Here is a 72089-nt window from a genome sequence, read left to right as displayed (position 1 = left end):
TATTTAGATTATGGCTACTTCTAGGGCTAAAACTAGCTGATTCATTTCATAATGAGCAAAAGAGCTGCACACCATAATTAATAGGTGGCTAACTCCAAATTAGACTATTTAACCCTCATTTGGGCTGACTAATGCTAAAAAGCAAACTTAGACCAACTAGGTCTAATAAGCAAATACAACATACCATAAGGTCTTAATTCAACAACTTAAAAGAAATAAGCAAATCTAAGATAGATAGTGTGTGAGTCCAATAGCAGATCAAGTGATTTTGTTTAGCTAGGCTAGATCAGCTTGGGCTTGGGTCATAATAGCCATGCACCCCTTAATGTCGTTGCCGCAGCCAACTGGCTACAACAGGCCCTGGCGTCGCTGTAGTAGCCACCTTTCCCCACCTCCATGATACGATCTCCCTTGGATTAGATTTGATCTATCTCGTTATCAAATCTGTGTAGGACCTTGCATGGAACTTTCGAAGGAGATTCTTGAAGATAGAACCGTCGGATCAATGGGAAATTTTAATAGAATGTAGCCCTAGAAAAGAGCTTTCTAACGAATCTAATTTTGGGTGATTCGGATAAGTAGGCAAACATCGGGGAGTTTAATCTGCAAGATTTAGATCAGAACGTGATTTTCCATCCGTGGATGTGGGCATGTGATCCTAGGTAGAATATGGAGGTGGTAGGCTGACAATAAAAGGGTGGCACCGGTAAGAAAGGTGGTGGGGGAAGATTATGGATGGTGGAAATGGTTAGGATGAAAGTAGAGAGAGACTTGAAGAAGAGAGAGGAGTTTGTCGCTCCTAAGGGACTAGGGTGAGGACCAGTCTAGGAAAGCTAGAGGCGGCGGCACCGTGATGGTGGCTGCTGCCATGGGAGGTGAAACGAGAGGGAGGGAGAAGAAGAAGATTGGGGCAAGAAACTTAATTCATTGATCATCCATTTTTTTTTGTTGCCATCCACACCTTAAGAGGCTAACCAAACAAGCCAAAAATAATAATTATTAACCCTAGAAACAGCGAATTTTCGCTGATCGCGTTCAAACGGGGCCGAATGCATTCGAACGCATAAATTATGTTCTCTATCGATGTGAATGTCTGTAGGTGCTCACAAGTGCATATTTATAGAAAAAAATAATAATAATGTCCGCAGGTGTGCGGATGCCTAACAAAGTTGAGGGCATATTTATAGAAAAAAAAATACTTCGGAGTTTTAAAGAAGTAATGTCTAATTCTAAAGCTCCTCTATGTTGAGAAATTATTGACACTGAAGATGAATTCATCTTACAAACTCTTATTTGAGAACTAGTGATTCTTCAACCATAAGTGTAAATATTTGGATTACAAATGAATCTTCAAAATGAAAATGAAAAGATAGTTTAATTGACAAATACAATACAAGACTTATAGCCAAAGAATATAGACAAACAAAGGGACTATATTACTTTAATACATATTTGCCAATTATAAAAATAACATATATATGATTGATAATTGCTTTTACAACATAATACAATTTAAAAATACATCAAATAGATGTGAAAATGATATTCTTAAATAATGAATTGAATAAAAAAAATTCTATATGGAGCAACCCAAAAGATTTGTGACTCTAGGACAAAGGAGAAAAGTGTGCAAACTAGTTCAATTTCTTTATGGACTTATAAAACATCTAAACTCTGGCATGAAAAGTTTGATTGAGTTATTGTGTCAAATAGTTTTCACATTAATGAATATAATAACTGTGTTTATGTGAAAGACACTTTGGATAATTATGTCATCATATGTCTTTATGTGGATGACTTAATAATAATCGATAACAATTATGATGTCATCAAAGCTTCCAAGAACATGTTGGCTTGCAAGGTTAATAAGAAAGATGCAAGAGTTGCAAATGTGATATATGATATAAAGATTACTAAGACAATTGAAAGATCTATTATATCTCAATCATATTATATTGAGATATTACTTGAGAAATTTGATAATGATAATAATGATTTAGTTAAAACACCTATAGATGTGAATCTTCATCTATCAAAGAATTCAAGTGAATATATATCTTAGTTAGAATATTTTTAAATAATAGGTAATTTGATGTACGTCATGATTTGCACTTGTTTGGATATTACGTACGTTTTGAGTAAACTAAGTGGATCCACATGTAATTTAGGAAATAACCATTGGAAAGTGATAGTTAAGGTATTCAAATATCTAAGATATCATAAAATATAGATTGTACTACTCAAGATATTCAGCAGTACATGAAGGATAAAATGATGTAAATTAGAATTTTGATACAAAAGACACTAAATCCACAAGTGAGTATGTTTTATATTTGGAGGTGTATCTATATCTTGAAATCTAAATAGATGTATATAGCCATATCTACTATAAAATCTAAGTTCAAAAAATTAAATAAAGCTCAAGAAGAAGCAAAGTGACTTAGAAATTTTTTAGAAGATATTCATATGAGGCTGAAACCTATGTCACCAATTGTACCAATTGTATATAATATTATAACAGCCAATCGTATGTAGAAATGATACATAGTCAAATGTATAATGGCAAAGTCATGATAATACGTCGTAGGCACATTGATCATGTAAAATCAAATAATGTAGTATTCATTGATCATGTAAAATCAAATAATAACATTATGGATCCGTTAACAAAAGGTTTAACAAGAAATCAAATGACTGGAGATTCCAAGGGACAATCGAGTTGTGGAGGTGTTCTCTGAAAATTCTAAGAAATTGTTTTATATATCTTTTTCTAAGATAACATAGTGATAAATATGTACTACATGTTAAGATAAGTAGTACTTTAAAAATCTTTATACCTTGGAAATCCAAATAAATTTTGACAGAATACTCTTAATAAGATGTCACTTATTTGAATGTGAAGTGGACAACTTTTGTGAGATGAACATGCTAAATTATAAGTGCGTCTAAAGTCGAAAGTGACACAGCATATAAAACCTATGGTGTTAAAAAGAAACCATGTGAGAAATTCTTGTCTTGATTTATACAAAAGGTGAATAGTACATCATTTCACTAGTTAGAGAATAAATTCAATAATACTCTATTAGGAAAGGTTAAAAGCCAAAAAAATCCTATCTTAACGCGCTAACTTTTTATTGTACTCTCAATTAAGGCTTGTATTTTATGTTACAACATATTCATTCATGCAGGGGATTGTTAGAAATCATGTTTTGAATATGAATTTTATATAAATTTTGAGTTCAAATTTAAGTGGAATCTACACATTATTAATGATAGAATTGAAATAGCTTAAATAATACTTTGATGTCATATATTTAAATTCACGAATAAAAGTGAATAAAAATTAATTTTAAAGTGATTATCATGACAATAAAAAATAAAAAGAAGTTTAGTATCACATTAACTATTTAAAAAATAGTGGTAAGATATATGAAGTACTATGTTGCTCATGGGCTTTGGGTCCCAAGTTTCTCATGCGCGCTATAGAGTTTATCACTATTAAAGATTTTGTTCCAACGTTATCTACTCGCATCCGGCCGAGTGCTAATTTCATTATCTATCCTGATATGTTTTGCTACTAAATATTACCATCAACTTCTTCTTCCTGTTCAAACCTACTGAGAATCATGCGAAAAATCTTTTGTTCACCCCAACCAAAGAAAAGCTCTAGATTTCTTCTAGCCATAGTTTGGCTACGACCTGGAGAGAAAGTAACGGAAGATTGTTAAATAATTCAAACTGGATTTTGCTTCCTTTTAATCATTATGATGAATTTTAAACCTTCTAAACAAAACTTTTGATCGTGTGATTTGTCGTGTGGCTTATGAGTTCAAAGAGTGAAACCGTAAAATGGTAGTAGCGGCCGCCAACTTGTCCAAATGGCACTCCGACTCACAGTAGGACACTAGTAAATCTGAAGCTTCAAATCAGCAGAGTCGCACTCGGAGACTACTAAATAGAACATGGAGATTATTCATTCATTTTCCTATTCCTACCCTGACTCGGCTTAAGAGCTTCACCTTTCCCTTTATATACTCATTTATCGACTTGGTAGATCTCCTCTCCATATCTCTACTCTAAAAACTCCAAAATATATGGCCTCGATTAGTGAGACAGCGGCAGCACCGTCATCATCCACTTCAACTCATGGCTCCTCCAGGGCTCCATGGAGCAGACGGGATGACATGTCGTTGCGGCTGGTGGTCGACATACACGGTCCCAAAGCGTGGTCAGTCATCAGCAAGTCGTTCCCAGGGCGGTCCGCCAAGTCGTGCCGTCGGCGGTGGTGCAACCATCTCCACGCCGGCATCTACCGCCAGCCGTTCATCCCTGAGGAGGATGACGCCATCGTCCGGTTCCATCGTGCTTACGAAAATAGCTGGGCCGCCATCGCCGAGCTGCTCGTCGACTGTACAGGGGAATCCGTCAAGAATCGTTGGAACTCGGTACTCAATTGGAGGTTCGACGCAGATTGTAGACCTTCCGGCACAGAGACGAGAGAAGTAACTGACCCGCAGCAACACGCAGAGTTGCACGAGTTCTTTGCCCCGTCCTCGGCCTCGTCTCAGGTGGAGGTGGACGCATCCTCGTCTTCAACCGCACATTACAACGACAAATATTACGGCGAGGATGATCCTATGACTGAGCTGACAATAGGCTTGCCGGGATCGGATTTATCAACTACTCGTCATGGTGAGCTCGTCGTTGCAGCCGTACCTCTTCGAGCTGTTCCGATGGAGTCGACGAGGGAGATAACTGTACGAAATAAAAATCGAACGAGGGTTCCTTTGTGTCGTACTTCTTGTTTTATAACGTATCTGTAGCGTTCTTGATTAGGTGTAATAGCAGTTAAACTTCTAATGGACGTATCTCATTGCATAAGACGTTTTGCTAAATACTTATAAATGCATGAGAGCTAGAGGTGGATCAGCACATAAAAGTAACTCTTGTACTTTTCTTCGTCCTCTTCCTGTTATATACTTAAATAATGAAATGTATAAGAATGAGATACGTCTCTGCTTTGTTTCTCCCTGAATTAGTGCTATCTCTCGGGTTTTGAATAGCAGTTGATTAGCAAAATAAGTTGTCTATTTTTTTCTCGATGATCCATAGCTTTTTACTAGAGTATCAGGTTATCAAAGAACTCGTTTCTTATGAGATTATATAGACTATCCTTTCATGCACAAGTAGAGGGACTGTTTGCGCTTGAGTGACCAAAAACATAAGTAAAATAATTTTTGTTCAAACTTAGCACTTTTTATGATAAAATAGCATGGCCAACGTTAATCTTGGACGAAAAATATAACAGTTTCAGTCAACTCAAAAGTTTGTGGGCTTCGTAATACAAATACAAATTTAAAAGGGTAAAATGAATTTTGTCAGAGGTACAACAGGAGAAAACATATGAAAGTATCCTCAACAACATTCCTAGACAAACTCTTTTAAATCAGTGGATCTATATCTATGCGAAGACATCTACCAAATTCAAATAGTATCTACTGGAAAGGGGGGATATTTAAAGAGTTCCGACATCCTTTCAGCTTTCTCTATGGGAATGTTTTGAAAGAAAATAGACAGGCTAGCTGACTAAGATCTTAAATCATGATATAGATCCACCAGACGAGAAGTGACACACGAGAATTAATGCTAAATGATGTTCTTTTCACAATAATAAAAGCATCCATACACCTTAAGTCTTGCATCGACATCTGATAGAAGGTAACATAAAAGGAAACATGTTATTACCTAGATATATACATTTTTGTATAGATATATTTATGTACTACTGGACCATTTTACCAGCAATAAAATCCATCACAACTGGCTTGATGCTTCCATCATTCTCCAGAAGCAATATCTTGTTCATTTTCTAATCAGAAAAACCCTATAACCACATTAACAAATAGGTTTACATGGTAATATCACAAATCAAATATTAGTATTATGGACCAGATCTGGAAGGCTCCGTTCGTAGGATGATTTTCACTAAATAGTAGTAGCCTCACGAGATAGGGTTCTAATAGCTTTAGTTTTATATCAATCGGATGTCTGGATAGAAAGATATAATTAAAATAGTAGAGCAAGATCAGAACAGTGTAGAATATTAAACATTCAACGTTGGCGGTGATCGTCAGAGGGTGGCGGACGGCCAAGGGTGGTGGTGGACAGCTAGAATAGAGTGGCTACTGGAGGTGATGGTGGCTATAGGTTGGCAGTAGAATTAGGGTTTCTAACTTAGATCTACTCCTAGTAAAATAACGATAATCTATCTAAGGGCTACGGTAAAAGATAAAGACGATAAGTAATACAAAGTAAATAAATTTAACTTAACTTAACTCAATATTCCTTCTATTCAATTCCATGCCTAAATAAAGAAGCCTAGCCCTTTTATATAGAGAAGTTGCATACAATGAGTCCTACTCAGACTAGCTCTAAAGGCTTATACGACTAACCCTAAAGACTTATACAACTAATCGAACTAGGACTTGCCTTAGACTAACTCTAAAGGCTTACATGACTCAAACTAGAACTTGCCTTAGTGACTTACATGACTTAACTAGACTTGTCTTAAGTGCTTACATAACAGATAACCATGACTTGGAGATAAACATGACTTAACTAAATTAGCCTTCCTTATCTTTCTCGGAATGATTCTTCGTTCTGCCATAGATAGAGTTCAAATCTGAAAAAACCTTGAATACAAAAGTTGTAGATCATGATGTCTTCGATCTTCTCCAAGTGGTTTTGTAATATTTAGTAGTCTATGGAACATCCTTTGAATATTTTTCTGAAATTGTGCATAGCTGAATTAGTTAACTAATAAATTATAACCTAATAAGACTCTAATTAAAGCAAATAAGAAGATAAGATAATTAGACTCAATCTATTGTGCCCAATCTCCCCTTGATGTGATCCGATCTGACCCGATTCACATCAATTAGGCTAGGGGCGGAATAGAATTCAAAATGAGGGACGTCCATAAACTGAATCATTCGATACTAAAATGATACGGAGAGAAAGAGATGGAGGAGAAAAAAAGGAGGACAAGAATGGGGTTTTACACTTTTATCCTAAAAATGGTTTCATACTAAGGTTTTCAAATGAGCAAAGTGAAACACCCAAACCTCCAAATACACGTGTAAACCGCGTGGGTAAATTCTCCCACGCGGTGCATCACATGACCTATCAGTATAAGGATTTCACAAGGCACACAATAGCACAAATTCACCATAAATAAACTCAACCATAAGAGTCCGGATACAAGTTCCACAGGCCACAACAAGTCTTCCAAATATATATCCAAAATACAATTCTAAAGTCCAAAATACATCATCAATCATAACGCCCTCGTAGGGGCTTAATACAACTAATAGACATACTGAAAAAAGAAAGGCAGCTACTCCTCGCTACCCATACCTGCGTCCCCTAGCTCTGAAATAATGCCACCAAGAGGTGGTGAGCTTACAGCCCAGCGAGTATGATCCATACTATCTAAAATAATGAAATCGCATGTGTATATACATTGTATGCCTATATTTGCTAGCAATAACAATATGCTTGTTGAGATGACTTAACATGAGTTACTAAATCAATGCAATCGATAAAGATTATCAGTCACTATCCTGGAACATGCTAGTTCCTAGCGTATCAAGATAAGTCCACACAGATATAAAGCTTGGTACAATCTCTTATTCGTACCCATCTCAATCATAGTGTCTACATGTTATGTATAGCAATAAAAGAGCAGTTTAGTCATCTCATGCCTACCAAACATTAATCATACTTATCATCGCTCATCGAGCTATTCACCACACAGGGTAAATACTCTCAAGAAATAATCATCCATCACATAACCATCCATCATCTCATACATCGAGGTGGGATATATACACATCTAGCGGTAATGCCACCTACACGTGTATGGCGACACTAAAGTGACCGGTAGTCTATGGCCATCAGACTAAGGACTCCGGTCGTAAGCCCATATCTCACTCTCTCTAAATCATTCCCTCAGCGGGAGAATCGGGAGCCCTCGGCTCATCAACAAACGTCCTAACCCTGCGTCGTCGGGTACCGCTAGAGTTATATCCCCGCCTCACAATCATGTTCTTCTATCATCATAATCTAGTCCTAACTATGCAGTATAACTACCTGAATGCCACACAGGCTTCCGACCTTAGGTGTAAGCTGCTAATATTATAATCATATAAAATACACTCTACCCTTAACCTTGGGCTGAGTGAGTAAGGGTACTGCATAGTCACAATCTGACTACTAATGATAGGTAGAAGTGGTGCAGTGTCTATGAGTGTATAAAGCATGTCATAATCATCATGATCGTTACATTCTATATTCACAACAGATATACATATATGCAAGGGTATGTCATACAGGATATATGTAGAGCATCATCACACTAATGTTTATGCTACATTAACATTCTCATAATATCATGATGAGCAAATTATCAATAACTGCATATGTAACGACATAACATGGTATACTAAATGCATGTATTAATACCGACACTTCTTATAGTGTCATGACAGATATAATGACTATAAGTACATTATTCTAGATTTGTATAACTCTACTCGCCTCGAGCGTCTTATGCTAAATCTTGTCCTTCGGAATCCCAAAATCCCCCTTACACGGTGTCAATCCTATTAATTCACGCAAGTAAGCCATACGTAATATTAGCGAACTAATAGAATTCATTATCTTATTAGAGCATTTATGTTTGGCAAATGCATGAGTCAAGGGTCTCCTAGGGCGAGTCTTATGTTATCCTAAAATTCACATGATACTAATCATTACAGGGGAGTCAGACTAATTAAATCAGGTGGAAATAGTTAAACAGAGTTATAGGGTCCAATTGGCCCCAAATGGCTAGGTTGCGGAGTATTGGGTTGGGCCCAAGCCCATCTTAGCAAGTAAGGAGGAATCAGCTCGTGGGCTGCAGTCCAAACTGCAGCCCATGCTCCATGGGCTATGGTCTGAACCGTAGCCCACAGGTCTTGCGGGCTCCATGGGCTGCCGCTGGACCACAGCCCACAAGTCTCGTGGGCTGTGGTCTAAGCCGCGGCCCCATAGGGGCGTGGGTGGGGGGTTAAACCACACCCACCCTCGCACGCCCTTCCCTTCCAAGGGAAGGAGACAGAGGGAGAGGAGGGAGAGGAGGGAGAGGCCCACAGGGCCGGCGGCGCAGCACGAGGCCGGCGGCACGGCCACGAGACCGACGGGTAAGTAGGGGGAAAGAAAAGGAAGAGGGGAAGAAAAGAAAGGGGAGAAGGGCCCGACGGCGGCGGGCCAAGGGGGGGGTCATTCCTCCCTTCACCAAGAGCCCGAAGCCCATCAAGGGAGGGTTTCTCTCCTCCCACTGGAGCCCTCGGACTGGCGGCCGGACGTAGGGTCGCGGCCGCCGAGGACGATCGTGAGAGGAAGGGAAGCTAGCTATCGAGATTTAACGACAAGGTGGAGGCTTACCGCGATCCACGCGCTCGGCTCCGGCACTTCATCAGCTTCAGCGTCGTTAACTTGCGAGAGAGGGAGAGAGGTAATGCGGTGGAGGAGGAAATGGGGGGTTGGGATGGCTGCTATGAGGGGAAGAAAGAGATAAGGGGAGGTGGGGAGGGTGGCGTGCACGGCAAGGGAAGGGGAAGAAGAAGGAAAAGAGAGGATGGGGAGGCGCGTGCGTTAGGGGATTTTTTTTTTTTTTAAATGGGGTGTTACACAAAGTCAAATAATCTTCATTAACCTCAAAAGAAAATATAATGAGTTGATATATAGACTTACAATGAAAATAAGCAAAAGTCACCCTAAATAAATAAAAATATAAAATTAGGGTGACTTATTAAGTTAGGATTAATGTCTTTTGTTTCATGATTATGGTTTGATCGCAAGAAATTCAAACCTTGATTTCAGAGCCTCTAAAGCCAAATTCTTATATTCATCTGTATTCCTTCCTATCACCATCATCAAAATCCCATTGTTTGGGTCCTCTATTGTTCTCTTTCATGCTTCTAAGTTCTAACAGCCCAAGAGATCAAGACTAGGCCTAGACAATGATAGATTGATTCTTTGTGTGCTACATCAAAGTAGTATTAGAGCTATACCGTCCTATGCCTACATCACTTCAGTCATTTAGAATTTATCAATATAATGTTATATTTATCATCTTCTTGAGTGGCCTAAATAACAAAACTAATAACCTCCAGTATGGTCAAAGCCATATGATGCTCACCATGAAAATAAGGTAGGAAATCCATCAATTCTTATTTTTACCTATAACAACCCAGAAAGACATATTCCATGCATATGAAATGGTAGGAAATATAATCTTTCATCTTAAGTGCTATCTAGACGAAAGATCAATCTCGAGAGTTACTAAGGTTGGAGTTCAATCACGAGAAGCAGTGAATTGTAGGTTCTAGCGAGCAAGACTGAGAGGAACAAAGTCGTTTGAATCGACGGGTTGTTTTGTGAGTCAGTCTTGTAACTGCTACTATCCTAGTGATTGGTTTTGATCCGAGTTTGGATCTATGGTTTTTTCCCGTTTGAGTTTTTTCACGTTAAAATCTTGGCGTTCATCTTTGTTTTCATTCTTAATATTTCTTCAGACTTTTACTTAAGCGAACAAGTGATATCATTGCCTAGTATTTAGATACATATTTGTGTCTAGGGGTTTTTCAACCTAGACGGAGGATAAATCTTGAGTGTTACTGAAATTGCTGATCAATCACAGAAAGCAGTGAATCATGGGCTCTAACGATCAAGATTGAGAAAAACAAAGTTGTGGGGATCGACGGGTAGTTATGTAAGTTAGTTTTGTAATTGATACATGTTTAGTGATTGGTTTTGATCCGAGTTTGGATTCATAGTTTTTTTTTTCATTTAAATTTTTTCACGTAAAAATCTTGGCATTCAACTTTGCTTTACTCTTCCATATTTATTCTACGTATTTACATAAGCAAAGGGTTTAGATACATACGCGTGTCTAAGTTTCTTCAATTGGAATTAGAGTAGGATCTCTTACCTACAGAGAGAGATCCATTAAGTATGATTTTTTTATAGAGATGGACAATATTTTATTAGACCTCCTATTATTGATGGATCAAATTATGGATATTAAAAAGCTAAGATGAGAGCCCATATGAAGTTTATAGATGAGCGAGTTTGGATAGCCATTGTGAATAGTTGGAGTGCACCAATGCACTTTGTGAATGATAAGTTAGTTGAGAAATCTCTTGAATCTTGGGATAGGTCAGATTATGAAAAAGTTGACTGGAACAGAAGAGCAATTAATGCTACTTTTAATTGTATTTCCTTAGATGAATTCAGAAGAATATCTACATGTGAGAAAGCTAAAGATGCTTGGACAATCTTAGAAACTACTCATGAAGGAACCTTAGCTGTTAAGCTTTCAAAATTCAAAGATTGATTACTAGTTTCAAAACTCTCAATATGCAGGAAAGTGAGACCTTTGATGAATTCTATGAAAAACTAAGTGACATAGTCAATTCTAGTTTTATCCTAAGAGAAAAAAAATTTTGAGTACATAATTGTTCATAAGATCCTTAAGCCTCTCCCAAAAAAGTTTCAAGTGAAAGTTACAGCTAGTGAGAAAAGTAACAACATCGATACAATGAAAGTTAAACAATTGGTAGGTAATCTACAAACGTTTGAATCCACTCTTTCTAAACTAGGAACTCCAAAGATATGGCCTTAACCACTGTCAAACAAAATTTAGACGAGTCAAATAATGATGGCGAATTAGATATTGAGATATTAGCTATGTTTATCCAAAAGTTCAATAAATTTTTCAAGAAGCCTAATAAGTTCAATGTTGAGAAACTTGAGAAAAATTAGACTTTTGAGAAAAAGAAGAATCATGTGAGTTCAAATGTTGGAATGGATAACAATAATGTTAAAAAATTATGATAGTAAAATTCATTGTTTTTCAATATTATGGTTTTAGACCCATTGCACAGTAATATCCTAATCAGCATAAAAGGACGGGTAAAGCTATGAAGATCACTTGGGATGATTGAGATGAGTCTGTTATTGATTCTGATATGATAGATGAATAGAAAGTGTTACCACCTGAAGAAGAAAAAAAATCTGAGATATAAAATTTATATAATGATTTGTACCTAGAGTCGTTCAATCTCAAGAAAAGCAACCTAAGACTACTTCAAATACTCAAGGTAATTGAACCGGAAAGAAATCAATTTTAAAGTGGAACTTGAATGTCTCAAAATCCTCACACAACAACTAGATGAAGCTAAAGATAAGATGAAGATTACAGAGATTGAACTAGAGCGATTACTAAATGAGGTGACTCTTTTAAAAGGGAAAAATAAACTTGACGAGATTTTAAATGCTCAGATTCCTAGAAAAGACAGGTATGGACTTAGATACACCAGTAATTCAAGTAATAAAAAAAATTGTCTTTGTTTCTGCACATATTCAAAAGGAAGAAAACTTAAAACCATCATTTGTACTTTTAAAGCAAACCTAGATGAATGTAATAACCCAACCTAAAAAAAAAAAATTCTACATGGGCACGACGTGGCCGGCCACAGTGTGGCCGACCTCGTGCCCATGCAGCTGGGCATGGCGTGGGGGTGCCACGCACCCCCTAGCGTGGCTGCGGCCAGTTGGCCACAACGGGCCCCAGCGCCACTGCAGCCGCCGCCAAAAACCCCCCCAACCGCCTCTCTCTCTCTCCCGTCCCCCTTTAAATATCTCTTCTCTCTCTCTCTCTCGCCGAGGCCGGACTAACGCCGCCGCCGCCACCTCCACGAGCGCCGGTGAGCTCTTTCTCCTCCTCTCTCTTCTTCTCTCTTCTTCTCTCTCTCTCACTATCTCTCTCTCTCTCTCTCTCTCTCTCTCTCTCTTTCTCTTTCTCTTTTTCTTACCTTGGGCTCGGGCTCATCGGAATTCTAAAATCTAATAAATCATCATATTTTACTCGAACGGATTATAATGGGATAAACAACTAACTTTATGTTACTAAAATATTTTCAGATCCCGAATTCCTTATTTGAGACCCTGTGGACCTTGCTAGCGAGAAGTGTCACACGGTTGATGGGCGGATGTAAGGGATACGTGGTTTGTATCTTCTAATCAGTGTGAGTAATTTTATCCCCTAGATCCCTTTCTCAAATTAGGTTATATTATATATTATGTACATGCATGTTTTGGCCTCCAGCATGATTATATGACTTTATTTAGAGATGATTTCAGTCGAGCATAGTTTATCATGCATTTGATTAGGCTGATCTGGGATATGAATACATTGGTGATATATAGAGATGATTGGAGATAATTATATTATTCTGATTTTATACCGAGATGATCTCTATCATGAGTGTGCATATGATAGACTAGCAGGAGTATGCATGTGTTAGATATATGGTTGGAGTTTGCATTACATCATTTTACTCTTGATTCCTATTCCACCTAAATTCCTGTTATGCATTGACTTGTTATTGTACTAGATATATGCATATGATTTATCATTTAAAAAGGAAAGCATGAAATGTGATTGATAGGATAGTTGATAGAAAGCGTGAGGATACCTGAGTGGGCGCGAGGGTTAGGACGCGCTTGGTGGATGATTGATCGCTCGACATGGTCGCGATCCTGTTGGCCTTACGTCCGAGGTCGTTAGTCTGTGTGCGCAGCAAACATTCGGACACATGCCATTTGCCAGGGCATATGTGGCGAGTTATCCTCACGAGATTTCTATCAGCTAGAAGGGTGCCCGGTCTGGATGAATGTTGATACCCTAGCGGATGGTAGAGTATGGTTATATTTGAGATACTTCTTGCGGATGGCAGAGTATGCTCTGAGCATTCGGGTATGATGTTGAGATCGGGTACCGGGTGTTGACTGTGCACAGTGGTCTAGTATGATGATATTATACCGAGATGTCGGTGATGATCGTGATGTTGAGAAATGCATATGATTTCATGTTTATCTAACATACCTGATTATTGAGTGGCCAATATACATCATATATGGTTGCATTTGATATCATAGCATGGCCATGGTTGGCATGCATCATGTGTCATATTTGATAGAGAGTTATGATGATCATATGACATGGAGATTTGTTTATTCATTGTCGAGGATTGTATACTTTTATTAGTATGACATATTATCTACTTTTCATTTATGTATTATTGAGAATACATTCATATACTCATTCATGACATGATGGTGCTTTCTGATTCATATTATCCAGTACATGATTTACTCTCTGTTTGGCATCACTGATTCAGGGTAAGGTCTATTCACTGAGCTTTTTGCTCATGACTATCTTTATTTCTTTTCTAACCCCCTCAGATATGTGGTACGTGATAGCGACTTGAGAAGATATTTTAGAGCGATGATGAGGTGAGCTATAGATGCGAGACGGTATAGATGATAGTTTATATAGAAATTGAGTTGTACTAGTATTTGATATTTGTACTCTTTTGTATTAAGCGATGATTTGTATAATATAGGTCGAATCATAGTGTACTATTGTATTAGTTATTTTAGTTGTATCTTGATGGTTTGTTGTGGCCTGTGTGGGTCTTACAAGATTATGTAGTGGTCTAGTGTATATTATTATAGACTTGAATATTCATATGTTAACAAGTTTATTTGGTTGATAGTATGATGTATTTGGTGATGGATTATGTGATCATGGATAGGTTAACAGGTTTTATTTGATGATGTCATGATTATATGTGCATAGAAAAGTATCTGTGCGTGACGGGCCCCGCCCGACCTGTCGCGTGCCGTGTGGGCGCGTGGGCGTGCACGTGCCGTGCCGCGTGGGGGCATTACAGTTCAGGAAATTTTTGTAAGGGGGGAAGGAAAATGTAATAACCCAACCTAAAAAAAAAAATTCTACATGGGCATGACGTGGCCGGCCTCGTGCCCATGCAGCTGGGCATGGCGTGGGCGTGCACGTGCCGTGCCGGGCGGGGTCGTTACAGTGAACATCTCAAAATCAAAGTCGAATCAACAAGGTGGTGACTCTTCAAAGGCACCAAAGGTAAACATAAGACACTCCTCAATAAAAGGTAATTAAAAAAAGTTTTATTCTCACATGTTTTTATTGTGGCATTCTAGGGCATATTAGACCTAGTTACAAATTACTAGTAAAACCTAAAAGTGTTTTCATTTATGGGGTGAACACAAAGGTCATATGGGTTAAAAAAATGATTTGAAGTGTTATGTTGTGCATACTACCTTGAAAGCTTTAAATTCTAATTTATGGTATTTAGACAGTGGCTGTTCAAGACATATGTCAGGCGATAAATTTATGTTTTCTAAACTCGAAGACTATGAAGGGGGAGTTGTAAACTTTGGAGACAATAATTCATCCAAGGTAATTGTAAAGGAAAAGGTAAGTACTCCAAGTGTGCCTATACTTGATAATGTCATATATGTTAAAGGCTTGAAAGTGAATCTCCTGAGCATCAGTCAATTTTGTGATGAATATTATAAGGTAAAATTCTCCAAAAATGATTATACTATTTTAGATCATGAAAGTAATGTAATATGTTATAGTTTTAGAACATCTGATAATTGTTATGTTATTGGAGCTTCATATAATCTGAAATATAACAGTGCTTATTTGGATATTGCAGATCTTTGGCATCAACGTCTTGAACATGTGAGCCATAATAAATTATTTAATTTGTCCAAACAAGAAGTAATAAGGGGAATACCTAAAATGAAGGAAAAGTCAAAAGGAATGTGCAGTCCATGTTAAATCGAAAAATAAATAAGGATCTCACACAAAAAAGTAAATGTAGTTACCACTGATCGTGAGATGAAGGAAAAGTCAAAAGGAATGTGCAGTCCATGTCAAATCGAAAAATAAAAAAGGATCTCACACAAAAAAGTAAATGCAATTACCACTGATCGTGTTTTACAATTAGTCCATATGGACTTAATGAGATCGACAAAAATGAAAAGTCTTAGAGGTAAACGATATATATTTTTAATAGTTGATGATTACTCTAGATATACATTGGTTGCTTGAAACAACAAAATAAAAAGTCCACTACCTTATTTAGTATTCATTCTGACATGCTAGAGAATTCAAAAATGAGAGTTATTCCATGTTTTGTGATTTTTTTGGTATTAAATATGAATTTTCAGCATTTATAACTACAAAATAGAATGGGATTGTGGAGAGAAAGAACCGTGTTGTGTAGGAAAAGGCAAGGGTTATGCTTCATGCTAAAAAGTTTCCTCAAAGATTTTGGGCTGAAGTAGTAAATACATTGGTACATGTGATCAATCGTGTTTATTTAAGACCATGTACAAAATGATAGCATATTAATTGTGGAAAGGTAAGAAACCTAGTGTTAAATATTTTCAGTGGTTGGTAGCAAATATTATATCTTACAAGATCGAGAATATTTTACTAAATTTGACACTAGGAGTAGCGATGGCAGCTTTTTAGGGTATTCTAATAATACCAAAACTTATAGAGTATTCAATCTTGACACTTTTACTATTATGAAATCTGCTAATGTTATTGTAGATGATACCACTATTAAAAAATCTGAAGTTACTTCTGTTATTATTCCTACAGGTACATTTGACGAAGATAAGGAAAAAGAGCTGGCTCTAACAATCGAGAAAAGAACATGGACAAGGTTGAAGAGAACAAAGATGACTACAGCGTATTGGAACTATCAGTCGAAGTAAAATTCAATCATCCACTATCTCAAGTGATTGGAGATGTGAATGAATCAATGAAGATAACACGACAAATCCAAAGTAAGGTATTGTTTACTTGCTATACAACTACTTTTGAATCTAAAAATGTGAAGGAAACTTTTTTGGATAATTCTTAGGTCAATGCAATGCATGAGAAACTAGAACAATTTACTATAAATGATATTTAGTATTTAGTTCCTAGACCTAAGAATTTGAATGTGATTGAAACAAACTGAATATACAAGAATAAAAGTGATGAAAATGGCAAGGGATACACTCAGATTGAGGGTATAGACTTTGATGAGACATTTACACCTGTTGCTAGGCTAGAGTCGATTCGTATACTTCTTGCCATCGCTTGTCATTTAAAATTTAAATTATTTCAAATAGATGTTAAACGTGCTTTCTTGAATGGTGTTTTTCAAGATGTATATGTGGAATAACCTAAGGGTTTTGAAGATCAAAAATTTCCTTCTCATGTGTTTAAATTAAAAAAAGACTCTCTACGAGCTAAAACAAGCTCCAAGAGCTTGGTATGAGAAGTTGACTATTTTTCTAGTGAATGCAGAGTTCACTCAAGGGAGAGTGGACAAGACTTTGTTTATTAGACGTGAGAACTAGAGTTTAATTGTGGCACAGATTTATGTGGATGATATTGTCTTCGGGGCAACGAGTGTCAAAATTTAGCTAAAGAGTTTGCAGATCTCATGCATAGTTATTTTGAGATGACCATGATGGGTGAGTTGAAATTCTTTTTGGGACTTCAAATTACTCAATTAGAGAGAGGGATTTTTATTGCTCAAACTAAGTTTGCTAAGAATCTAGTGACAAAATTCGGATTAGAAAATGCAAACCATGCTAGAACTCTTATGAGTACAACTACCAAACGAGGAAAAGATATTTCAAAAAAAAGTATTGATTAGACATTATATAGAAGCATGATTAGTGGTCTTTTTTACTTAACTACTAGTAGACCAGACATTGCATTTAATGTGGATGTCTCAGTCTGAACCTAATGAGACACATTTATTTACCGTGAAACTTATCATAAAATATGTCAGGTATAGATGATTTGGGTATCTAGTTTATATACGACTCAAGTGCTATCATATCGGAATACATAGATTCTGATTGGGTAGGTTTATGTGATGACAAAAAGGTACCTTAAGTGGCTATTTTTATGTTGGAAATAATCTGGTTGCTTGGCATAGTAAGAAGCAGAATTCGATATCTTTATCTACTGCAAAGGTCGAGTACACAGTAGCGGGCAGTTGTTGTTCACAATTATGGTGGATGAAATAGATGATCAAGGACTGTGGCATTGAACAGGACACAATGGTTTTTTATTATGACAATATGAGTGCTATTAATATTTTAAAAAATCTTATTCAACACTCACGTACAAAACATATTGATATCCGACATCATTTTATACGTGAGTTAGTTTAAGACAAAGTAATATCACTTTGAAAAAAAATAAAACTTACGCGAATTCCTAGGTATGCCAAGATACTAAGTGAAAAATATAAGAAACGTCATAGGAGATGAGATCTATGACACGCTATGAATAGTAATATGCGGAAAAAAATGTGAAAAAGATGATCATAAACACACACAAAATTTACGTGAAAAAACCCAAAATTTGGTAAAAAAACCACGGGATCCAAACTCGAATCAAAACCAATCACTAAACTTGTAGCAGTTACAAGACTGACTGACAAAACAATCGGCGATCCCCAGGACTTTGCTTCTCTCAGTATTGCTCGTTAGAACCCATGATCAATTACTTCCCGTGATAGGTTTCCAAACCTTAGTGACCCTCGAGATTAATCCTTCCGTCTCAGTGACCTTCAAGACGTAGTTCTACCAGATCTGATGTAGATGCATAAAGTTAAGAACGACTCAACACTTCTATCTAAAGTTGAGAATTGATCTTCAATTGCCTCCAAAAGATGATCTCCAGATTAATACTTGACAGTCCTCTATCCTACGTTTAGATTAAACCCTTTTATATTCTTACAGATGTTAAATTCATAATTGCAATATTTGTTATGCCCAAATTATTAAATGTTAAGATTTTATTTTAACTAATTAATGTATTTTAGTTATATGTAGACCTTTGATCAATTGAATATCATTTAATCACTAAAAATAGTCAAATTTGGGCTCAAACCAGAATTAGGCTTAGTCACTACTAACCAACTGAATCTACCTCTCATCTTTCAAGTCATGCTTAAGTCAAATCATGATCTACTAATCACTTTCTTCCTTATCTAAATTAGAATGAGTCAAAATTCCTTTTTTTTAATCAAGCAACAGATTTTCAGCAATCAAATCTCTATCACGTTGCAGAATTTTAGCATTAAATCTTCACCTAATGCAGCAGATTTTTATTTTCAATTCAGGCAAAATTTCAGCAATAATTGCAGCAGTAAATAAATTTCCAATTCTTATTTGAGTAGCAATTCCAGCCAAGCAAATTTCCTACCTACTGCGGCAGATTTCTAACATATTTAATGCAGATTTTCACCAAATATTATGCATATATTTAGCATATTTCAAACACAATCACAGCAGATTTCCAGCCGATTTGGAGCAGATTTTCATGCTCCAAGAAGTCTATAAATAGAGGGGTTGAGAGCTAGAGAAGGATATTTTTTTGTGTATTTTCTGTTAAGTTTTTCTTTTGAGGGGTTGTAGTTTAAAATTCGGCATTCAAATTTGCAATTGTTTCAATTCAATTGGCAACAATAAAGCACATTCGAAGAAATTTTAATCTTTGTAAGTTATCAAAGTTCATATTCTAATTTTTTTTAGCATAATTTTTGGATTTAGATTTTGTTTTTGAAGAAGTATTCTGCAATTCTCTAGTGCTAAATCTTATGTTTATTTTTATTCAAATTGTGTTATTAACTACTAAAATGAATTTCTAATTTTCTTAAGGTTGAGGATGAAGGTTGTTGAGAACATATTTCTTTTATTCTAAATCTCTTATGTGTTCTTAATTGCTAAATAGGTTCTTCTTTCTTCTACTTTAAATTTGTTGTTTAGAATCTAGATATTAGTTATTTTTATTAAAAAGGATACATCTAATGATTTAAAATTCTTACTCCATATTTTCCAAAAATGAAGGAAGAACATAATTTTTATGAAATTAATTTGTTCATTCAAAGATAATCTTCTAATCCACTAGTGATTGATTTCTTGGTGAATCATAGAAAAATAAGAGATTTATATTATCTAATAGAAATGTGTTATCTACAAGTGGATTCCAAGATCTTATTTCTCATACTTAATTAAAAGAAATTTGCAAGAAGATTTTCTTTCTCCATAAATCTCCTAAACCCATTTTCCAACTAGGTCAAACAAGTCCTCGTGGGATAGATACCTTGCTTGCCGATATACTCCATAGATTCGTGCAGTTGCTAGTGTTACTTAATTTGTCACAACATAAATAAAGTAAATATCTCTTAGAGATAAGATAAGTATCTTTTAGAGATAAGATAAATATATCTTCAAAGATTCTTCACGGTTCTCTTAGAGATAATATAAATACCTCTTAGAGATAAAGCCAAATCTAGGTCAAAATAGAACTCTTGAAAGTCCAAAAACTTGTATGTTATGTAAGTGAGTTCGAATGGGGCCTGCCTTTCAAATGGCCAAAATGCATTCTATGTATGTGCGAATGCCTAATTTCACGTTCGAACACGCTGTAGGGTGTGTTCGAATATGGCCTGAATGCGTTCGAAAGCCTTGTTCAAACAGGGGACATGACAATTGAATGCAAAATTATTGTTCTTGCGCCTTTAGGTAATTTTTTTATACTACTTTGACCATCATGACACCATTTGAGCGTTTCCATGATGATTCCAAAACCTTTTTGAATACTTTGACTTTAAATTCAATCTTCCACTTCAAACATCTCGTAACTTGTCATAACTTGTGCATATGCTCATACAAAAAGTCTAGACACATTACATAAAATAAAAATTATATTTTGAAATATATAGTACAAATAAAACCTAACACAATTTAACATGTTGAGACCGAAAATCAGTTGGGCAATTTATTTACAAAACCTTTAGATGTACAAAGATTTGAGTATCTTCGTACTTCTTTAGAGATTTGTGCTTTTGACTGATTTATTTTGTGTCTAAGTTGCGTGTTTTGACTTTTTTTATGGTTTGCAAATCTTTCGATATATTCTTTTTCAGTTTTAGTTTGCATATATTTTTTTTTTGATGTTGAGAGTTTTAAAATTAAAAATAATTTGGTGCACTTCTAGATTCAAAAATATTTTCTTTATATATATATGTGTGTGTGTGTGTGTGTGATATATAGTCAATTTTGTTATCTTAAAGTATATTATGTCATTTCCAATTTATTCACTCTCTCGACTTATGAAATAATTAAATTTAATGCCTTCACAAAATGTGTATATTCTTGAGTAAGGATGATGTCATGAAATATTTTCTTAGGTAGCTCACTATTAATACACATCATGTCACAAGCTCGGAGCATACCCTGTCATACGATAAGAATATCTCTGTAGATAAATCATACCCTACCATACTCTAAGGGTATCTCTGTAGATAAATCATACACTGCCATACGCTAAGGGTATCTCAGAAAAAAGTAATCATATCCTGCCAAATGCTAAGAGTATATCAGTGATAGTTGTACCCTGTCATACGCTAAGAGTACAACCATCAGCTATCACTATACTCTGTCATATGCTAAGTGTATGTCCAGTGAAAAACCCCTAGACACAAATATGTATCTAAATACTAGGCAATGATATCACTCGTTCGCTTAAGTAAAAGTCCGTAGAAATATTAAGAACGAAAGCAGAGATGAACGCCAAGATTTTAACGTAGAAAAACTCAAACAGGAAAAAACCACAAATCCAAACTCGAATCAAAACCAATCACTATCATAGTAGCAGTTACAAGACTGACTCACATAACAACCCGTCGATCCAAACGACTTTGTTCCTCTCAGTCTTGCTCGCTAGAACCCACGATTCACTGCTTCTCGTGATTGAAGTCCAACCTCAGTAACTCTCGAGATTTATCTTTCGTCTAGATAGCTCTTAAGATGAAAGATTAACTTTTGTAGATGAGTGGAACCTTGTTAGTTGAAGAACCGATGTAGCCTCAAGAAGTCTCCTTCAATAATACTTCTTCAACCACCCTAGAGTTAGGGCATCACAATCCTTATATATGATCTCCAAGATAGAGCCAAATCCAAGTCTTATCCGTACTCACGAAAGTCCAATTTTATCAAACTTCGTTAGTGCGTTCGAACGCAACCCGGGTGCGTTCAAACGGCATGACTTGATCTCAGGTGCGTTCGAACGGGCTCGAGTGCGTTCGAACGTGACAACTTGAATTCTTTAGGTTGCATTCGAATGCGTTTGTGAACGCAGCTCTCGGTCTTTGTGAACGTAAGTACCCGCGTTCGAACGCGTTTGTGAACGCAGCTCTCAGTCCGTGTGAACGCAGTAACCGCGTTCGAACGTGTTTGTGAACGCACCACGTTCGAACGCGGTGTGAACTCAACAGCTTTTCTCTAATAATTTTGCAATTCTTCAAACTAGAGATATTCTAGACTTGTATAAAGCTCATATATATGTAAAAATACACTTAGAATATTTTGTACACAATTGCTAATAATTAAAAACCTAACAATCTCCCCCTTTAGCAATTTGTGACAAAATATCTAGTTTACAAGATATTACAAAGAATTCAAAACTGAGCATTCAACAAGTCTAGTACTTTTAGCACATCAATCCCTGCAAATAAAAATATATCAAACCAAGATCAAGTGAAAGTAACTTGAAATGAATAACAATCCAAACACAAATTATCAAATAAGCAGTTCACAAGTACTCAAGTAAACAAAGTTCACAGGTATTCACTAGTAAACTCCCCCTATGCCATTACTCCCCACACACCAGTAAACTCCTAAACTCACACGTCTAAACTCACAGTCACTCTCCCCCATTTTTGGCACAAATGCCAAAGCCTAGGAACTCGGAGGGAACTGATAATGAAGAATCGACAAGACAGAGTCGAGAACGGTCCCCTGACGTGCTTGCTCAGCTCGTAAATCATTCACGACCGAATGGAGGTCCTGCACCTGAGTGCTAAGCTGATCGAAACGGTCAGAGAACTGTGGTAACTCCCCCTTCAGTGTGAGATGAGTCATCGTCCGAACTGTCGTCAGAAATATCAAGTTGTGATGAACATCCAACGGCGGAAGAGGACGGCTTCAGAGGAGACGATTGATCATGAGCTTGACTCCGCTTAAGAGTAATCCGATTCAACGATTTTTGTGAAGTAAGAGAAGGTTCCGTGGCATCCACGTGCACCCCACTCTGAGTGCACAAATTTGTAATAAATATGCCAAACGGCAACCCTTCACGGGCGCTTCTTTTCTGTGCAGCTGTTAGAATGGAATCGTAGATCACCGCAGCCAAATCAATAGAAACTCCCGACAACATTGCATGAAAAAGGAAGGCACGATCAGGACTAATACTAGAATGGCGAGTCTTGCGGGTGACGTTGTACAGACAAAACAAGTGAAGCATGCGAGCCACTGATGTCAGTTTTGCATGAGGCATCATATTGCCCTTCCAACGTTCCCCTTTAATTAACACAGTACTAGCAAATTCATTGACATCAGAGAGTGGAGCAGACGACGGATACTGGAACTCACCATCAGGAAGTTGGAGTTCTGCACGAATAACATCAGAGTCCAAGTAGATCGAAACCCCACGGACAGTAGAACATATAATCGTTCTAAAACCGTGGCATTACTGAAAAATTCCCTAACCACTTCCGCATATGCAGTCCCGCTCATCCGACACACGGATAACCATCCTCACTCAGTAAATATCTATTTGATCCCCAAGGCAGAAAAAATCAGAAATGATCACGGGTCGTTCACAAATAACAGGTCGAGTGCCAAAATTGTGTTTGTAATGCCCCGCAGCCGTAGATGTTGAAAACTTGGGAATCGAAGTATATGAGGAAGGCGGCCTAGGTTTCTTAGAAACTGCAGCTTTTCTAGGCATTCTTGAGAAAGAAACAAGATGCAAGATTCAATACATGCCCAAAGCAAACAAAAAGATAGCAAGAAAAAAAAATTCAAGAAACCATGAAAGCCCTAAATGAAATCCATCATCCACTTGAAAACGCTAAGATATCACGTTCAATCACACAAGAAACATCAAGATAGTAACTTTAACGTGATCAAAACCCGAAAACGCACGAAATCAATCAAGATCAAGAGACTTAATTGAATAAAAAATAGGAAAATTGATGGATGATCATACCTCGCAAAAGTGAAGAAAAACTAAGAAATTCGGCCGAAAGACGCTGGATCCGGAGGAGAACTACCCTCTAAAAGGATTTGTAGTGAGAAATTTGATGAAAAAGACCAAGATCTTGAAGATTTGAGAGGGAGAAAATGAAGGGTTTCTATGGTTTGGAAGATGGAAGATGAAAACCCTTGGGTTCGGACGCACTATATAAAGAATCCTCGAGTGCTTTCGAACGCACCAGTCTGCGCGTTCGAACGCGCCAGTCACCGCGTTCGAACTCAAAAATTTGCATTCGAACGCCCCTTTTTTTTAAGTAAAATATCTAAGAAAAAAATCAAAAAATCTTTTTGGAGATGCACCTCTAGAAATTCAAAATAGATTCAAGACATAGAATATGACAATCGAATAAAATAAGTCATACACAGATCAATCAAATCATCAAAAGCATATTATAATCAGTTCTAATGCATCACTCAAAATTAAATTAATCTTGATTGATCATAACAATATGCATATGCAAGGTGAGCATAGATAACATGAAACATTCTTCTTAAATAAACTTTCTTATTTAAACAATGAAACAACACAGTAGTCAAACCGACTTAGTATTTAAATTTGCACTTTTCGACTTATTCTCCATAACCGAACAGGAATTTTTTTTGTATTATTTTTTTTTTATACATAAACCGTATAGGTGCAATGATGGCTTTCACACATGAGTAGGTAGCCATTTTCTTATAGTACATATCAAACAATGTGTAAGAAGATATTCACAAACATCAAAAAAAAATTTATTTAATTTGCAAGCAATGTACTGAGTCAAACTGGACTCTAAACAAGATTACTTTCACACTAACTCATTGTAGCCCTTTTCATTGATCTTTTATGAACACATTTGTGATGACTAAGCATGAGGTCAAACTCTGCAAATCAACGTCAAATGTGAGCTATTTAAAAAAATTTCATGATGTTATGCTCACTCAAGAATATACATACGTTATGAGTGAATTAAATTTAGTTTAATTATTATAGAAGTCGATAGAGTGAACAAATCAGAAATAATACAATATACTGCAATATGACAAAATTGACTATAATAACTCATAATCAAGAGAAAAATTATATTTATATGTCAAGACTATATTATTGAATCTAGGAGTGCATCAAAAATTTTTTTATGACAAAAACTCTTGACAAATCTAAAACTAAAACTAAAGAAAAGTTCAGAGTAAAGAAAACTCAAAAAAAAGAAATCAATCCAAAGCACAAATCCCTAAAGAAGTACGAAGATACTCAAATCTCTATAAATCCAAAGGTTTTGTAAATAGATCACCCAACTGTTTCTCCGTCTTAACATGTTCTAGTGCTATTATTTTGTCTTCAACTAACTCGCGTATAAAATGATGTCGGATATCAATATGTTTTGTACGCGAGTGTTGAACAGGATTTTTCGATATATTAATAGCACTCATGTTGTCACAATAAAGCACCATAGTATCTTGTTCAATGCCGTAATCTTTGACTATCTGTTTCATCCATAGTAACTGAGAACAACAACTTCCCGCTGTAATGTACTCGGCCTCCGCAGTAGATAAAGATATCGAGTTCTGTTTCTTACTGTGCCAAGCAACCAGATTGTTTCCAATATAAAAACATCCACCTGAGGTACTTTTTCCATCATCACATGAACCTGCCCAATCAAAATCCGTGTATCCAGATATGATAGCTCCCGAGTCATACGTAAACCAGATACCTAAGTCAACTGTGCCACCGACATATTTTATGATACATTTCACAGCAAACAAATTGTTAGGTTTTTATTTGTTGGCAATTGTGTACAAAATATTCTAAGTATATTTTTTCATGTATATGAGCTTTACACAAGTCTAGAATATCTCTGGTTTGAAGAATTGCAAGATTATTGGAGAAAAGCCTTCGAGTTCACACCGCGTTCACAAACGCGTTTGAACGCGGTGCGTTCACAAATGAGTTCGAACGCGAAATCTGCGTTCACACAGACAGAGAGCCGCGTTCACAAACGCGTTCGAACGTGAAATCTACATTCACACAGACAGAGAGCCGCGTTCACAAATGTGTTCGAACGCGGGTACTGCGTTCACACAGACCGAGAGCTGCGTTCACAAACGCATTCGAACGCATCCTGAAGAATTCAAGCTGTCGCGTTCGAATGCACTTGAGCCTGTTCGAACGCACCAACAAAGTTTAAGAATATTGGACTTTCGTGAGTACGGATAAGACTCGGATTTTGCTCTATCTTGAAGATCGTGAGTACGGATACGATTCGGATTTGGCTCTATCTTGAAGATCGTGAGTACGGATAAGATTTGGATTTGGCTCTATCTTGAAGATCGTGAGTATGGATAAGATTTGGATTTGGCTATATCTTGAAGATCGTGAGTACGGATAAGATTTAGATTTGGCTATATCTTGTACTTTCGTGAGTACGGATAAGATTAGGATTTGGTTCTATCTTGTACTTTCGTGAGTACGGATAAGATTGGGATTTGGCTCTATCTTGGAGATGATATATAAGGATTGTGAAACCCTATCTCTAGTGTAGTTGAAGAAGCATTATTGAAGGAGACTTCTTGAGGCTACATCGGTTCTTCAACTAACAAGGCTCTTCTCATCTACAAATCTTAATCTTTCGTCTTAAGGGCTATCTAGACGAAAGATCAATCTCGAGGGTTACGGAGATTGGACTTCAATTACGAGAAGCGGTGAATCGTGGGTTCTAGCGAGCAAGACTGAGAGGAACAAAGTCATTTGGATCGACGGGTCGTTTTGAGAGTCAGTCTTGTAAATGCTACTATTCTAGTGATTGGTTTTGATCCGAGTTTGGATCCGTTGTTTTTTCCCGTTTAGGTTTTTCCACATTAAAATCTTGGCGTTCATCTCTGCTTTCATTTTTAATATTTCTACAGACTTTTACTTAAGCGAACGAGTGATATCATTGCCTAGTATTTAGATACATACTTGTGTCTAGGGGTTTTTTCATTTGGTATTAGAGCAGGTTCTCTCACCCTTTGAGAGAGATCAGATAGGCATGGATTTTCATAGAGATGGACCATCATCTATTAGACCTCCTATTCTAGATGGATCAAATTATGGATATTGGAAAGCTAGGATGAGAGCTTTCTTGAAGTCTATGCAACGCTGAGTGATATAGTCAACTCCAGTTTCAACCTAGGAGAGAAAATTCCTGAAAACAGAATTGTCCGTAAGATCCTTAGGTCTCTTCCAGAAAGGTTTCAGGCAAAAGTTACAGCCATTGAGGAAAGTAAGGATATCGATTCTATGAAAGTTGAACAATTGGTAGGAAATCTAGAAATATTTGAGTCTAGTCTTTCAAAACCAAGGAAGTCTAAAGGGATGGCCCTATCCACAGTTGAACAAAATTTAGAGGAGTCTGATGATGAAGGTGATTTAGATGTTGAGATGTTGACCAAGTTTGTCAAAAAGTTCAATAAATTCTTTCGGAAGCCAAACAAGTTGAATGCTGAAAAACTTGATAAAAGCAAAGCCTTTGTGAAAAAGAAGAATACTATGAGTTCAAATACAGGTGGTACCAACAACAATATCAAACAGAAAAATAAGAATTCTGAGAATAAAGTTCAATGTTTTGAATGTTCTGGTTTTGGACACATCGCACAAGAATGCCCTAATCGCCTTAAGAAGAAGGGTAAAGCTATGAAAGTTACTTGGGATGACTCAGATGAATCTGATGATGATTCTGGAAAAGACGAAGAAAACTTTGTAGCTTTTGCCTCTTCTCTACTTAATATTGATTCCGTTATTGATACTGATAGTACAGATGATCAAAATATGTTACCAGCTGAAGAAGATGAATCTGAAATTCAAAAGGCATATAATGACCTATACCTGGAGTCGTTTAAACTCAAGAAAAGCAATCTTAGACTACATCAACGACTCAAGGTAATTGAACCAGAAAGAATTAAATTTGAGGAGAAGTACAAATTGGAGCTTGAACGTGTCAAAGACCTTTCTGAACAACTTGACAATGCGAAAAATAAAAGAAATTGAACTAGAGCGATTGAATAAGGAAGTAACATTTCTAAAAGGGAAGAACAAACTTGATGAGATTCTAAAAGCTCAGATCTCTAGAAAAGACAGGTATAGTGTTGGATACACTGGTAATTCAAATAATAACAAAACTGTATTTGTTTCTGCAGGTATACAAAATGAGGAATACCTAAAGCCAACAAACGCATTTACAAAGCAATCCTGGATGAACCCTTCTAAACAGAACTTGAATATACAAACTGGTGAATCTTCGACGGTACCAAAGGCAAACTCTAGTGACACTCCTCGATAAAAGGTGAGTAGAAAAAAGTTTGTTCTGACATGCTATCATTGCGGCATTCTAGGGCATATTCGACCTCATTGCAAACTTTTGCAAAAACTTAGAAGTGCTTTTATTTATGGGATGAAAACAAAGGCCATATGGGTCAAGAAAGGTGATTTGTTTATAAAACCTTTGGATTTACAGAGATTTGAGTATCTTTGTACTTCTTTAGGAATTTGTGCTTTGGATTGATTTTCTTTTTGTTTTGGTTTGCATGTTTCATTTTTATGAGTTTTTTTCGTTTCTTTTTAGGTTTTATTTTACTCTGAAATTTTCTTTGCTTTTAGTTTCAGATTTGTCGAGAGTTTTTGCTAAAAAAAAAAAAAAATTGATGCACTCCTAGATTCAATAATATACTCTTGACATAAAAATATGATTTTTCTCTTGATTATGAGTTATTATAGTCAATTTTGTCATCTTGTGGTATATTGTTTCAATTTTGATTTTGTCACTCCCTCGACTTCTATAATAATAAAAAGTTTAATGCACTCATAGCGTATGTGTATTATTGTGTGAGCATGATATCATGAATATTTTTTTAAATAGCTCACTATTAACTTTGATTTGCACAGTTTGACCTCATGCTTAGTCATAAAAAATATGTTCATAAAAGATCAATAAAAAGAGCTACAATGAGTTAGTGTGAAAGCCGTTTTGTTTCGAGTCCAGTTTGACTCAGTACATTATATGCATATTCAAAAAAAAATATATGTGAATTTCTTCTTGCACTTTGTTTGATTTGTATTACAAGAAAAGGGCTACCTACTCATGTGTGAAAGTCATCATTGCACCTATATTGGTTTATGTATAAAAAATAATACAGGAAAATTCCTGTTATGTTATGGAGAATAAGTCGAAAAGTGCAAAATTTCAATACTAAGTCGGTTTGACTACTGTGTTGCATCATTGTTTATATAGAAAAGTTTGTTTAAAAAGATTGGTTCATGTTATCTATGCTCATCTTGCATATGCATATCGTTATGATCAATCAAGATTAATTTAATTTTGAGTGATGCATTAGAATTGATTATAATATGCTCTTGATGATTTGATTGATCTGTGTATGACTTATTTCATTTGATTGTCATATTCTATGTCTTGAATCTATTTTGAATTTTCTAGAAGTGCATCTCCAAAAAGATTTTTGATTTGTTTTAGTTTAAATTTTAAAAAAAAAATCCAAATCCTCAAGATCTTCATCTTTTTCATCAAAATTTTCACTTCAAACCCTTTTAAAGTCTTTTGGCCGAAACTTCAAGATTTTCTTCACTTTTTGCGAGGTATGATCATTCATCAATTTTTATTTTCAATTAAGTCTCTTGATCTTGATTGATTTCGTGCATTTTCGAGTTTTGATCATGTTAAAGTTAATATCTTGATGTTTCTTGTGCGATTGAATGTGATATCTTAGCGTTTTCAAGTGAAAGATGGGTTTCAATTAGGGCCTTCATGGTTTCTTCATCGTTAGTTCCCTCCGAGTTCCTAGTCTTTGGCATTTGTGTCAAAAAGGGGGAGAGTGTCTAGTGTGTCGTGTGTGGTGCGAGTTTAAAGTTTACGTGTGTAGGGGGAGCATGGCAATAGGGGGAGTTTATTAGAGTCTTTCTGTCTTTCTAATCTTGCTTATAACTTTGCTTGGAGAAATTGTGAACTTTGTCTGTTTAAGTACTTTTGAACTTATGCTCCATTGATAACTTGTGGTTGGATTGTTTATTCATTTCAAGTTATTTTCACTTGATCTTGGATTGGTATATGTTTATTTGCAGGGATTGATGTGCAAAATATTCTAGTCTTGTTGATTGCTCATTTGAAGTCTGTGTAATATCTTGTATCCTAGGTGTTTTGTCACAAATTTCTAAAGGGGGAGATTGTTAGGTTTTTATTTGTTGACAATTGTGTACAAAATATTCTAAGTATATTTTTTCATGTATATGAGCTTTGCACTAGTCTAGAATATCTCTGGTTTGAAGAATTGCAAGATTATTGGAAAAAGCCTTCGAGTTCACACCGCGTTCACAAACGCGTTCAAACACGGTGCGTTCACAAACGAGTTCGAACGCGAAATCTGTGTTCACACAGACAGAGAGCCGCGTTCACAAACGCGTTCGAACGTGAAATCTGCATTCACACAGACAGAGAGCCGCGATCACAAATGTGTTCGAACGCGGGTACTGCGTTCACACAGACCGAGAGCTGCGTTCACAAACGCATTCGAACACATCCTGAAGAATTCAAGCTGTCCCGTTCGAACGGACTCGAGCCCGTTCGAACGCACCAACAAAGTTTAAGAATATTGGACTTTCGTGAGTACGGATAAGACTCGGATTTGGCTCTATCTTGAAGATCGTGAGTACGGATAAGATTCGGATTTGGCTCTATCTTGAAGATCGTGAGTACGGATAAGATTTGGATTTGGCTCTATCTTGAATATCGTGAGTATGGATAAGATTTGGATTTGGCTATATCTTGAAGATTGTGAGTACGGATAAGATTTAGATTTGGCTATATCTTGTACTTTCGTGAGTACGAATAAGATTAGGATTTGGTTCTATCTTGTACTTTCGTGAGTACGGATAAGATTGGGATTTGGCTCTATCTTGGAGATGATATATAAGGATTGTGAAACCCTATCTCTAGTGTAGTTGAAGAAGCATTATTGAAGGAGACTTCTTGAGGCTACATCGGTTCTTCAACTAACAAGGCTCTTCTCATCTACAAATCTTAATCTTTCGTCTTAAGGGCTATCTAGACGAAAGATCAATCTCGAGGGTTACAGAGATTGGACTTCAATCACGAAAGCGGTGAATCGTGGGTTCTAGCGAGCAAGACTGAGAGGAACAAAGTCATTTGGATCGACGGGTTGTTTTGAGAGTCAGTCTTGTAAATGCTACTATTCTAGTGATTGATTTTGATCCGAGTTTGGATCCATGGTTTTTTCCTGTTTAGGTTTTTCCACGTTAAAGTCTTGGCGTTCATCTCTGCTTTCGTTCTTAATATTTCTACGGACTTTTACTTAAGCGAACGAGTGATATCATTGCCTAGTATTTAGATACATAATTGTGTCTAGGGGTTTTTTCATAAATATGTCTCCTTAGGTTCAGACTGAAACCTAACACACACACCGACACTAAATGCAATGTCTGGTCTACTAGAAGTTAAGTACAAAAGACTACCAATCATGCTCCTATACATTGTCTGATCAACACTTTTTCCTGAAATATCCTTACTTAGTTTGGTAGTTGTACTCATAGGAGTTCTAGCATGTTTTGCATTTTCTAAACTGAATTTAGTCACAAGATCCTTAGCATACTTGGTTTGAGCGATAAATATCGCTCTTTCCAATTGAGTAATTTGAAGTCCCAAAAAAAACTTTAACTCACCCATCATGCTCATCTCAAAATGACTATGCATAAGATCTGCAAACTCCTTAGCTAATGATTGACTCGTTGCCCCGAAGACAATGTCATCTACATATATTTGTGCCACAACTAAACTCTTGTTCGACCGTCTAATAAACAATGTCTTGTCCACTCCCCCTCGAGTGAACCCCGCATCCACTAAAAAAGTGGTCAACTTCTCATACCAAGCTCTTGGAGCTTGTTTTAGCCCGTAGAGGGCCTTTTTCAGTTTAAACACATGAGAAGAAAATTTTTGATCTTCGAACCATTTCGGTTGTTTCACATAAACATCTTCATTTAGAGTACCATTCAAGAAAGCACTTTTAATATCCATTTGAAACAATTTAAATTTTAAGTGACAAGCAATAGCAAGCAGTATACGAATAGATTCTAATCTAGCAACAGGAGCAAATGTATCATCAAAATCTATTCCCTCAACTTGAGCATATCCCTCTGCTACGAGTCTAGCTTTATTTCGAACTATATTGCCATGTTCATCACTTTTATTCTTGTAAATTTATTTTGTTCCAATGACGTTCATATTCTTAGGTCTAGGAACTAAATACCAAACATCATTCCTAGAAAATTGCTCTAATTCCTCATGCATAGCATTAACCCAAGAATCGTCTAACAATGTTTCCTTCACATTTTTAGGTTCAAAAGAGGATGTATAACAAGTAAATGATACCTCACTTTGGATTTTTCGTCTTGTCTTAATTGGTTCATTCACGTCTCCGATCACTTGTGACAATGGATGATTTGATTTCACTCTGGCAGATGGTTCCGGTACGTTATAGTCATCTTTGTTCATTTCAACTTTGTCCTAGTCCTGATTCTCAATTTCCAGATCAAGCTCCTTTCCTATTTCTTCAACATATGTATCTGCTAAAACAGAAATAGGAGTAGCTTCAGTTAAATCAGTCGTGGATTCATCTATCATAACATTAGCAGATTCCATAACAGTAGAAGTGTCAAAATTAAATACTCTGTAGGCTCTGCTATTATTTGAATACCCTAAGAAGATGCCTTCGCTACTTCTAGTGTCAAATTTAGTAAAATATTCTCGATCACGCAAGATATAACATTTACTACCAAAAACTCAAAAATATTTAACACTAAGTTTCTTACCTTTCCAAATTTCATAAGCAGTCATTTTTGTACCTGGTCTTAGATAAACACAATTTATCACATGTACCGCTGTATTGACCGCCTTCGCCCAAAACCTTTGAGTACCCTTTTTAGCATGAAGCATAACCCTAGCCATTTCCTACACAACTCGGTTCTTTCTTTCAACAATCCCATTTTGTTGTGGAGTTATATGAGCTGAAAACTCATGTTGACTACCAAGAGAATCGCAAAATATAAAAAAAAATTTATTTTCAAATTCTCTATCATGATCAGACCGAATCCTAACTAGGGTTGTAGATTTTTCATTCTGCAATTTTAAGCATAGTGATTTAAAAACTTCAAAGGTTTCAGACTTCTCACGTAGAAAAACAACCCAGGTATATTTGGAGTAATCATCGACCATTAAGAATATATAGCGTTTACCTCCAAGACTTTCCATTTTTGTTGGACCCATCAAGTCCATGTGAACTAATTGAAGCACACGGTCGGTGGTAGCTACATTTACCTTCTTGTGTGAGACCCGAATTTGTTTTCCTATTTGACACGAACCGCACACTCTTTTTGATATTTCTTTCATCTTAGGTATTCCTCTTACCACTTCTTGTTTAAACAGAGTAAATAATTCCTTATGATTCACATGTCTAAGACGTTGATGCCAAAGATCTGCAAAGTCGAATAGCAATTATCAGATGTTCTAGATCCATAACATATAATATTACCACCATAATCTAAAATAGTACAATTATTTTCGGAGAATTTTACCTCATAATCTTCATCACAAAATTGATTGATGCTCAAAAGATTTGCTTTCAAGCCCTTAACATAAAGAACGTTTTCAAGAATAGGAACCCCCGGAGAACTTACCTTTCCTTTACCTATTACCTTGGATGAATTACCATCTCCGAACACAACTCCCTCTTCATGTCTTTCAAGATTAGAAAATAACGACTTGTCACCCGACATATGTCTTGAACAGCCACTGTCTAAATACCACAAATCAGAATTTAAAGCTTTCAAGGCTGTATGCATAATATAACATTTCAAATCACTTTTCTTGACCCATATGGCCTTTGTTTTCATCCAATAAATGAAAGAAGTTCTAAGTTTTCGCAAAAATTTGCAATGAAGTCGAATATGCCCTAGAGTGCCGCAATGATAGCATGTCGGAACAAACCCTTTTCTACTCACCTTTTGTCGGGGAGTGTGACTAAAGTTTACCTTTGGTGCTGCTGACGATTCACCAGTTTGTAGATTCACCTTCAGTTTAGAAGCATCCATCTAGGATTGCTTTGCAAATGCGGTTGATGACTTCAGATATTCTTCTTTTTGTATACCTGTAGAAACGAAGACAGTTTTATTATTATTTGAATTACTAGTGTATCCAACACCATACCTGTCTTTTCTAGAGATCTGAGCCTTTAGAATCTCGTCAAGTTTGTTCTTCCCTTTTAGAAATGTCACTTCCTTATTCAGTTGCTCTAGTTCAATTTAATCAGCCTTCATTTTATTTTTTGCATTGTCAAGTTGTTCAGAGAGGTCTTTGACACGTTCAAGTTCTAATTTGTACTTCTCCTCAAATTGAATTCTTTCTAGTTCGATTACCTTGAGTCGTTGAAGTAGTCTAAGATTGCTTTTCTTGAGTTTAAACAGCTCTAGGTATAGGTCATTATATGCCTTTTGAATTTCAGATTCATCTTCTTCAGCTGGTAACATATCTTGATCATTTGTACTATCAGTATCAACAACAGAATCGATATTAAGTAGAGAAGAGGCAAAAGCAACAAAGTTTTTTTCGTCTTTTTCAGAATCATCATCAGATTCATCTAAGTCATCCCAAGTAACTTTCATAGCTTTACTCTTCTTCTTAATGTGATTAGGGCATTCTTGTGCTATGTGTCCAAAACCATAACATTCAAAATATCGAACTTTATTCTCAGAATTCTTATTTTTCTTTTTGACACTATTGTTGCTCACACCTATATTCGAACTCGTAGTATTCTTCTTTTTCACAAAGGCTTTGCTTTTCTCAAGTTTTTTAGCATTCAACTTGTTTGGCTTCCGAAAGAATTTATGAAACTTTTTGACGAACATAGCCAACATCTCAACATCTAAATCACCTTCATCATCAGACTCCTCTATAATTTCTTCAACTGTGGATAGAGCAATCCTTTTGGACTTCCTCGATTTTGAAAGACTAGACTCAAATGTTTCTAGATTTCCTACCAATTGTTCAATTTTCATAGAATCGATGTCCTTATTTTCCTCAATAGTTGTAACTTTCGCCTGAAACCTCTCTGAAAGAGACCTAAGGATTTTACGGACAATTATGTTTTCAGGAATTTTCTCTCATAGGTGGAAACTGGAGTTGACTATATCACTCAGCTTTGCATAGAACTCATCAAATGTCCCATTCTCCTTCATACGTAGAGTTTCAAAACTAGTAGTTAACCTCTGAAGTTTAGAAAGTTTTACAGTCATAGTTCCTTCGTGAATAGTTTCTAAGATCGTCCAAGCTTCTTTTGCTATCTCACAAGTAGAAATTCTTCTAAATTCTTCCGAAGAAACACAACTAAATATTGCATTTATTGCCTTGCTATTCCATCCAACTTTTTCATAGTTTGACCTATCCCATGACTCTATCGGTTTATCAGCAAGTTTATCATCCACCATGTACATTGGTGGACTCCAACCGTTCACAACGGTAAACCATACTCGTTCATCTATAGACTTGAAGTAAGCTCTCATCTTAGCTTTCCAATATCCATAATTTGATCCATCTAGGATAGGAGGTCTAATAGATGATGATCCATCTCTATGAAAATCCATGCCTGTCTGATCTCTCTCAAAGGGTGAGAGAACCTGCTCTAATACCAATTGAAAAACACATAGACACAAATATGTATCTAAATACTAGGCAATGATATCACTCGTTCGCTTAAGTAAAAGTCGGTAGAAATATTAAGAACGAAAGCAGAGATGAACGTCAACATTTTAACGTGGAAAAATCCAAACGGGAAAAAACCACGGATCCAAACTCGGATTAAAACCAATCACTAGAATAGTAACGGTTACAAGACTGACTCACATAACAACCCGTCGATCCAAACGACTTTGTTCCTCTCAGTCTTACTCGCTAGAACCCACGATTCACTGCTTCTCGTGATTGAAGTCCAACCTTAGTAACCCTTGAGATTGATTTTTCATCTAGATAGCCCTTAAGATGAAAGATTAACTTTTGTAGATGAGTGGAACCTTGTTAGTTGAACAACCGATGTAGCCTCAAGAAGTCTCCTTCAATAATTCTTCTTCAACTACCCTAGAGTTAGGGCATCACAATCCTTATATATGATCTCCAAGATAGAGCCAAATCTAAGTATTATACGTACTCACGAAAGTCCAATTTTATCAAACTTCATTGGTGCGTTCGAACGCAATCCGGGTGCATTCGAACGGCATGACTTGATCTCAGGTGCATTCGAACGGGCTCGAGTGCGTTCGAACGCGACAACTTGAATTCTTCAGGTTGCGTTCGAACGCATTTTTGAACGCAGCTCTCGGTCTGTGTGAACGCAGTACCCGCATTCGAACGCGTTTGTGAACGCAGCTCTCGGTCTTTGTGAATACAAGTACCCACGTTCGAACACGTTTGTGAACGCAGTTCTCGGTCTATGTGAACGCAGTACCCGCGTTCGAACGCGTTTGTGAACACGGTGTGAACTCAACAGCTTTTCTCCAATAATTTTGCAATTCTTCAAACCAGAGATATTCTAGACTTGTATAAAGCTCATATATATGTAAAAATACACTTAGAATATTTTGTACACAATTGCCAATAATTAAAAATCTAACATCTAGTATCAGTCCAAACCAGATACCGGTCCAACCATCACATCATATCACATCACATACACATATATTTTTATGATTTTTTATACATGATAAATCATATGCATATATCCATACTCTAAACAGATCATGCAACTCAGGAATTTAGGTGGTAAAGAAGCCAAGAGAAAAATGATGCAATGCCGACTCTAACCATGTATCTAACACATGCATACTTTTGCTAGTCTATCACATGCATACTAATGATAGAGATCATCCCAACATAAAACCATAATAGTATAATCATCTCTATATATCACCAATGTACTCATATCTTAGATCAGCCTAATCAAATGCATGATAAAAATATGTTTGACTAAAATCATCTCTATAGAAAGTTATATAATCATGCTGGATGCCAAAACATGCGTGTACATAAGATATAATATATTCTAATTTGAGAAAGGCGTCTAGGTGATAAGACTACTCATAGTCTGATCAGAGAACATGAACCACGCATCTCTCACGTCCGTCAGTCCAACATCAACTCATCGTCAGGGTCCACGGGGTCTCAAATAAGAAGGTTCGGGATCTAAAAATATTTAAGTAAATAAGGTCAGTTATTTATCCAATTAGGATCCATTTGTGTAACATATGATGATTTATTAGGTTTAAAATTCCTTCTTTTGTTTTTATTAAATAATTTGATCTATATCATATATTTAATTATAATAATATTAGTATGTTATTATTCTAATTGTAGATTTATTTGTAAAATCATAGTTTGCTAATTATATATTAAGTATATAATAGTCAATCTCTTTTGATAAAAAAAAAACGTAAAAGAGCTCCATGTACAATAATATAATTTAAGATACAAGCACCTATATTATATAATATTATATAATTACACTTTAATTACTTTGTCACTACTACCCTTACTAAACAAATTAAGAGTTGCATATAAAATAATCTTTACTTAATCATGTAATATAAACATTAAGTAAACCTACTATTATATTACATGCATAATAATGTATAATAAGTTATACATATATATATATATACTTAATTATAAAGACATGTATTAATCTAATAAAATATATGAAGTTAAAAATATATTTATGTACAAATATTTATAATTATAATTAACTGAAATTATACTAATTACACTTACCAATATCGTGTCTGTAGCATTAAAAGAAGCCTCCCATGAAGGTTTACTATTTAGGATCTTTATAACCAAACTATGCATGCAGAGTGGCATGAGAGTTGATTTATCTAAAGCATTAGTCAAGTAACAAAAACAGTTAGATCAGATAACCATGAGGAGGAATTAAGCTCATGATCCTCCATCTCCATTTAAACCGAGTTCCTCTACCACCACTTATCCAAGTACATACCATGAAGTTTCTTCTTAGGACATTTGGGATGATGAATCCTATGAACCTGAGGGGGAGTTCCAATTCATGCATGAGCATTTTGATTAACTCAGCAATTAGGTCAAGGATTTGCAATTGGAAGTTGCTAGGTTTTCTAGCAGTGCAGCGGAGATACAATATGAGCAAGCTCATCAAGGGTTTGTGCTTGATAATGTTCCAGGTCGGGCCGGGTGCGGCTAAAACACCCACCTCCAAAGATCACGCGTTCCTCATGTGGAAAGATCCACGTCGCTGTCACATGAGCTGTCAGTGTAATAATCTCACAAACCATCTAAGATAGGTCGAAAAAATACCATAATAATCCAAGCAAATAATGCAGAGTTACAATTATCATCGGCCTCAATAAGCCTCTAGGAATACAAGTCCATACACAAATTTAAAACATAATAACCCTCACAGGGGCTAAAGTCTAACTAGAAATAAAAGAATAAACAATCCTAGTAAGAAAATAAATCCGCTACAAGTCGATACCCACACCGCACCCTCTATATTTAACTCTAAAATATTTCCACTAAAATGACAATGAGCACATAGCCCAGCAAGTATAATCCAATAATAATATATGAATAATGTATTGCATGATAAATGAAAATGCATGCCCATAATTATCAGCATATCAAGGTAAAAGTGTACAATATAATTTTCAATAAACTTTCACTCATGACACACATAAGTGTATAATATCATCATAACTCAATGTATCAAAATCCACATAGCAACCGGGTTCATAATGTCATATTCCACAAGGCAAACATAATAAGGAGGGGGACTAGTCATCTAGCGGTATTATCACCCGTAGATGCCCATGCCTCGCGACGCTGCATATGACCGGTTATCTATGGCCATCACACTAAGGACATCAGTCATAGGCCTATCATCAACATCATCACCATTATAGTAAATCATCGCACATAGCATAATCATTACTTGTAGCTGAATCATTGCATAGAGCAGAATCATCACATACAGTAAGAAAGAGCTTACAACTCAATAGACACCCTGATCCTACGTCCTCAGGTACTGCTAGAGCTATAACCCTATCTCTTAAACATCTTTCTAATATCATCCTAGGCTAGTCTCTAAACAAGGCAGTGTAAATCTCTGAATGCTCCACTAGCTAACGACCTCAGGTGTAGACCTCTAATATAATAATACTATACAATACACTCTACCCTGAACGCCAGATTGAGTGGGTAAGAGGGGGGACTAGACTAACAATGATACGTGCATGTGGTGCCATGTCTTCTATTACTAATTATATCATGATCATTAGAATAATATGTATCATAACTAAGCATGGAGTCTATCATACATAAGCGATAAATAACAAATAATGCATGTAAAGTAATCAATAATGACATGACGTAATTATCATCACAACAATAACATTATTCATAGACTAACATAGGATCTAACTCGCCTGAAATATCTCTTATGGAATCTGTCTCTCTCCTAAACAGTCGGCTCCCCCTGAATCTCAAAATCATCCTCGTATAGTATCTAATAATTTATGAAATAAAATAAACTATAAGAAGGATGAACTTAGAACTAACTACCTTGTTGCATAAATTATGTTTGATTTTCTAGGTCCAGATAGGTGACTTGGTCTTGCATTTATTCTTCTCTATTTATATTATTTTGTATTAAATAAAATGGGTCATTGATAGTAAAATTAGAATTATCCTTAATTACAAATGTCGAAGGCATTAATAATAAAATTAGAATGATTAATAAATTTAACTACCTAATAAGTTCTATGTTACCCTAAATTTATGTTAATAAAATGATTGATAAAAATCTAGAAAGGTAACTAACATAACTTAAAGGAAAAATAAAAGACTAATAGTGACTAGCCTATGGCCCATAAGTTAGGCTGGGCTCAAGGCCCAACCTTGCACCGCACAAGATATGGAAGTGGGTTGTAGGCCCACCGCAACCCACTAAGTTAAGGGAAAAAGGAGGGTTGGCTATGGATGTGGGCTGCGGCCCACCCCATAGTCCACAAAAGATTGGGTGGACTAGGCTCAAAAGGCCTAATCCATAGATGGCTACAGGCGTGGCCATAGCCCACCAAAAGCAAGGTAGACTAGGCTCAACGGATGGTTATGGGCTTGGGCTATGGCCCACCCCGTAACTCATTCGAAGGCTGGGTAGGGGTTTGATCTAACCCCCACCCAGCTCTGTCTTCCTTTAGAGAAGAAAATAGAGGGAGGGTGGTGGTGCACATGCCGCCGATGATTACCGCCACCGCTGGCCAAGGTGCTCTACTTCCCAAAGTCGACGAGGTCGACTTGGGTTGAGGCTGCCCCTCGGACCATCAACCGGAGTGGCCGACGGTGTAGAGTGAGGAATTCCATGGTCGGCGGCCATGGAGATTCCTAACTTAGTGCAAAAGAGCTCAAAGCCCTCAATCCTGAGTACCCATCTCTTCCACACAAAGAGGTGAGTCGACCGAGGCTGACGAGCGAGGGCACCACCGCTGGTGGTGGCGGCGCGCGACCAAGGAAACCGGCTATGGGAGGCGACATGGCATCACCTCCCACGCACCCCGTGGGTACCTAAATTTGGTACCCATGGCAAGAGGCTGATGCGAGAAAACTTCCAGAACCAATGGGTGTTGACCCAAAGCTAGGATTATCTACGAATTACTAATCGAAAATTAAAGTAATTTAAAGGAAGATGGAGGCTAACCTAAGGATTGAAATAGGAGTTTTGATTTAGTCCGCCAGTACTTTGGTGATCCACGGTCCTTGTCGAGGTCTTCGGCAGCTCAGAATAGAAAAGAGAGAGGGAGGAAGGAAATGAGGAAGAAGAGAGAGACTGGCGAAAGAGAAGAGGTCGTGAGGGGTTTGAATTCTTATAGGGACGAGAGGGGCGAGGGCGGAGTGGAGTCCGGCTCCATTCTGATGCCTTTCTCTCCCACCTCTCAAAACTAATTGCTTTTCCTAGTTGAGGATGTTACAAAAGCCTAGCCCATTGTCTAGGCTGGGTGCGGCCCATCCAGTGTGTTGGGCTAGGCTAGGTGTAGCCCAATCTGACTTTGGGGTGGGTTAGGCTTCCTATAGCCCAGCCCAGGTGTGTGGTGGGTTTGGGGCTGCAGGCAGCCTAGCCCTAAATTGTAGCTTCGCCCATGTGGCTTTAGTGGATAGTGTGAGCTTCCGGTCCATATCTTAGTGGGTCAAGTTGGTGGTCTTTGGGTTGGTTGCAACCCAGTCCATTTCTTCAGGCTTGATCTGAATAGATCAATTTCTTTTCTTCTATTTTAATCTAATTTCAAATATTTGGTCTAATTATCTATGTCAACGGGAAATATATTTAATATTTTTAGAGGGTCGCTTGTTGGTCATATCATTAGTGTAAATCAATTTTAATGAATTAGACCGTGAGCCTTAATTGATCAATATTTTTAGCTGATAGTAGTGTTCGCTATATTAATTGTTAAATTAATCTTAATGAGCTAGACCATGGCTTGAGAATGCCGTTACAAATAACACATATCAGGAACTAACTCCAATGGGATATTAATATTTTGTTGATTGTAAGTTTGAGCTAACTCAATTTTATCGAAGGAGTCGGTGGTTCGGGTGTATCTATATTAATTGCTCATATCGGAGAATTAATACAGATAAATATAGGAAAATAATATTAAGCAAGTTGCATTATTTGACGAAGCTTATTAATTAAATATTGTTTATGCAATCTTCTGTAAGTTTGATAATAGTGATTTGGGCAATAATTTGAGGACAATACTTTTATTACATTTAGGTATAGCTGTGCCGGCTCTACCTGATTAATAAAGGTAGGAATTAAAAAATGGACCTACCTAAACCTGTAGTAAACATCAGTAAGATTATTTAACTAATTATGATAGGAATATTGTGCTCATACTTTTTATTTACTTTTCTTATCGATGTGAACTCCGTACTCTATGAGGATGATCTCGATACGTTGTTACAGCTAGTATAAGGAAAACAGTTCAAGCAAATGAAACTTTTATAATCTAAGAATAGTGTAGAAAATAAAATATTGTACCTTATGAAATCATCGCATTCATATCATGCATGTGTATGCGTTTTCTTTACCTTATTATTGCACATCATGCATGGTAGTTATATTTTGCGGTTCGGTAAGATTTCATATATTATGATGTCTACGCATATTTATTGGGCATTATCATATGTTTAGCATGCAAAACATGATAATGATGGGTGTTACATTATGCTTATTGTGTTCTATAATATCATGCCATTTGCACACATGCATGACCATAAAGGAAGTAGCTTCTACATCTCAACAGTACTCGACACCTCCCCAACTAGGGTTAAAGGCGATGGATACTATTATACTTATATATAATAGGGCCCACGCTTGAGATCTTAGTCTGTTAATCATAGACAATCAGGTAGCCATTTCTCTAGGCAATGGGCAATTTACTATTAATCGATGAGAGTCATACCCTTTAGAATGTTTAAAATAGAGAGAAAATAGTAGGATGACGTAGACCTAGCGGCACCTAATGACGTAGGGTGAGGGTGTTTGTGAGCGCGACGGCTCATGATTTCCATACGGTGGTGCAATGATATGGGGCTGAGGGTTTGAATGGTAGTATCGATGTGCGATACTGATCTATGTGATGAGCTTACCACTGAGGTCCTTAGTCTATAGTGGTAGACAATTGGTCATGTTGTTCACTAGGTGATGGGCTCGCGATTCTACCGCTAGGATCTACCCTTCCTTAAGGGTATGCGTGAGGTCGGGTGTGAGATAATAATGTGGCCTACGGGCATAGCTCTACAAGAGTGATAAGTTCAGTTACCAAATTGATAAGTTCTTATACCAAAGATGGGCTACGCAATGATTCCTTCAAGATCTGAATGTATTAAAGGAATCAATTCGAACAATGGTAGGAAAATATTCATCAGATATTCTCCAGTAGTCAGAAAATTACAAAACTAAATGGGTTAGATCCGTAACTTCCTGATCTATAACTTTTGTATTTATTCCCTTCACATATTCGAACTGTATGAAGGATACAAATATGGAATAACGTGGGTGATAGTGATGGTGACGGGTGGAGTGGATGTTAGGGTTATGGATGGGTATGGAGGTGAAGGTGGATTGTGGATGTGATTAAGGGAAGTAGACAAAGAGAACAAAGTGGTTGAGATCCCAAAGAAGAGGGGTGGCTTGATAGTCGAGGGAGATTAGAAGTTAGGAGAAACGTTGCCAACGGTAGAGATGGAAGGATGGTGAGGAGGGATGAGGGAGAGAGATTAGAGAGAGGATAGGAGGCAAGAATTCAATAATCCAATAGCATAATGAAGTTGGCTACTATCCACATATTTATAGAGGCTAGCCAACAAGTCTCAAAATAATATGAAACCCTAATTCTAGAGGATTCCCGTCGATCACGTTCGAACGCACTCAAAAGCTCGATCTCTATATGTGCAAATGCAATGCAGGCGTTCGAACTCGCCCGACTGCTTTTGAACACATAATATGCATTCTCAGTATTTGTGAACCTGATGCAGTCATTCGCAAGGGCGTTCGAACGCGACCCCACCTGCGTTTGAACGCGACTTACAGGAATTTTATTTTAATAAAAATAAATAACTAATACAATAAGAAAAAATCATAACTAAGTGTATCAAAGTGCCTAAATTATAAATTTGGTAGTCTGAGAGGATGCATGTTATGTGGTGTAGCATTGACATGGCCTCTAGGCAGAGATCGGTGTGAGCTCAAGTTTGAGGACTTGATAGTCTATATGATGTGTGGTATATTATCGATTACTAATGCATGTGCGCATTGGATGAGCATGACGGGTATGTGGTACTAGAGCATTCTATTTAATCATAATGCGTATATTCATATCTACTTATTGTTGCATCATTCATTATATTACTTTTAGACTAAAGAAGTAGAAACTTGCTGGGCTTTAAGCTCAGCACCTTCTGGTGGAAATATTTTTAGATTAATATATGAGTCGTAGTTCATGGCAAAGTTGGCAAAGAAATATCATTAATTTCTCTTATTTATTTATTCTTATAAATTAAGATAAATGGCTTGTAGCCCCTACGTGGGTTATTTTATCTATCTATGAATATGTATTTTGGGGCTTGTTGTGGCCTATGGTGTAATGAGCTTCTTTTTGTCTATTTTATTTGTGGAAATATGGGCTTTTTTATTTGTATATTGCGTTGAAATATTGACCAATAAGTCACGTGATAATTACGTGAGTTCTACCCACATGAGAGGCACGTGTTTGGTAACGAGTATTACAATAACTATATGGTTGGTGTAGTCCCATCCAAATCGACTAAGTTTAGATAATTGATTTAGGATTTTGGAATTCTTTTTCAATTGTTGCTTACAATCTTTCACATGATTCATAATTAAATTTGCATTAGAAAACTTAGGATTCATCTCATTCAATATTTTACCCCATGCTTCACTAGCCCATGCATACCAAGTGTGCCTCAAGTATATTGTTCCATTCAGCTCTCTTTTTATTCTTATTTAATCATTCACCTAGATCATTAATTCAATAGAGTTATCATGCCATTATGATATTTATATTATAAACTTTTAAATAAAAATAATATTGAATAATGTCACAAAGAATCACAAATATTAATTCTTAACTTAATATTAATTGCATAGCATCACAAAGAGAATCCATACAAGCATCTCTAGTTCGAATATGTTTTAAGTTTCAATACATGATTTAAAAATGCAACAAGAGACTGATATCATCTGTTTTGGCCTTACATAAACGCTTGTATAAAAAAAACTATAAAATTAAATTATGCAACTATACATATAAAAAACACTCAAGTAAATTCCTAACTCAACACAACCAAGTGTTTACTCCTCTGCAACACTTGACCATGCTATTTCTTCCAATGTCAAACCAGACCTTTTGCAACCCAAAGTCTAATTAGCCTCTTTCCAAAGATCAAGTAAACCTCTAGAAGGATGCTGCAAAGTATTCTTCGGATGATTTGGCAAGTTATTAAAGCTGTTATATATAATTCTTGCTACGGAGCTCAAATTTGGTCATCTAAGCTAGCATGTAACTTCGAATTAATTATTCTGCTACATTCATCTTTTTGAACGAGAATAAGTGCGTGCAATCACAATAGTTAGTGGCAAACTATGACACTGTTTGCCCTCTTTCTAAACCAAGTAAGAATGGAAAAAGTAAAAAATATGGTGAGCACACAATACTCCAAGTTTGTCAAGAGAAAAAAATCACAAATGCACACAAACCAGATCAATCTATGTTATATCATTCATAGACATAAGAAAACGTAAACCTCTTAGACAATCTGTCATCCAAGTGTTTAAGCTCTATCACCTGTAGTATATCATAATTAACTACTTTATGAATAAATTGCTTAGGCATCTGATTCGCAGTACATTGCTATGAATTACTCCTCAAACTTCATACTATTTAGTGTTGGTTGTCGAAGACAACTCATTTCAGCTCTTCTAATGCTTTTGATCAATCTATGATGTAGAAACAATAACAGGACATGTGTAGTGGCTCTGCTAACTCTGAAAGTCTAGATGTAAAATATGCTAAATGAGAAAAACCTAGAAATCTCAAAATATGAAATTTGATCTCTCTTGAGTTCTCTTTTGGATGGATAAAATTATTTGGCTTCTAGTTCAGCTCCACCGATATACTACAAGGTATAATTGGTAGAAAGGTGAAACCCTCAAGTGAGGGATACAAAGATGGGAGCGATGTAGTCTACCTCCAGATCCCTTATATAGAGTATGAGTAACATCTCTAATTTATATTAGATGAATCTCACAAAAGGAAAATTTCAATTTGAAACTATTTCTGAACTTTCCTTTATCTGTTTACGTGATTGGCCAGCACTGAACTGTATCATAAGTTAGTATACGTTGAACTATGTGGCTTTGTGCACCGAATACAAATCTCAATGCGCACCGAGTTCTATAGTCAATGCTGAATTGTTCTTTTTGCCTTGATTTGACTTTGTTCTTCTATTCACTTTACATGTACACTCTTCCAAAAGTCATGTATTTTGATCATACATTGATCATTAATTGTACATCATATTTCTAAGTGTTTTATGTTTAAAAGTTTATCATTACAAAAAATTGCACTAATAATTTCATAACCAAATAGTTCCTAAACAAAACTCTACCAAGTATAAAAATCTTAGATATAGAGACACTTCTTGCTTTAGATCCAGAAAGATTCTGCGAAATAAAAAACACAAAATTCCTGTGAAATGCAAGTACGCAAATTAATATCAATTTGACAAAACGACAAACAATAAAAATCCTCAAATCACTTTTCTCAATTGACATAGAATTTAGTAATAAGAAACTCTGCACATGAAATTGATAAGAAATTCTGAAACATTAAATTAAAATGTTTTCAAATAAATTTCAATTATCTCTAAGCAAATACATGATACATGAAACAAGACTTATGTTCATAATGAATTTCAATAAATCTCAAACATGATTAGCCAATGTAATTAACTCCACGATATCATGTCAACATAAGAAAAGTACATAGCAAAACAATCTCACCTTCAAGCAAATTTTCCCTTCATTTGTCATAAATTGACTACGGTAGCAAAATAACGAAGAAGCACACTATGATAGAAACAGAAAATATCTCAAAAGAATGCAATCAAGACCGTTTAAATAATATTCAAAAGTCCCCAAGCCAAATTCTCAATGACAACGAAGCACCATGATGGAAAGAGAAAATCTCTCAAAAGAATACAAATCATGACCATTTAAATGGTGTTAAGAAAAACTCTTAAGACAATCCAAGAAAAGCCCCATAAGTCGAATAAAAAATTATAACATTCGCTTGTTATCTCCGTACATGCCCACGTGCCCATACGTCACATGTAATAGGACGGTCAAGCATTAACACAAAAATAATTATACTAATAATTCTATTAGTATTTTAACATAATCCAAATAGTAATAATCCTTTCTAGTAGTATAATTATACTAATAATTATACTATAATCCAAATAAATATTTTAACATATAACATATGAATATTAAACTACTATAGGATCATTCTTGCAATTGAGAACCATGGATAATTTTTTCTCCTGAGCAAAGCTCCTCCCCCAACCTTCTCCTCTCCTCGGAGAGTTTATTCGACCGTTCTCCTTTTTCTCATCACTTCAAAGCTAAACTTGTTTCCAAACTCTTGTTCTCTTCCTCGCTCTTTACTATCCTTTGGCTTGGCCTTCTACCTAACTTATCACATCTTAACCAACCAAACCATCATATGCTTCCTCTCCTCCCTCTCCACCCACCTTCATACTACACCTCTCCATCTTTCCTTATCTAACTCCCCACCACTCCCCCACTTTCTCATCCTCCCCTCCTCCAACTACCCCTTTTATCTTTACTAGTGGAGCGACCTCCAGGGACAGTCTCCCTCCTGTGATGCTAAATGGAGTGTTCGGATGAGGAGCTGGTCTGCAAGTTCTCTACCCTTTTGTAGGAAGGGAATATGGAGGAAACCATCCCCCTAGTGGAGGAAAATATCCTTCCTATCTGGTGGGGAAGCTGATAGCAAACAGACCATTTAGCGCTATGGGCCTCAAAAACTCTCTTGGTCGAACATGGAACCTGGAAGGCTCGGAGTTTATTGAAGCCTGCAGGAATACATTCTTCATTGTCTTTGAAAAGGAGAGAGAAAAATGGAAGACGTGGTTCGGCTCCCTCTGGACGTACAATAGGGACCCGTTTACCCTGGCGTAGTTCATCCCCAACACCATGCCAGACACATGGTCTTTAGACAATAGATGCTTTCTTGGTGCAACTCCACGGCCTCCCACTCGAATACCTATCAACCTCCACGGCACAAAAGCTAACCCTAAGGGTGGGAGAAGAAGTGGTAGGCGAGGACTTGGACGCATCGAGGTGGTTGAAGTTCATCAGGGCTAGGGTTATGGTGGACATATCCAAACCTTTGGTGTACTACCTCATAGTGACTCTCCTCAACGGGCTTACTAAAGAGGTTTAGGTCAAATATGAAAGGTTACCACGTTATTGCATCTTCTGTGCTAGGATAGGCTATGAGCTGAATGAATGCATGATTAAAGGAGCCCTCAAGGAGAAGATGAAGGCAGAGTTCCCAAATCACCTTCACACTCAGCTGTTGGAACTCCTCAAACCGAAGCTTCTAAATTTGAATAGCTCTCTCAGCTTACCAGAGGTCTAGGCTAGGGACAAAGGTAGCTCGCTAGCAACCCGCTACAGGCAACAGGGAGCAATGACAAAGGGTCAAATCAATCTGATCTCTGACCTTAACGACATGTCGGACAGCCCATTAAAGCTAAGTACTCATGGGGGTGACGTGTCAAATACCAATGGAGCTACTCTCCAAAACAAAACGGAGTTGGCAGGAAGCCCCAACCTGTCTAGTCATCGAGAGGAGCAGTCACAATCAACACCCTCAAGAGCCAAGTATGGCAGGCTCATCCCGATTACGCCACCGCCACCAACGATCGGCAGCTCGGGCCTCATCACAGTCCAGGTCAGAGAGGTTGAGCGCCTCACCAATGTCGAGGCAACCGATTCCTCTAGCCAAACTACCATATCCCTTGTGACCTCAGGAACTAAAAATGTGGGTTATTCAACCCCATAGAAGATACCCTATGCAAATCACGTAGTGCCTTCTACCCATGAAAACTACGAGCGCCCCCACCCCCCCCAAACAGAACCTGTCTCAAGTGTCCATGGTGAACGTCCTTGATAACCAAAGCACCGCTAAGGTGGAGGGGCTTTTGACTCCCACCAAGATGGCAAAGGGCTCTACAATGTATTAGAATGAGCAGAATACCGCCGCCAACATGTGCTCACCGAGAAAGAGGAAAGCCACATCCCCACTCTCTTCTCAATCCAAGCGTGCGCTGGCCCCACTAACACCTCTAGTGGCAACTCCGGAACATGTTCACCAAGTGCACGAGGTCGGCTCAAGGACCTACCCAGCTGCGGCGAGGACGAGCCTGTCGTAGCCTAATAAATGAATATATTGGCTTGGAACTATCGACGGTGTGGAGGCCTATCAATAGTTTGCAATTTGCACAGCATCCTCCATGGTACCAAAGCTAAGCTGGCCTTTCTGTGCGAAACAAATTGTGGCACACAGAAAGCTAAAAGGATCATCACAATGCTTTCTCTAATTAGGTCTTTCATTGTTAGCTCTACGGGCTAGTCGGGGGGGTCTCTGGTTGCTATGGGAGAAGAGTGTAAGGGTTGAGGTTGTGGAAGCTAACTCAAACTCCATTTTTGCCCATGTCCATGGCAATACCCCTAATATGGACTGTATTTTTGTTGGAGTTTACGGTAACCCCCACTTCGCAAATCACTCCTTCCTCTGGAGAAAGATCACCGAGTACCTTGATGCAACTAACCTCCCTATCTGTTGTATGGGAGATTTTAACAATATTGTTGCAGCTGCAAAGAAAAACAGAGGCCTCTCCTTTAGTAGCAAACATCACAATAAGTTCGCAAGTTGGATCAGGAGCTCGGGTTTGATGGACCTGGGCTTCTCAAGGCCTGCCTATACCTAGTCCAACAAAAGGGTGACTTGCGAGTTGATCAAAGAAAGACTCGACCGGGTGCTTGCTTCCCCGGAGTGGAGCACCCTTTTCTAGTTTGCTAGAGTCTACCACCTACCAACTATTTCAAGCGACCACAACTAATCCTTCTGCACACTATGCCTCCCCAAGGACGTACAAAAAAAAGGTTCCTTGAAAACGGTGGTATACAATAGGCTCCTTCACTAAGTTTTGTGAAGAAGCTTAGACTAAGCACTATCGCAGCCACCACTCGCTCTCTTCAAATCTCCACTCTCATGAAAAAGATCAAAGCTTGGGCCAAGAGCAATGGTGGCAACCCCAAAAATAGAATCAAAGTGCTGGAAGAACTCTTTCATCTTCAGACCCATGCAAGTAGCGAGGAGGACTAACCTAGGGAGTGTGTGCTTCGAAGCATGCACAATGCTCTCCTACAAGAGGAGATTTTTTTGGCACCAACACTCAAGGAATAGGTGGATTGCCTGGGGGGACCGAAACACTAGCTTCTTTCATGCAACTGTCACTGCTCATAGAAGAAGGAATAGGATTGATGGACTCAAACGGGGAGACGAGAAGTGGACGCATTGCCAAAAAGAGATCCGGAATGCCTTTGTCAACCACTTTAGGCAGTTGTTTACTACAACCAACCCACCCTAAACCATAATCACCATTTGTTCAATGAAATACAATGGCCCATGCCTCCCCTACCAACGAGAAGATTGGCTCTATTCTCAGGAGCCTCGCCCTAGATAGAGCTACAGGCCCCGATGGCAATAATGCAAGATTCTTCCAACAGAACTGGTTAGCACTCTAAGCTGCCGTCTATAGCTCTGTTAGAAGATTCTTCTCCACCAAAATAATGGACAGGGCCCTAAATAGATCCAATATCATCCTCATCCCAAAGGAGGCCCCGCAACTATCAGCAACTTCCAGCCGATTAGCCTATGCAACACGGTATACAAAGTCATTGCCAAGCTCCTAGCGTTGAGGATCAAATTGTTCATGAATGCTCTCATCTTCGAGGCCCAAAATGCTTTTATTCGGGGTATGCAGATTATTGATAATCAAGTCCTAGCTCAAGAGACTATGAGGTTCCTCAAGCACACTCAATGTTGGTCGGGGCTGTACATGATCAAAGCGGACTTGTCTAAGGCTTTTGATCGCATGGAGTGGGAATTTCTCGGCGACGCCCTAATGATCTTTGGATTCCCTAATGACTTCATCAAGCTAATGCATGCTTGCATATCTACTACATCACTGGCAATAGAGGTAAATGGCACAGTTGATGGATACTTCTCACTAACCAGAGGCATTAGGCAAGGTTGTCCTCTTTCGCCTTACTTGTTCATCATTGATTCGAACGTTTTGTCGCTGCTACTGGAGCACAAGATGAAATTGAAGAGGTTCAGAGGCATTAAGCTTGCAAGGAACGCCCCTTCTATTATGCATGTGATGTTTGCAGATGACTTGTTGATTATAGGAAGGGCCAATCTGGAAGAAGTCACCAGCCTCAAGGTGAGCATCAACCTTTACTACAAATGGTCAGGCCAAGCCATCAATCTAGAGAAAATAGCAACACACTTCAATGCCCGTATCAAGGAGAGTCGCAAGACTCTAGTGTTAAACCTACTAAAGGTGAAGAGCATGGATCTACAGGACAAATACCTTGGGAACCTCATGCTTCTCTCGAGATCTAAGGTGGAGGCATTTAGCTTCATCATCGATAGATTCAAACAGAAGTTAGATGGGTGGAAGGCTAGACTACTCTACCACGCAGGATGGTTGGTGCTCATCAAGTCGGTGCTCAGCACCATCCCAATTTACTATATGTCAACAATTTTTTCCCCAAAAGACTAATCGAGAAGCTGATAGCGATCATTAGAGACTTTTGGTGGGGATACGATGGAGCAAAATGGCATATCTATCTCAAGGGTTAGGACAGCATCTGTAAACCTCTAAAGTACAGCGAGCTGGGAGTTAGAAGACTGGCTCAAGTGAATCAAGCGCTAGTAGCAAACCTGGTTTGGAGGGTGACCTCGAACCCATCCTCTTTGTGGGCGAGGGTGATAAAGGCCAAGTACTTCCCGACAACTACCTTCTAGCTAGCCAAGGCAACTCAGAAGGGCTCTTGGATTTGGGACTCTATGAAGAAGGTAAAAGGATAGGTCTGGCAGGGGGCATGATGGATCATAGGAGACAAAAGTACTACCATGATCATAGGTGACCCATGGTTGCCCTAATGGGACCTGAGTGCGATCTAGCTACCGGAGGGTATCACACATGTCAAGCATCTAACAAGAGGAGGGAGTTGGAATGGAGATCTAGTTAGGGCAGTGTTCCCCATGGAAGTAGCTACTATAATCCTCAATATTTCGATGAGTCCGATGATTACCACCTCTCCAGATAGGCTTATATGGAGGTATACCACTATGGGAGTTTTCTCAATTAGCTCCTTCTATAGAGAACCCTACAGTGGTGATGGGGCTAGCTCTTCCAACCATGGTTACACAAGCAATATCTGGCAACTAGTGTGGCGCAAGAACAACTGTATACCAAGAGTTAAGGCTTTCATCTGGAGGAGTTTATCAGGAGTGATCCCAACCTTAGCTCTAAACAAGCGTATGCCAATGGTTGACCCATACTACCCGCATTACAAATCGGCTAAGGAGATTGCTGAGCACATGCTATTGGAATGCAATGTTGTCAGGGCCATATGGTTTGATTCGATGCTAGGATTTAGAATGGATAGCAGCCCTCAAAGTCTGGACAGATGGATCCATTCGGTTAAGGACTACCTAATTGGAGAGCAGCTCACCTATGCTTTCACCCTCATGTGGGCCATTTGGAAGGCTCGGAATAGCCTGATATTTAGGAAGGAGGAAATGGATCCTAGGAGGGTGGTGGATGAGGCAAGCAGGTTGTGGAAGCCTTGTCCAGACCCCCCTAATAAAGATACTAGGGCTGTTGGGAAAGAAGCGGATAACCTCCCTAGACCAAAGGACGGTGATATGCTATGCTGGGTGGATGCTGCATGGAAGGAAGATCATACAAGAGGTGTTGGCATTGCTCTCTGGAACTTCCGAAAGGAGTTTCTAATCGGCAAGTCCCTCCATCTGGAGCACTGTGAGAGTGCACTGGCTGGTGAAGCGAGAGCTGTCTTGGAAGGACTGAAGGAGATATCTAAGCTAGATACACGTGGTCAGTGCTGGCTATTCAGCAACTCACAACTGGTGGTTAAGACGGTTAACGATGGCAAAAACAATTTATCTAGTACGCATTGGACGATCTTTCGGGTCATCCAAGAATGCATGAGTTGGGTATCCATTTTCCCCCATGTTAAAGTCTACTACACTAGTAGGAGCAACAATGCATGAGTTGGGTGTCCATTTTCCCTCATGTTAAAGTCTACTACACTAGTAGGAGCAACAATAAGCTTGCTCACCTATTAGCCAGTTTGATGGACCCTAGTACACCTTGTAAAATCTAGGCTGAACTGCCCATGGATGTAAGCGGCAACTAGCTACACTCTCATACATATCTACAAAAGATTTATGTACATATAGTTCTAGAATAACATTGCTAGTGTATTACACGAGTATCTCTATATCCTACAAGTGCCATAAAAACACTATCTACTATTGTCAACTCTAATACAATTGAACAAAATATATATAATATCATCTCCTACTCATCTAGAGTACTATTTGATTGCTAATAGCTCTACATCTAAACTTCTATAAAGAAAAAAGGAGTCATGATCTAAGAGATTCAATGAATAGATATTACCTAAAGTCAAGATGCCATGCCAAGTAGATAGTAAATCATGTATTTATTAATACAGAAAAAAAAATATTATGTCATGAATAATATGTAAATATGACCTAAATACTATATTATACAACCATGTTATAACAGTACTAAATATAATAGTATATAATATATGATAACCACTCAATAATCATGTGTAATAAGAAAAATAAAATCAATGCACTTTTTTAATATCTCGACCATTAATCTCAACTCTAAATGTCGATAATCATGCTAAACCATTATGCACGGCCCACACCCAATTCCAGTCTCACTATCCTACCTATGACTCAACAATGCCCGAATGCCTAAATGCTCAAATCATACTCTACTATATACATAATCATCATTTAGATCGGGTACCATTGTAGTTAATAAAAATCATATAGAGATAACTTACCACATATGCACTAGTAAATGATGTTTGTCTAAATATCTTTTGTGCATTAGACTACTAACCTCGAGTAGGCCATGGGATTACATATCAACAATCATAACTACCCCTAAGCACCCGCTACCCTAGCACCACTTTCTATCAACAGTTTTACTAATATGATTTCATAATTTTTTTCAAAATAAACAAATCATGCAATTATCGGGTACCTTAATAGATTATGCATTTCCTGAATTTAAATGAAAGAATAAGCACAGAGAATACGATGTCATGCACTCATAAAATATCTCCATACTATATACATACTCATCAAGAGATCAATTAAAAAAAGAAAGTACGAATAAATTCAATAGAAAATCTCTTACTCGGCATTCCCTTGAGCAAATCGCACTTCCGGGGAATCTCAGTCACCCTCTCCAACCAAACTTGAAGACATTGGACTAGCAAGAAGATTTAGAGAGCAAATTTCCAAATCTCTTTATTTTCTACACCAACAAGAGATAACAAGAGAAAAACAAAACAAAAAACAAAACAAAAAAACTTTCTTGCCTACAAGTACCAACCCACTCACACATTTGAGTCACATAAGCCCTCTTATACATGTTTCATACTAAACCCAAACCATTATAACTCAAAAACTTAACACTAACGAGTTTATGGTTTGAAAGGTTTGTTTGATATCATAAACCCTGATGGAAATTTTTTAGGACCCAAATAACATAATATGCAACATGAGCAAACCACCTGATTTGAGTGAAACCAAACCAACATAACTCAAACTTAGCACTAATGAGTTTATGGCTTTAAAGGTTTGAAAAGTTTGTTTAACATCACAAACCCTGATGGAAATTATGAAGGACCCAAATATCATAATATGCAACATGAGCACGATATAACCCCCAAGGATTTCTTCAACTCAGAATTTCCTTGCCAAGTTGGGAATGTTTTTATCCTCTAAATCAAACATTCTCTTTCTTCATTTTTCCACTTCAGTAGCTAATAATTTCTTACAATTCAATAAATTTATCAAGGAACCACAACACTCTAATAAAGATGATATCTCTGATACATATTGATTCTGTATAAACTTGTACATTAATAGCTAACATCCCTAACAAATTTATCTATCCTACAGATACAGAAAAGGACTATGAAAAACTACAAAAGGAGATATGCTGCAATCAACATCTATGAGAAGTAGGAACAGGTTTCAGCGACGTTTATACACGCAAGGTTTCAACCCTGGCCACTCAATGTTTGTCCCTACCGAAGCTTTTTCCTGCAAACGTAAATTATCTGAAGATCAGCATAAGCCTCAGGTCTTAGTAATTGACCTATGGCCTCCTCACCAGATTGATGTCGTTATTCCAAAATGGAAAAATCATCCCAAAAAAAAAAAAAAAAGAGGACAGATTGTCAATATACCTTTTTCTTAAAGTAAAATAGTACAAACATTTTATTTGTAATGTCCTGCAAAAGGAGAAAGTTGCAATCAGGCACCAAATTAGAGAACATAGATTTAAAAGGTTACTTCAATGACAAGAACTTACAATGTAGTAAAAGCAATGTAATCAGATATGGCAACCTATATGGCTAGGTGCATTGCCTAGGCATGTGAAACTAAGGATGGCCCCATGCCAGTGGTGGCACGGGATGTGCCAGCAGCACACCCCCGTGCCAAACCATTACTCTATGTCGATCCTATTTTTATCAATTTTCAATTCAACTTTAATTATTTTTTGAACAAACATGATATGACATATGGAACTATTTTTTAAAAAAATTTCTATTTTCATTAATCATCATTAAATCAACTTTAATTATTTTCTGAATAAATATAATATGATATATGAGCCTATTTTTTAACTTATTATTTTTATCAATAATCATCAATCAAATTTAGAAATGACAACTCACGCCTAATATTTAAAATCAAATATTAACTCATGTTTTGTTATCCAATCTTATTTGTTTGTTTTTTTTTCTTATTTCCATCTATTCACAATACTCTTATTATGCTATATATCTATAATCTGCATATGTTTATGATGTGTCTATGTTGATGTCGGTGGTTTCCTTGTATATTTAATATTTATATTGTATCATAGAAGAATTCGAAATTTCATATTTGTATGAAGACCATGTGAGACGTAACTAATTGGACTATCAATGGATGAGTTTTAAAGATTATCGACAGTATTTAAGTATTTAACGCATTGCGATTTTTTTTACTAGGAAATGAAATCTTTGATTCTCTCCATCATCCTACATTCAACTAGATATTAATTTTAATTATTAAACTAATATCAATTAATATTACGTGTTGAATGTTATCATGTGGTCAATTATATTATGGAGTGTTTAATCATTAATTTTTCTTTTAATAAATATTTTCAATCATATTATGTGTTAAATAATATTTATATTTAACTATTGTTTTATCTTTAATAAAATAGGTCATTTACAAAAATAATCTATAAAAAAAATATTTTAAATTTGAATACATATTTAAACCAAAAATTAAAAATTGACATACCGAAGATCCAAAAATATCTCTAAATAACCTAAAAATTTTATTAAAAATATGTTAAATGCATGCTAGTGGCACGTAGGAGAATGGTGATAAGATTAGTGGCTCTCTTGTAATATTATCTCACTTATTATGGAAATTGAAATTTATATTTTTCTTTTATTCAAACTTTTTTAACCTTATATAATCTACATATCACAACAGTAGTATAGTGTGTGGGAAAAGTACAAACCATCTTAATTTTCCTAGGTGCACTTACTGTGTCTATTACCTTCCATAGGATGAGATCATAAATTTTAATGATTTTCTGCCTCATTTTCTTCTTTGCTATACTACCATACATTGATTTAAGATATACTTTTGTGATTTAAGATGTTCAAATTAAAGATTCCATGACATAATAAATGACATAATTACTGAAAATAGTCCAAGATCTATGTATGTTTTGCTGGTGTGCAGTACATTTTGGCAAGCTATCTACAGTTTCATGATTAGGACTGTCAAAATAGGTCGTTGGCTTGTGAGGATCGTGAGCTTGGCTCTAGTTCTAAACGAGCCAAGCGAAGCTAGACTTAGCTTGCTCGAGCTAAACTTGAAGTCGCTCGATAATATATATTAGTTTGTTGTGGAATAGTTGGTTATGTTCTTCAACCTCAAATGAAATCACCTAGGTTTGGTTCTTAGGTTTTATAATGTAAAACAAATTATCGTTTAAGTTAGATCAAATTTAATCCCACATTTGGAAACTAAGAAATGAGAATAGTCTTTATATCTACCCACTTCGTAAAAGGTATAAATATTGTAGCTATGAAGTAACTATTATAAAAGAAAATTTTGAAAAATTGAGCCAGCTTGATACTTGGGCGAGCTGAGTTCGAGCCCACATTAGCCGACTCATCTCAAGCTCGAGACAAGTAACATTTGCCATTTCAAGCCAAGCCGAGCTAACCTCAGCTTGCTCAAGCTCAGCTCGTTGACATCCCCTACTCATGATCCCTCTACGGAAAATATAAGTTTCTAGTAGGTTTATAAGACCTTCTGAATAACTGGCAACTCTAGAGACCCTCAGATCATTTCTGCACTATATGTAGGCCTATTAAGCATTCACCGGCTACGGTTGACTAGGTTTTTCTGTAATCCATAGCAAAAAGAATGTCAAATGGGCAAAACAAACCTTTGAAGCTAAAGTAAAACCAAGCTTTCGGACAGATTCAGAAAATTTATCTGGGTCAGCACCTCCATTATTGGGATCAAACCTGCTCCGAACTTCAGCAATCAAAAGCCAACCACTGCATGGACATTATTGGTCATTAAAAAACATACTACAAAAATCATCATTTTCATCAATTGAGCATTAGAAAAAAAAAACCATGGCTTGAGCACTCTGTTGGCTTCTTGTAAGTAACTTGGGTAGTTGATTCCCATTAGTGAAAGACAAAAGACAGCAACATCTACAGATGATGACTCCAATGGGGTCTGCAAAGAGAATATCCAAAAGTTTATCAATATACCAAAAGTTAATCAATATCTATCAATTTGTAAGTGGGATTTTAACTTTTAAGGACAATCCTCAACTTTGAAGCTCTAACTAGGGGCAAGTAAAAGTAGGACATTTATATGATAGAAAAGGTTAGTTTCTCCATTCCTTAATACAACAACAAGAGGGTGTCAAACTGTCAATCCCAACTATTTGTGTTGGCTACACAGATACATTTCCTCCTCCAGCCCTATTTAATGTAAGGTTCTCTGTCAAATTGAGTACTATCATCGCCTTTCTTAGTACTTCCTTGACATTATTTTTGTCACTGTATCCCTCTTAAGGCGCCCTCCCTCTATCCCAATAAGCAGGCAACTCCTTACCCATGCATTTGATGGTTCCCTATGAACATGCCCAACCATCTGAATCAATTCTCGCATTCCTAATCAGCTATAGCTGCTACCCCTAATTTCTTTCAGATACACTCATTTCTTATCCTATCTTTTATTGAACCACACTCATCCACTCAACATCATCATGTCAGCTACACTTTTCCTAGTTGCACAACATTCTATCCAAAAAGCAAGGCTAGTTTCAACTTCAGGGTTACATGACAGATTGCAGCAACAAACTAGAGGCGTTTCTCCATTTTAACCATCATACTCCTAATTAGTATCCCCTCTTCTTGAACCATACATCCTATATAAAGTAAAACTTCTCTCTTAGGTACTTGTCCATTGTGTATCATTTTTTCACCATCTTGTCCTTGCAAACTAACAAAAATTGCTTTCCATATACTCAATCTTAGATCTACTTATTCCAAAACCTTTAGATTCTAGGAATCTTCTCCACACTTCTAGCTTAGTCTTCAACTTAACCTAGATTTACCAATTAGAACAATATCATCTGCAAATAATATACACCATGGAACTTCATCTGAGTATCTTCATTCTTTAATATAGGAATATTATATCCTTAAAAATATTAGCTTCATTATTCTTTTAATTAGTGCATCAACACTCAGAGAGTACCTACAAAATGTAATGCAGTCCTCATATGGGAGAGATACTCATGCCAACATGCAGGAGAGAAGTGTTGTATCCTGAACCATGTCTGGACTATTTCTTTCTATCTTTTCTAAAACTAGAACTCTTCCCGCACAGATGTTTCTTTCAAGAATTTAAGTATGGTCGAAGTTTTGTCTGAAGCCTTCTGCATTTCAGTCTGATCCAATCTAGAACTACCCAGTTTCAGATTTCAAGGTTGTATCTAGCCCAGTGTCAACCATATCCCTTAAATGCCTATAGATCTTGTGCCATGCATTGAAAAATAAGATAAACAGGAAGATTTACAAAACCTTAGGTTGGAGTCGACATGGATGCGATCCGTTCTACTATGGCCCAATTTTTTATAAGTTTCATAATATTATGTGGGCCTTCAAAAATTTTTCCTATTGTTCTTAATTTTTTTCTCATGTTCTCCCAGATTGTTGCTATTGTTTAGATTTTCGAATTTTCGAATTTTTGAACTTTCATTAATAAAGAGGTCAGAAACCGTCATACCAAAACTAGAACTTCAATTGCTGAAACCAACTAAAATGGCCAAAATCAACCAAAACAATTTAATAGTGAAACCAAAATCAAAACTGGAACTTTATACTGTGATATATCTGGCCACTTAAAAATGAAAATGATAGACAAATATAGTAGTTCAATATATTGATATCCATGATATAAATGATTAAATTTTTCTTTTCCTAATGACAAACTATATTGACATTGTCTCTTTTAATAATAATAAAATAAGGAAACCTCAGTAATGTGTCAGTTTTTTAAGGTATTAACAGTATGCCAGCTACAATCATTTTACTACCTCAGATGAAAGAAATTATGATAAGAGACAATGTATACAAATGATTAATAGTCATATAAATGCATAGGATATTTGAAAATTTATTATTTGCAGTAGTCAAAAGAAAAGTATGTCATGAAAGCTGATATAGTACTGCTACTTGGCCCACCTATGCGAGCCACTATCCGCCAATACGGCCACTTCAGTCGACGACGCCTTTCTAGGCGGCTATGACTAAAGCATAGTAGTTAGATGGCAAATCCTCCATAGAGACTGCCACGGCGACTACCACAACCTTTCTCGGAAATCTGGTTAGTTTCTCTTGTATCTTGTCTGATTATCTATTACGTGCCAACAATTGTGGGAACAATAGAATACCTAAAATTTTTTACTTATTGTATTTTTATAGCCTCTAAAAACAAGTCAATAAGTAGATGAACTTTCTTGTGGGCATATGCAGTCAATATATGGTTGCTTATGCATATGCGACTCCGCACATGAAGCCCATATGCAGTCGGACTGCATATTGCATATGCAGGACGGTTGACGCACTTCCACTGCCTATGCGGCTGGATATGCAGTCTGTGCGGCTGTTTTCAAAAGTGTAAATAGATATAGGCAGATAATGTTATAATGGCAAATCTCTGTGAGAAGTGTCGGCCATTGGCTTATGCCAAGGTTAGAATTTACAGATGAGCAAGACACATTCAGAAAGTAAGAAAGAGTAGCATAGATGAAACTGAACCATTACTACTTCTTCAGAAGCTAACATTGCCAAGGAAGAACAAGGATTTATACCAGAGAAAATATTTATCATTGAATTATGAAATGACCTAAGAATTTATAAATGGTAATACATACATTAGACATGTCACAAGAAATTACTGATGGGATAGTTGAAACAAGATCAATGGAGAAGACTTTATTCTTCACATTTCTTGCTAGTTTTGCATTTCCTGCAATTATGGCATAATTAGCAAGCAATTCCTTAAGAAGAGCTTAATAGCATATAAATCTAGTTTTACAATTCAATGTTTTAAATAAACAAATTATGGTCCAAGCATAAGGCAGAAACTTAGAGTCCCTTGTCATCCTCACCACAGCCAAAATCAGCAACTGTCAAGGAAGAACTGTGACTCTTCAACCAATCGACAATTATATTAACAGGTTGCTCTGGCCAATGTGACATCTGTTCTTGATATCCTGTATGATACTAATGGGTAAAGAATAAGATGTGAGACAAAACTTATGATGAACAGTTAACCATACTAGAACACTTAAGTTTAACAGATGGACTAACATATCAATAGACTTAATCACTACCAGGAAACCAAGAATCAACAAGAAAATTAGCATTAGATTCATCGCAACCAGAGAAATCAAAAGACATGAATCTGAAAAGATAGCAATTCTTGGGCATTTTATAGGAGAGAATGATTCACCAAAGTAATAATTGCAGGTTCCCTAGTTGGTAAACTTTCTTGCTAAGAGTGATACCAAAGACATGTTAAAAGTAATTAACTAACTATGATGTGTGAGTGCGTCTGGAGACTAATTAGATAACATGAGAATGAGTCACTATGCTGAAGATCTTAGATACCCTGACAGGAAAATCTGTAGGCAGTTTTGACAATGACCTAAATTTGGAATCTATCCTCTAAGCAGTTCAGAGGTCTACAAATTCTTCTAGTGGATGGTCTCACAATGGTTCAGAATTCAATATTCAGGGGCAAAAGGAAGCAATTGTTTTTTTGTCATGACATGTTTCAAGGGCTATGAGATCGTAACTTCCACCTTATACATTCAATACTCTTAGAATCATTGGTTTGGAGCTTTGATTTCAGTTCCTGGCAAAACTAAACATTCCAGTCAAAATGGATCAGTTTCAGTCTAGATTATGGTTTGAATTTTTGGTCCCTTAAAGTAATAAGCATTTTGGAGTTTTGATCAGTATTGACAGTTCGGATGAGTGTCACTTTCGTTGGTTTGTATTTTTTTATTAATTAAATTTTTAAAAAAAATTTGACAAAAGATTCTAGCAATTAGAAGAAAATTTCATGAAAAACATCATAAAATTCTGGAAATTCATAGATTAGATTAGGTGACTAGGTTTAATTCTAGAATATCTTATTTCGTGGAAACTCGTAATATATAAGAGATTTGGTTGTTAATTTGTTTTACAAATAATCTTTATCAAGATTTGGATGATTTTTCGAGTCAAAAGGTCCTAGTTTGATTAAAGATTAGACTTGGGTGTCAATCTAGCTTGCAGGCTCGCAAGTCACTCAAGCTCAGCTTGAGATTAGATCGAGCTTTAAACAACCTGAGCTTGAGCTCAAAAAAATACTCGCTGGAGCTCAGCCCGAATCAGCTCGTATATGATGAGTTTGTGTGTGTGTTATGTATTACTATTATAAAACCTTTGCATTCAAAATTTCTTGTTCCCAGTGGTAGGCCTTCTTGTAGCCTCACGTGTGATATGGGATCAGATCCCCACCATTGCCACTATCACTTCTTTCATCGCAATAGTTCTACATTTAGTTCCCACACCGATTATGGAGCTAATTTAATTTTGTACATATTTACCACTACTCATAATGGCATATTTGATAAAAGTTTAGATTATGAGTTCGTGTTATCTCTTTACCTCTTTATATATGACAGGCGAATTCTGAAAATAAAGGCTCTATTTGGTTCAAGTCTAGTAGTAGAATGCGACTAGCTAAACTCATTTCTTAGTCTTATTATAGGTAGGTCAAACTAGTCTAAGAAAATGAGGTGTTTATTGCAAACTAGGCTATGAATATAATTATTAACTTTGATATGATACGTAAAAGTGAAAAAGATGGTGTTTCTGGAAGATAATTGATGATATGTATAATTAACGGACCAAAATGCCATTTAACTTTGAGGATATCAATATAAAAATATTATTTATTAAATGAAATAAGTAGTCAGAAAAATGAGAATTTCGGGAAGGCAAATTGTCCAGAAGAAAAATGGAATCTGAGAGAAAGAAGTGTACCACATTAAATAGTTCTGGATCATCCTTGAAGTAGTCAAAAGCCTCCTCTCCACTGATAAAAATAGCATCAGGAGATGAAATAGCAAAATAATCGGAACTAAGAAACTTCTTTTCTGCTGCATATAAATACTATAGAGGGCAATAATAATGGCCAAAAGTCAGAAACAGAGTTACTTTCAAACAACTATTACAGCCTTGCCCATTTAATAATTTATCAGGCAACAACAAGAACCCAAATTTATCATGAGATCTTATAACGACAAGAACCCAAATTTCCGTGCAAATAGGATACTATATAACACCTACGTTGTCAATAAAATAGAACCACTAACTCTATTTTGCTGTGTTAGGTTCAACATATGCCTAAATATATATATATATATATATTTATATATGCAGTTGTTCTTAAGTTGAAAATAACTTTGCAAGGCTCCAAACTGCTTTGAAATAAGCAGAGTTATTCAGTAAATTGTTGTCAGAGCTGGCTTCACAAATATCTGGCATTCTCTATATCTTTTCCAAGGGGAAAATTTTGTGACACATCTTACAACAGAAAAGCACCAAGAGATAAGTGGATGAGGAAAACTTATACCTGCATGTGTACAATTTCTCGTTTATCATTCGAAAATGGCCTCCAGATAACCTTGCTCGCATCTACACATTATTGAATAGCATTAAGAAGAAAAATAAAATAATACAATAATCAAGAGATAGTGAGAAAACCAAGAACATTAATGTCAAAAGGAAATATCTAAGACTCTTAGGCCTTTTTTGTTTGAGGCTTAAGCCCCAAACTTAATTAGTTAGTCTCATTTCTTCATGTTGATTTTTTAAAGAGTGAACTTAGTTAGATATAAAAAAGATAAAAAATATTTAATTACTGAATCAGTTCAGGGTGGGATCCTAAACATAACGCAAACAAGGCCTTAGAGAATATGGCAAAATAATATAATTTGTCAAACTACTAGCATTAAAGGTGTTACAAGGGAAAATGCATTCTACTAGAATGACCACATTCAAATTAAAGGTGTAATAGAGTCAAGCTCTGATCAAGCTTGAATTGAAATTAATTTCGAGCCTAATTATAGAATCAAGTTTGAATTGAAATAAATTTCAATTCGAGCTAATTTTGAACTCGAGCCAAAATGAATCAATCAATAAGCAATTTCAAGCCTAAATTGAGCTTGACCGAGCTTGAATTGAATCACACTTGATTCAGAATTTAATCAAGCTTGAAATAAGGCATGATTCAATGTGAAGGTATAAGAACTAATATAGTAATATTCTGAGTCTTTATATCTTGATCTAAAGATTCATTATAGTCATATGTATAATATACTATATTATTAATTTTGAGCCTTATCAAGCTGAGCCTGACCAAGTCGGCTCATGATCAAGCTACGGTCGAGATTAATTTCGCGTCTGTTCTGCAAATCAAGTTTGATCAACTCACTTCTAAGCCGAGCTTGATCGAGCTTAAATGAGCTAAACTTGAGCTGAGCTCGAGCCATCTCGATAAATTTCCCTAACTCAAATATGTAGAGGACACTAGTAGGCAATAGTAAGTTGGAAAAGAAATATTAGAACACCATCATCCCCTCTAGATAGCAATTACTAATAATCTCACCTTTTTCCTCCTCGTATAAACGTTTTCCAAGACTATAGCAGTCATAAAAGATTTCTCTTTGTTTTCATGTTAATCTGCAAAAGATTTCTCCTTGGTTTCAAATCATTATTACTCAATTTAGAGACATTTTGTTCATGTAAGTTCCAAAACACTAAGGTTGTCTTTTTCTTTCTCCAAGTCCACATCTATAACATAAAAACTCCATCCGAACATCTTGAAATTACTACCACTTCAATCATACTAGGAAACAAAACAACCTGCATTTCCTGCAACCTCCAACCATACTAGAGTCTTGCAAGACAATGTTAATTGGTTATGTACTATAGATCATTCTATTTATACAATCAATATTCATGTCATTCCCCTAATAAGCAACAAGCTATATTAATGCTTGGAGATGACATTGTCACCCCTTATTAAGCATGCAATGAAAACTTCCATTTTTATGTTACGAATCAGATCTGGAATGATTTGGACGTAAAAAATTATGAAAATTTAGATAATGGTCCTCGTAAGTTAGGGTTCTAATGGCTCTGGTTTCACATAAATCGAAGATCGGGATGAAAAGTTAAAAATAAAACAGTGGAGATAAGTCAGAATAGGGCAGAACGGTAAATATCCGACGTTACGGCGGTCGTCAAAGGGTGGCGGACGGCCAAGAGTGGTGGTGGATGGCCATAGGGTAGGGTGACTATTGGAGCTAGGAGATGGCTAGGGTTTGAAAGCGTTGGAGATTCTACGGCTATGATCTACTCCTAGAAAAGTAAAGACAATCTAACGGCTACGATAAAACAATAAATATGGTAAGAAGAAAATAAGTAAACTCAATTAATTCTCAATGCTTAGATGCTTCTATTTTTGGATGAATAACAAAGAATCCTAACCCCTCTATATATAGAGGTCAATTACAACGAATCCCACTAAGACTAGCTTTAAAGGCTGACACGACTCAAATTAGGACTTGCCTTAAAGATTTGCATGACTTAATTGGACTTGTCTTAAAGGCTTACTTAACTTAACTAGACTTGCTTTAAAAACTGTCGTGACTTATTTGAACTTGCCTTAACTATACTTGCCTTAAAGGCAATCATAACTTATTTCGACTTGTCTTAATAGCTCATATGACTAAACTAGACTTGCCTAAAAGACTTACATCATAAAATAATTAAAAGATAAATAGACTCGACTCAACTTGACTTAACCCACATAGTCGGATCATAACATTTTAGTTTTCTTCATCACTCTTTATGCATACAACCACAATATATCCAAATTAACATGTGTTGCAAGAAATATATGGAAGAGAGAGGATTAATGAAAAGAAAGGTTTATCACAAAAAATAGAGACCAAAGAAGCAAACAAAGAAAGAAAAAAGATTTCATTGCGAATAAGAGTCGCTTATGTGTGGGCTGAAGTGTAGGGACCTTTTATAGATGTAGAGATCAAAATAAAAGAGAATAAATGGTTCCTCTTAGCACATCACCTAAAGGAAGAAAAATTGGTTCCGAGACACAATCTCGGGGGCCTCACACCCATTATTTGTAACAATTAAGAGATTCTTTGGTAGAAATATGGACAATAATTTGAAGTTATAGGTCTGAAGAAAGGAAGCCTTAACTTTGTTATCAGGCATTTGGAGAACTTTTATTTCTTCCAAAGCTAGGCCAAGCATAAGTATAATGGTAAAATTTAGCTGTTCTTTATAGTTTATACCTCCAAGAAGAGCACAAGCTATCTATTGTGGTGATCATTATATCCATTGTCAAATATGCTGACTATAACTTTGCGTATTCCTAATGTTATGAGTGTGCTAGCTTGATCACAATAACATGCAGACAGTGATAAGATTATCCATAATCTGAGCCATTACCATGCGATGGTTGTATACTTGTTGGACACTAGTAGCATCTGATTTTCTTGGCACTTGGAGGTACAAATAACTCCACTAGTGAAGGTAGTGATACTTCATTGGCAGGGCACACGCCATCATATGTCTACAAGAATAGGGCAAATTGGAAACCCTTGGTAAAGACAATGATTAAACAACTGAAGAGATTACAAATGTGATCTGTTTTGCTTGTAATGACTAGTTGTTTGATTTTTACATGATGTTATGCTTATATCCTCTTATTATTTATATGACAGACTTTGGGTTTTTGAAATTTGCATAAATTTGGTCCATAAATCAGAGAGTCTACAAGCTACATATTCACACCGGAGCAATGAAACCAACAAATTTGTATATTATTCTCTTGATTAGTCTGGTATGATGTCCTAATTGAATCAACGTAGTTAGGGTTTAAGTTATTTGATTCTTTTTTCCTTTCACTTTTGCATTTTCTGTTTAGTTGAGTTGTTTTCTTGCATTTAGTTAACTTTAGGTCTTGACTAAGGCTTGATTGAAGGTGTTTTTGGGTTAATTGCTTAGTGGCTTGTTATGTTTTATGGTATTTATTGGATAATGTCTTTTTCAACCTAATCAAGTTAAATATTAGAGTTCATAATGGAGTTCCTTCCAATCTCTAATTAGATAATAGGATGGAGGTCTCTCCTAACAATTGGATGACTTATAATCAATAAAGTATAAACTTTCAGCTAAGTTCTTCTTACGCCACTTCTGCTTCATCTTCTCCTTTGCTTGAGGATTCTTTAACCGAAAAAAAAAAAAAGTTCAGTTCAGATGTAGGATACTTATCAAGGAGTTTTGGCGACTCAATAATGTATAATGAATCATCAAAGATTTGATGGCTTCTAATTTTGTATGTAACTTGCTAGTGGCTTTCAAAACGAAGAGAAGATGTACACGAACGAGATATCCAGTATTCCAGCAACAAGAAAAAGGAAAACAATTGAATACAGAAACTCCTGACTATCCAGTAAACATGACCAATTAATGCAAAAGTGTAAGGCGAGATGGAATAAAGAACAATCCAATTGCAAACGAACCACGTCTCACACGACAAAAAATTCAATGTTCACGGATCCATACTCAAGTCCTGTAACTCTACAGAAGACAATGATTTAGTATTTCCGAAGTAATCTATCATCCTAAAGCTATACCCCTCAGTATGAAGAATTGCTCCTCGCTCATGAAAACTATACAGATGCCATATAAGAAGAGAAGTGAGTAAATTAGTTGGATGTCCGGTTTCACATCGTACCTTTTCGAGGAAGCTCGACGGCTTGCTCTGCGATTCACATTTTCTCCGCTTCAGGTTGGATGACAGCTGAGACTGCTCCTCCTTTTTTGAGAGAGTTTCGGAGGAACAGTTTCGGGACCTCTTCTTTCCCTTCGTCCTCCTCGACTTGTGTTTACTGTCCGTCGCCAGCGGAGGATCCATGCGAGGGAACTCACTGGAAGAAGATAGTAAGCTTATTAGGCTCAATGTTTTGAAAGGCGCATATTCGCAGGCTGCAGAAAGAGAGGAGGACGTAGTCGGTGGGCTGGTAACAGAGGAGAGGGAGAGAAAGGTGGTAGTGCGTGAGGCCGTCAGTGGAGCTGGGTGAGGACGCTGTGTGCAGAGGAGAGGGAAAGAGAAAGAAGGGAACTGGAGAGGGAAAGAGAGAATGGCAATGGTGGCCGGTGGGTGAGAGAGGATGAATGAGAATGAGGAGGAGAGAGATAGTACCAGGCTACCAGCGTCGGCACCGTCCGAGCCTGTCGTCAGCCGCCGCCACCGCCCGTGCACCGGTCGAGAGAAGAAGGATTAGGGCAGCGATTTTGAAAAGGATTTGTCTGGGGGAAATTTGTATGTAAACGCTTCTCTTTTTCACTGATTTGTGGTTTACACCCTTTTCTTTTAGTATTTGTAAATTAAGTCTTCATTAATGCAAAATATGTAAAGTCACCCTAAAAATATTACCAAAATACTTTACCCACCTCAAAAATTTTAGGCTTCTTTTACTTTGCTGCGTTCACCCGAAGAATAGAAATAGTCCTATTATGTAATAAACCTTGACGAAACCGCCTGCTATAAAGACGCGGACGCCAGGAATGATTAAGCTCATGGGGAACCGGCGATGATGATAGTTTATACCCTTCTTTATTGGGTTGGTGTATAATTCTCATTCTCGGTATAGTAACTAAATAATAATTTAGCTTTTTCTAGTACATTAATTTATTATTCTCCCTCCTCTTATTCAATAGAACTTATACTAATTTACTATTTTATTCATAGGCCAGACAGCATCTAATTACTATTACTACTTTACATCCTTATATTTTAGTTATTTCGTTTAAAATGCCACAAATTTTCAATACAAATTTATTATTTTTTATTACTTTAATATTAATTTTATGTCACATCAAATATAATTATTAGTCATTATAATAGTATTCAACTAAATGATAAGATAGCTTATACTAATATTAACTTTCTTCTTCCAGTATTAAAAATTAGAATACTTCTTCTAAAATCGGCCTTTATTCTAGCCTCAATTGTTTTAAAAATAAGGTCAATTCTAAAATAGGTATTATTAATTGTTATTCCTCAAATGAGATCTTTATTCTAAGAATAATTATTCTTATGTTTAGTTGTATTCTGCAATAAGGATGCAATAATTATTTTTAATGTGATACAAAGTAAAGAAAAAAAATAAGAAAAATATATTTTTGATGGGGAAATATATTTTACTTTTTATAAAATCACTATAAATATCATTTGATTTGATATAAAATAAGTTGATGGATAGATATCATGATGTGTACCGATCCCAAGAGGTACTCAAGCTTTGATACTAGTTGTTGTGTACCAAGCTAGGGTGGGTTTTGGTGGAGATGGTGGTGGGCAATTAGGTGGTGAAATTGATGGTGGTGGGCGATTACGTGGTGAAATCAATGAAGATGGTGAGATCTAGAGGATCAAAATAGAAGGAATAATGGAGATAATAATAGCGCGAGTTAGATCTGTAATTTAGAAAGGAAGAAGGTGGAGAAGATGGTTGCCCTAAAGAAGAAGGGTATCACAGATGAGGAGAGACGAGCTAGTCGACAGTTAGTGTTTGAGGGAAGGGGAGAAGATAGTCAGCCCACTGAACTAGGGGGATCAATAGTCGAGGAGGAAGGTGTAACGCCCCCGCCCGACACGGGCACATGCACGCCCACGCGCCCACACGGCACGCGCGGCGCACGCGACAGGTCGGGCGGGGCCCGTCGCGCACAGATACTCTCCTGTGCACATATAATCATAACATAATCAAATAAAACCTGTGAACCTATCCATGATCACATAATCCATCACCAAATACATCATATTATCGACCAAATAAACTTATTAGCATATGAATATCCAAGTCCATAATAATATACACTAGACCACTACATAATCTGGTAGGGCCCACACAGGCCACAACAAACCATCAAGATACAACTAAACAGTTGATACATGAGTGCTATAAAATCTGATATATACTATACAAATCATCATCTAATACAATAAGGTATAAATATAACAAACAACGATACAACTCAATATCTGGTTAAACTATCTTCTATACCGTCTCGCATCAATAGCTCACCTTATCATCACTCTAAAATATCTTCTCAAGATATCTCAGGTTGCTATCACGTACCACAAATCTGAGGGGTTACAAAAAAATAAAGAGAATCATGAGCAAAAGGCTTAGTGAATAGACCTTACCCCGAATCAGTGATGCCAAACAGAGAGTAAATCATGTACTGGATAATATGAATCAGAAAGCACCATCATATCATGAATGAGTATATGAATGTTCCTCAATAATACATAAATAAAAAGTAGATAATATGTCATACTAATAAAAGTATACAATCTTCGACAATAAATAAACAAATCTCCATGTCATATGATCATCATAGCTCTCTATCAAATATGACACATGATGCATGCCGACCATGGCCATGCTATGATATCAAATGTAACCATATATAATGTATATTGACCACTCAATAATCAGGTATGTCAGATAATAATGAAATCATATGTATTTCTTAACATCACGATCATCACTGACATCTCGGTATAATATCATCATACTAGACCACTGTGCACAGTCAACACCCGGTACCCGGTCTCAACATCATGCCCGAAGGCTCCGAGCATACTCTGCCATCGGCAAGGAGTATCTCAAATATAACCATACCCTGCCATCCGCTAAGGGTATCAACTTCCATCTAGACCGGGCACCCCACATAGTTGATAGAAACCTCATGAGGATAATTCGCCACATATGCCCTAGCGAACGACATGTGTTCGATTGTCTGTGCGCACAGACTCAACTGACCTCGGACATGGGCCACGAGATATCGCATATCAGCGACCATAATCATCACTCCAGGCACCCCTAACCCTAGCGCCTACTCAAGTATCCTCATGCTTTCTATCAGCTATCCTATCAATCACATTTTATGCTTTCCTGCTAAATGTCAGATCAAATACATATATCTTGTACGATAACAAGTCAATGCATAACAGGAATTTAGGTGGAATAGGAATCAAGAGAAAATAATGCAATGTAATCTCTAATTGTATCATCAACGCATGCATACTCATGCTAATCTATTACATGCATACTTATGCTACATATCAACTCGGTAAACAATCATAACAGTAGAATTATCTCTAATCATCTCTATATATATCACCAATGTACTCATATCCCAAATCAGCATAATAAAATATGCTCGATTGTAATCATCTCTAGATAAAATCATATAATCATGCTGGAGGTCAAAATATGCGTGTACATAAGATATAATATATCCTAATTTGAGAAAGACATCTAGGGGATAAGACTACTCACACTGATCAGAAGATACAAACCACATATCCCTTACATCCGCCCATTAACCGTGTGACACTTCTCGCTAGCAAGGTCCACGGGGTCTCAAATAAAGGGTTCGGGATCTGAAAATGTTTAAGTAACATAAAGTTAGTTGTTTATCCCATTATATTCCGTTCGAGTAAAATATGATGATTTATTAGATTTTAGAATTTCTACTTAATTTTATAATTGGCTAGATTTTTATTATAAATAAAATATAAATATAGATAAAAACCTAATTATAATTAAATTATATCTTGATTAATTAGGGACTATGTAGTCATTATCTTATTTGTTACAAAATAATAATGTATAATAAATTATTAGAATTATTTAAAATGTATCTCATAAAAATATTGGTATATAAATTTGATAATTATAATTTACAAATCTATATATTAATCTAATAAAGATATAAATAAATAAAAATGAGTATTACTTATATTTATACCTAATTAATCATTGATTATACAAATTACAATTAATAATAATCATATTGAAGAATATATTATTATTAAAATAATTAATGTCTATATAATCTATTTGCATTAATTAAGAAGGAAAAACCTAAATAAATAAATAATTAATTAAAACACCGCTATAGTGCTGGGCCGAGCCCAGCACTGTGCAGAAAAGAAGTGGAAGCTAAGGGAAGAGAAAAAGAGAGAAAGAAAGAAAAAAGAAGAAGAAGAAGAAGAAGAAGAAGAAGAAGAAGAAGAAGAAGAAGAAGAAGAA

General features: G+C 36.6%; 3 protein-coding genes across 3 annotated transcripts; 2 read left to right on the top strand and 1 right to left on the bottom strand.

Moving 5' to 3' along the window:
* The first annotated feature begins 4094 nt into the window (after window positions 1-4094).
* LOC140797728 (transcription factor MYB77-like) lies at window positions 4095-4842 on the top strand. Its single transcript, XM_073151366.1, has 2 exons — window positions 4095-4757; window positions 4837-4842. The coding sequence occupies exons 1-2, from the start codon at window positions 4095-4097 to the stop codon at window positions 4840-4842; spliced, it is 669 nt and encodes a 222-aa protein (XP_073007467.1).
* Window positions 4843-52270: 47428 nt separating this feature from the next.
* Window positions 52271-53215, top strand: LOC140797725 (uncharacterized). The gene has a single exon (XM_073151362.1). It carries the CDS (start codon window positions 52271-52273, stop codon window positions 53213-53215), a length of 945 nt encoding a protein of 314 aa, XP_073007463.1.
* Window positions 53216-54986: 1771 nt separating this feature from the next.
* On the bottom strand, window positions 54987-68469 carry LOC140798170 (ribosomal RNA-processing protein 8). Its single transcript, XM_073151934.1, has 11 exons — window positions 68434-68469; window positions 68183-68326; window positions 67715-67907; window positions 63518-63579; window positions 62926-62977; window positions 60999-61113; window positions 60762-60856; window positions 57942-58048; window positions 57747-57861; window positions 55468-55512; window positions 54987-55321 (listed from the first exon to the last, which is right to left on the bottom strand). Exons 3-11 carry the CDS (start codon window positions 67892-67894, stop codon window positions 55253-55255), a joined length of 840 nt encoding a protein of 279 aa, XP_073008035.1. The 5' UTR covers window positions 67895-67907; window positions 68183-68326; window positions 68434-68469; the 3' UTR covers window positions 54987-55252.
* Between the last annotated feature and the right edge of the window lie 3620 nt (window positions 68470-72089).

Source organism: Typha latifolia, chromosome 11, assembly GCF_019914945.1.
Source record: "Typha latifolia isolate L0001 chromosome 11, TyphaL0001v2, whole genome shotgun sequence".
Classification (NCBI taxonomy): Eukaryota; Viridiplantae; Streptophyta; class Magnoliopsida; order Poales; family Typhaceae; genus Typha; species Typha latifolia.
This window is presented reverse-complemented; position numbering and strand designations above follow the sequence as displayed.

What these genes read in the sequence shown, in the direction of transcription:
- LOC140797728 (XM_073151366.1), top strand. Translation starts at nt 4,095, where the DNA reads ATGGCCTCGATTAGTGAGACAGCGGCAGCACCGTCATCATCCACTTCA.
- LOC140797725 (XM_073151362.1), top strand. Translation starts at nt 52,271, where the DNA reads ATGGGAGTTTTCTCAATTAGCTCCTTCTATAGAGAACCCTACAGTGGT.
- LOC140798170 (XM_073151934.1), bottom strand. Translation starts at nt 67,894, where the DNA reads ATGGATCCTCCGCTGGCGACGGACAGTAAACACAAGTCGAGGAGGACG. An exon ending in ATCCAGAACTATTTAATGTG is followed by an intron (nt 61,114 to 62,925) that starts GTACACTTCTTT and finishes TTTACCCATTAG; the next exon opens with TATCATACAGGATATCAAGA. An exon ending in TATTTTACTTTAAGAAAAAG is followed by an intron (nt 55,322 to 55,467) that starts GTATATTGACAA and finishes TTACGTTTGCAG; the next exon opens with GAAAAAGCTTCGGTAGGGAC.